This window comes from Aspergillus aculeatus (genome assembly GCF_001890905.1).
Source record: "Aspergillus aculeatus ATCC 16872 unplaced genomic scaffold ASPACscaffold_2, whole genome shotgun sequence".
Classification (NCBI taxonomy): Eukaryota; Fungi; Ascomycota; class Eurotiomycetes; order Eurotiales; family Aspergillaceae; genus Aspergillus; species Aspergillus aculeatus.
The window spans coordinates 1,973,707-2,037,553 of NW_017962977.1; the positions used below are offsets into that span (position 1 = coordinate 1,973,707).

The 63,847-nt window shown below is 52.4% G+C and overlaps 19 protein-coding genes across 19 annotated transcripts; 15 read left to right on the top strand and 4 right to left on the bottom strand.

Moving 5' to 3' along the window:
- Positions 1-700: 700 nt before the first annotated feature.
- Positions 701-2,256, top strand: ASPACDRAFT_39568 (phosphatase PAP2 family protein; the record flags this gene model as incomplete). Its single annotated transcript, XM_020200613.1, has 5 exons — positions 701-765; positions 840-866; positions 926-1,416; positions 1,473-1,484; positions 1,547-2,256. The coding sequence occupies 5 exons, from the start codon at positions 701-703 to the stop codon at positions 2,254-2,256; spliced, it is 1,305 nt and encodes a 434-aa protein (XP_020060292.1).
- Positions 2,257-3,213: 957 nt separating this feature from the next.
- ASPACDRAFT_75473 (uncharacterized protein) lies at positions 3,214-4,582 on the top strand. Its single transcript, XM_020204463.1, has 2 exons — positions 3,214-3,654; positions 3,719-4,582. Exons 1-2 carry the CDS (start codon positions 3,580-3,582, stop codon positions 4,241-4,243), a joined length of 600 nt encoding a protein of 199 aa, XP_020060293.1. The 5' UTR covers positions 3,214-3,579; the 3' UTR covers positions 4,244-4,582.
- Positions 4,583-5,226: 644 nt separating this feature from the next.
- hxB (putative molybdenum cofactor sulfurase protein (HxB)) lies at positions 5,227-7,826 on the top strand (the record flags this gene model as incomplete). The annotated part of the gene is made up of 2 exons (XM_020199061.1): positions 5,227-5,326; positions 5,398-7,826. 2 exons carry the CDS (start codon positions 5,227-5,229, stop codon positions 7,824-7,826), a joined length of 2,529 nt encoding a protein of 842 aa, XP_020060294.1.
- A 408-nt stretch (positions 7,827-8,234) lies between these two features.
- ASPACDRAFT_57309 (mitochondrial 54S ribosomal protein mL59) lies at positions 8,235-9,036 on the bottom strand (the record flags this gene model as incomplete). Its single annotated transcript, XM_020203227.1, has 2 exons — positions 8,235-8,276; positions 8,365-9,036. The coding sequence occupies 2 exons, from the start codon at positions 9,034-9,036 to the stop codon at positions 8,235-8,237; spliced, it is 714 nt and encodes a 237-aa protein (XP_020060295.1).
- A 376-nt stretch (positions 9,037-9,412) lies between these two features.
- On the top strand, positions 9,413-12,625 carry ASPACDRAFT_112159 (putative mRNA splicing protein (Prp39)). Its single transcript, XM_020195618.1, has 4 exons — positions 9,413-9,751; positions 9,838-10,053; positions 10,111-10,214; positions 10,754-12,625. Exons 1-4 carry the CDS (start codon positions 9,683-9,685, stop codon positions 12,123-12,125), a joined length of 1,761 nt encoding a protein of 586 aa, XP_020060296.1. The 5' UTR covers positions 9,413-9,682; the 3' UTR covers positions 12,126-12,625.
- A 117-nt stretch (positions 12,626-12,742) lies between these two features.
- Positions 12,743-15,102, top strand: ASPACDRAFT_1852877 (cytochrome P450). Its single transcript, XM_020197273.1, has 3 exons — positions 12,743-13,617; positions 13,721-14,174; positions 14,259-15,102. The coding sequence occupies exons 1-3, from the start codon at positions 12,963-12,965 to the stop codon at positions 14,926-14,928; spliced, it is 1,779 nt and encodes a 592-aa protein (XP_020060297.1). The 5' UTR covers positions 12,743-12,962; the 3' UTR covers positions 14,929-15,102.
- A 68-nt stretch (positions 15,103-15,170) lies between these two features.
- On the top strand, positions 15,171-18,006 carry prp28 (mRNA splicing protein PRP28). Its single transcript, XM_020195619.1, has 3 exons — positions 15,171-15,583; positions 15,638-17,634; positions 17,734-18,006. Exons 1-3 carry the CDS (start codon positions 15,281-15,283, stop codon positions 17,882-17,884), a joined length of 2,451 nt encoding a protein of 816 aa, XP_020060298.1. The 5' UTR covers positions 15,171-15,280; the 3' UTR covers positions 17,885-18,006.
- A 600-nt stretch (positions 18,007-18,606) lies between these two features.
- Positions 18,607-19,345, top strand: ASPACDRAFT_57313 (uncharacterized protein; the record flags this gene model as incomplete). Its single annotated transcript, XM_020203228.1, has 3 exons — positions 18,607-18,642; positions 18,736-18,814; positions 18,969-19,345. The coding sequence occupies 3 exons, from the start codon at positions 18,607-18,609 to the stop codon at positions 19,343-19,345; spliced, it is 492 nt and encodes a 163-aa protein (XP_020060299.1).
- Positions 19,346-19,464: 119 nt separating this feature from the next.
- On the bottom strand, positions 19,465-21,157 carry ASPACDRAFT_112165 (uncharacterized protein). The gene is made up of 4 exons (XM_020195620.1): positions 20,964-21,157; positions 20,226-20,850; positions 19,872-20,139; positions 19,465-19,800 (listed from the first exon to the last, which is right to left on the bottom strand). Exons 2-4 carry the CDS (start codon positions 20,801-20,803, stop codon positions 19,591-19,593), a joined length of 1,056 nt encoding a protein of 351 aa, XP_020060300.1. The 5' UTR covers positions 20,804-20,850; positions 20,964-21,157; the 3' UTR covers positions 19,465-19,590.
- A 1,035-nt stretch (positions 21,158-22,192) lies between these two features.
- Positions 22,193-23,443, top strand: ASPACDRAFT_75480 (cutinase family protein). Its single transcript, XM_020204464.1, has 4 exons — positions 22,193-22,278; positions 22,334-22,419; positions 22,471-22,685; positions 22,763-23,443. Exons 1-4 carry the CDS (start codon positions 22,203-22,205, stop codon positions 23,208-23,210), a joined length of 825 nt encoding a protein of 274 aa, XP_020060301.1. The 5' UTR covers positions 22,193-22,202; the 3' UTR covers positions 23,211-23,443.
- Positions 23,444-23,567: 124 nt separating this feature from the next.
- On the bottom strand, positions 23,568-26,541 carry ASPACDRAFT_112169 (putative GTPase activating protein for Arf). Its single transcript, XM_020195621.1, has 4 exons — positions 26,047-26,541; positions 25,967-25,983; positions 25,775-25,885; positions 23,568-25,705 (listed from the first exon to the last, which is right to left on the bottom strand). Exons 1-4 carry the CDS (start codon positions 26,159-26,161, stop codon positions 23,915-23,917), a joined length of 2,034 nt encoding a protein of 677 aa, XP_020060302.1. The 5' UTR covers positions 26,162-26,541; the 3' UTR covers positions 23,568-23,914.
- A 1,826-nt stretch (positions 26,542-28,367) lies between these two features.
- On the bottom strand, positions 28,368-29,718 carry ASPACDRAFT_1852882 (Zn(II)2Cys6 transcription factor; the record flags this gene model as incomplete). Its single annotated transcript, XM_020197274.1, has 4 exons — positions 29,446-29,718; positions 28,795-29,349; positions 28,599-28,742; positions 28,368-28,538 (listed from the first exon to the last, which is right to left on the bottom strand). Coding segments are annotated over exons 1-4 (930 nt in total), but the record flags the coding sequence as incomplete, so codon positions are not given.
- Positions 29,719-30,211: 493 nt separating this feature from the next.
- On the top strand, positions 30,212-31,200 carry ASPACDRAFT_57317 (uncharacterized protein; the record flags this gene model as incomplete). The annotated part of the gene is made up of 2 exons (XM_020203229.1): positions 30,212-30,492; positions 30,555-31,200. 2 exons carry the CDS (start codon positions 30,212-30,214, stop codon positions 31,198-31,200), a joined length of 927 nt encoding a protein of 308 aa, XP_020060304.1.
- Positions 31,201-33,176: 1,976 nt separating this feature from the next.
- Positions 33,177-34,823, top strand: ASPACDRAFT_75481 (peroxidase). Its single transcript, XM_020204465.1, has 2 exons — positions 33,177-33,757; positions 33,833-34,823. The coding sequence occupies exons 1-2, from the start codon at positions 33,401-33,403 to the stop codon at positions 34,577-34,579; spliced, it is 1,104 nt and encodes a 367-aa protein (XP_020060305.1). The 5' UTR covers positions 33,177-33,400; the 3' UTR covers positions 34,580-34,823.
- A 476-nt stretch (positions 34,824-35,299) lies between these two features.
- ASPACDRAFT_57319 (diphthamide biosynthesis protein 4) lies at positions 35,300-35,938 on the top strand (the record flags this gene model as incomplete). The annotated part of the gene is made up of 1 exon (XM_020203230.1): positions 35,300-35,938. The coding sequence occupies one exon, from the start codon at positions 35,300-35,302 to the stop codon at positions 35,936-35,938; it is 639 nt and encodes a 212-aa protein (XP_020060306.1).
- A 684-nt stretch (positions 35,939-36,622) lies between these two features.
- ASPACDRAFT_1852886 (thioredoxin-like protein 1) lies at positions 36,623-38,411 on the top strand. The gene is made up of 3 exons (XM_020197275.1): positions 36,623-36,785; positions 36,940-37,087; positions 37,168-38,411. The coding sequence occupies exons 1-3, from the start codon at positions 36,707-36,709 to the stop codon at positions 37,952-37,954; spliced, it is 1,014 nt and encodes a 337-aa protein (XP_020060307.1). The 5' UTR covers positions 36,623-36,706; the 3' UTR covers positions 37,955-38,411.
- Positions 38,412-53,179: 14,768 nt separating this feature from the next.
- sebA (putative C2H2 transcription factor (Seb1)) lies at positions 53,180-55,147 on the top strand (the record flags this gene model as incomplete). Its single annotated transcript, XM_020203231.1, has 2 exons — positions 53,180-53,771; positions 53,907-55,147. 2 exons carry the CDS (start codon positions 53,180-53,182, stop codon positions 55,145-55,147), a joined length of 1,833 nt encoding a protein of 610 aa, XP_020060308.1.
- An 847-nt stretch (positions 55,148-55,994) lies between these two features.
- On the top strand, positions 55,995-59,024 carry ASPACDRAFT_75486 (diphthine--ammonia ligase family protein). Its single transcript, XM_020204466.1, has one exon. It carries the CDS (start codon positions 56,382-56,384, stop codon positions 58,824-58,826), a length of 2,445 nt encoding a protein of 814 aa, XP_020060309.1. The 5' UTR covers positions 55,995-56,381; the 3' UTR covers positions 58,827-59,024.
- A 505-nt stretch (positions 59,025-59,529) lies between these two features.
- ASPACDRAFT_39586 (putative phosphatidate cytidylyltransferase) lies at positions 59,530-62,251 on the top strand (the record flags this gene model as incomplete). Its single annotated transcript, XM_020200614.1, has 2 exons — positions 59,530-60,082; positions 60,156-62,251. The coding sequence occupies 2 exons, from the start codon at positions 59,530-59,532 to the stop codon at positions 62,249-62,251; spliced, it is 2,649 nt and encodes an 882-aa protein (XP_020060310.1).
- Between the last annotated feature and the right edge of the window lie 1,596 nt (positions 62,252-63,847).

Consider the following 63,847-nt stretch of genomic DNA (forward strand, 5'->3'; position numbering starts at 1 on the left):
AAGTAAATATACTTAATCCTAATGATATGTATGCAGTCTTACTGAGGAATCGAGTGTGTGTTTTGATGATCTGGGGACTCGTTGTGACAGCTCCAAGATACCTGTTATTTCTCTGAATTTGCAACCGGCATCCAGCAGCCCTATGGCGTGTACGTGCAGAAGTGGCTGAGCGGCTTGTCAAACATTGCGGGGGTGGAGGCTGTAGGCGGTTGTCCTTGGGGCGGTCAATCCTCCGTAACTTACTCTAGGTATTTATACCCAGCCGCTGATACCAAGAGACCAAGGCTTTATTCACGCTGATCGTGCGGCGATGCCAACCATTTTAAGTTCGCCCACCCGCGGGCCTGCAATAAAGCAAACGTTTTTCAGATCTCTTGACTTCTTCTCTCAATTATCTCTCCCTTTCATCTTCTGTACTTCGTACGTTTCGTACATCGTATTGTAGACGAACGTTTGGTAGCATCTGGGTTTTCTTTCAATTGGACTCCTCTCCCTTTGTTGATTGGTATTTCGAATGGCAGCAACCTAGCTGATTGATCCCCTCACGTGCTCGATTTCCCTACCCTACACAACAGCCATCAGACGTAAATTCTCAACAACAATATCAACAAATTACTTGCTAGACATAGCTTCGTTTCTTGGTTATCTGCTTTGATTCTGTGGAACTTTGAATATCGCTAGGCGCTGCGTTCATTGCATGATGAATCGCCTGCCCGACAAGCTGCTCTTTTCCAAGCAGCGCCTGAGACCGCGGGTTGTGCTTTCGTAAGTCCAGACGGAGGCCTGCTCTGCCTACTTCATCCAAACCCAGAACAATGGCTAACGCTTTCTTGCTCCAGATACATCGCGGACTATGTTATACTCGTGTTTGTCCACATCATGAACCGACCGTCAGGAATTCCTGCTAACAAGACTGCTGCACCAGTGTCTGTATTGCTGGGTTCTATGCTCTCGACTCCATTGAACCCTACCACCAACATTTCTCGCTACGAAATATCTCCATCCAGTATCCATATGCCGTTCACGAGCGTATCACGATACAGGAAGCTCTTTGTATCTCTGGAGTGGCGCCTTTAGTCATCATTGCCGTCTATACCCTTCTTATAGATGGTCTCTTCTCCCACAACAAACCACAGGATCCAGTATCCGGCAAACGGAAATTCTCAGGCCCGTATCGGTGGAAGGATCGACTATGGGAGTTTAACTGTGGGATACTGGGGCTCCTGCTCTCTCAGGGGCTGACGTTCGTCATCACGCAAGCATTGAAGAACGCCTGTGGCAAGCCTCGGCCCGATTTTATTGATCGATGCCAGCCACGCGCAGGAAGCCAGGATGCAATCCCAGGCTTGTCTAACTCTACCATCTGCACGGGCGAACATGCGCTCATCAAAGACGGCTTCCGTTCATGGCCATCAGGTTCGACAATACTGCAAACACTTTGAAACTGATCGTATGCTGACTTATAAGAACAGGCCACAGTAGCTGTAAGATTGTCTCTGCAATACCAAAAGATTGAAACTGATCCCTGACTCGACCTACCTTACAGCGTCGTTTGCTGGTTTGTTCTACCTGACGCTCTGGATGAGTGGCAAACTGCATATAATGGACAACAAAGGTGAGGTCTGGAAAGCACTCTTGGTCATGATACCGAGCCTGGGTGCTACTCTTGTTGCGGTGAGTCGGATTATGGATGCGAGACACCACCCCTTCGACGTCATCACTGGATCGCTTCTTGGGATCCTCTGCGCCGTTATCTCCTATCATCAGTATTTCCCACCTCTTTCACAGCCCTGGAAGAAAGGTCGCGCGCATCCGATCCGCAGCTGGGGGACCGAGCCGCTACCCCCGTCAGAGCCATTGAACATGGTGAGATTCGAAGATAGTACTGCGGCGCTCCGTCACCCGGCAGAAGACAGTCAGTCGAAGCCGATGGTTGGTGCAGACAATGGCGCGGCTTATGTTCCCACATCCAATCCCTACGCTACAAATATGTACACTCGTCGATCGCAGGATGAGGACGGGAATTGGTCCTCATCTAGCGAGGACGTCCACGCAAATGGCTATGAGATGCAGTCTGGGTATGCTCGAGCACGCAACCCAGGACTGGGTGGATCGATTCCACAATACGAGGTCGACACAACGTATGACTCGCAACTACCACAGGCGGCCACAGCTCTCCATGCACCCACACGAGTGATGACTGCTCAGCTTGATCGAGGGCGGGATCTGACTGAGCTGCACTCGCGGGAAGTATAAGGCACCGGACGGGGCTACCCCGGTCGCCTCAACGCGAGGGGGTTTCATTATGTTGCCATTTATAGAACATATACCAGTACACTTGCATGTAACATTTTTTCGGGCTCTTACCGTGATGATAATCTTGGTTTATTTTTCTCTCTTTGTCTTGTCTTCACGTTTTCTTTTTCGGGGAAAAGCGTGGCTATCAGTCACGGAAGGTACATTATTGAGTTCAAACAACAGGCGGGAAAATGACAGAGACAACAACATTCGCTCCGAATGGCCAGAAGTTCTATGGTCTACTTACGACCATGGATTAGCGGGCGGTAAGTGGGCTTTTCTTGAGGATTTAATGAGTCGATCGATGATGAAACCGCAGGCGGTGATCACAGCGCAGTATTTGCGGCATGTACTGTACCGGTTGTACAAACTGTACACAATGTACATACTTTGCTACGCTATCTATTTTCTGGAAGGTCATGATTACCTCGCTGACGCCGACTGACTCTCTCTTCGCCTCGGATACTTACTCCATGATAATCGATCGAGTAATTGAGGTTGTCCCTGATGATCATTGACGGCTGGCTCTAGACTTTCTTTCTTCCCGTCGTGGCGGCCCCACCGATGACCGGGTCTTGTTGTTGTTGCTACAGTAAACAATCATAACAATTGCCATGATGCTCATGGGCCAACAACAAATAAGGTAACGTTATCTTGAACTAATTTAGTCTATATCTACGTACTGCTTAATTGGAAGGTCAACCGCTTCAATGTCATCATAGTCAGGCTGTGGTGAGACGCAGCGAGCCGCCCTTGTAACGACTTCATCGACTGTTCTCCCAGCCACCCCGCGTCCTCAGTCGCCCAGCCTCCCCTCTTCCTTTCTCCGACGTGCATATTCTTCCTCCGACCGACCCATTCTTTTCTTTCCATCTACCAGTTTTCTCCTGTTGAGTTCTGTCTTCTGGGATGCATCATCTGCACCCTTGCTTCTCTTTTATCTAACTGCGTGTGGGTTTCTCTCTCGTGCGTTTTCAAAGAATCGAGCTACATTTAGACCGGCTCCTAACCGATCCCCTCACTACTCGCTATACGCTGTCCGGCGCAACGTCAGAGCCTGGTTGTACCTTGTTCCGACCTTGGTCTCATTTTCATTCCTATCGCCCTCCCCGTCCATCGCCAATCTTCATTGAGTGTATGATGACGTTGTAGCTGTTCGCCAGCCCGTTTGTTTAATCTGACCTTGCAGCCATCTGAATTTCGATAGACCTTCTTGCACCCAATTCAGCAACTGTTAAGTCGAGCTGATTCGCGCGCATTGTGCGAATAACAACAGGCAAGATGATTGGCAGTCTCTTCTTCATCCTCAATCGGCTCTTAGAGCTTATTCTTCTAATTCCGATCATCGGAATGATGGTAGGCACATTCCACAGCTAGAATTGAGCCCTCCCGAGTATTGCAACTGACATCCGGACGATAGGCCTACTTTGTCAACGGGTATCTGAACGCAAACATGATTACCCCGGCCTATATCCTAGTCATCTTCATTGTCAGCGTCATTGCGGCTTTCTGGTGTATCGATACCATGATTCGTATTTCAACCACTCGACGTTCAGCGATGTTCGTCGCATTCGTGGATCTACTATTCTTCGGCGCATTTATCGCAGGGGTCTACGAGCTGCGATTCATCACGAATGCCGACTGTGCGCACTGGAATGGAGGCTCAGTGTACATTTCGCTTGGTCCCTTCGGATACTATGGCTACACCTCGGACAATCCGCTGTCATTCCACATCAACAAAACATGCGCGATGCTCAAAGCTTGCTTTGCATTGGGGATCATCGAGGTGATTCTGTTCTTCTGGACGGCGATACTGGCGATGATGATCTACCGCCGACCGGACACGGTTGTCAAGGAGACGACTGTGCGGCGCCGCAGTCACAGCAGTCGACGCGGTCATAGGCGCCACAGCAGCTCGCGCAGCCGACATCACTATGAAGTCTAGGATTGATTTCTCTCATTTACGACTTTACGGACTACGATGGAATGGTATATGGTTAATGATGGAGATTGTTGATGATGCACAAAGGGCCGGATTGGGGTTTAGGCCCATGGAGAGATGCGATCGCGCTCACGACTTACGAGAAACTGTTTCCTTTGATACTATGTTTGCATCTACCAGCTCAAGCACATACTTTGACTGTGCTTCTCTCTGAAAGATATACCGCATGATCTTGTGCTCGATTGCAGCCCCGGGGATGTTAATGCTTCGTACGGCTGTTCTATGTGTCATATGATTTTGTTTTGAAATGAATATCTACATTGTAGTTTGTGCCTTGTATTGAGGCCTCCACTTTTGAGGAAATCATCTAGTCCTGAAGAAGAATGATGCAAGCCAGGATCATCGGATCTGGCCGCCGCTCCCCGCGCTCGATAAGAAAGCAGGAGTGGGGGAGTTTGACTTCTCCTCCGCTCTAGTGCCTTAAAACAAAGTATAACATTTCGCACTGTCACACAGATTTCTGCTCAACTTCTTATCCTCGGTCGCCCAACAGTTCCCCGCTATCGCCTTAGGAACATTCTTCTGACTTTTTGGATGTTCCTGCTGCCGAGGGTCGAATAATTGTCGGTGGCGAACCGTTGGAGCTCAGGTTCGGTAAGCTCCGATAACCAGCCTTATCGGCCCAAGTCATTGAAATAAAGTACTAGTTAGGCGTTTGTTCCTGACACCATCATCCCGTCTTGCTCGATAACTACGTGTGACTACAGAGTTCGCCATTATCTAACTCTTCTTTATTTCAAATCTTCCCTTCCTTGATCATCACGCAAGCCCCCCTCCCGATCATTGTATGTGGTGAGTGTGCAAGAACAACCGGTCGCCACCCCGATCTCGATTCTCCACGGCGATGCCCACCTCGACTGTATACTCCACAAACAATCGTTCTTGAGCTCTGATGCTGCTCACGCTGCTGCAGACTGTTGGGCAAGATGGGTGACTATGGAACGAAAGAAAACGGGTCTGAATACAGTCGAAGCTATCCGGAAGGCATAGATGTCATTCGGGAGCGCGAATACCCCTTGCTGAAAGGTTCGACTACTGGACTCAGCTAGCCTCACACACAAGAAAGAGCAATTTATTGACACCCTTGGCTTCTCTAGATACTACCTACCTTGATCATGCCGGGACGACCCTATATGCAAAGTCTCTAATCGACTCGTTTTCGCGTGACCTCACTTCCAACATCTACGGCAACCCGCATTCACTGTCCGCGCCCTCCCAACTATCGACGCAGCGAATAGACGACACACGTCTACGAGCTCTTCGATTCTTCAACGCTGACCCCCAAGAATTCGATCTCGTCTTTGTGGCCAACGCTACAGCGGCTATTAAATTGGTCGCTGATGCCCTCCGTGATGCAACGCCCCAAGGGTTCTGGTATGGATACCATGTCGACGCGCACACGAGCTTGGTTGGGGCTCGTGAGCTCGCAGCGCTCGGGAGTCGATGTTTCATGTCCGACGATGAGGTTGAGCGCTGGATGTCTGGGTTGGATTCTGCCTCCGCTGAGGGCAACCGGCTGTTTGCGTTTCCTGCGCAGTCCAACATGAACGGTCGTCGGTTCCCGCTTCAATGGTGTGGAAAGATCCGTACCGTGTCTTCCCAGAGGGTCTATACCATGCTCGATGCCGCTTCCCTGGTCTCCACATCTCCCCTCGATCTGAGCGACGCGGCAAACGCACCCGATTTCACGGTTCTCAGTTTCTATAAGATCTTCGGATTTCCGGACCTTGGGGCGTTGATTGTCCGCAAGAATGCAGGGCAGGTCTTTGATAAGCGGAGGTTCTTTGGTGGTGGGACTGTGGATATGGTTCTCACGCACGAGACGCCCTGGCATGCGAAGAAGCAGTCTTCGATACACGAACGGCTGGAAGATGGGACTCTGCCATTCCATAACATCATCGCGCTGGATCTGGCTTTCGAAACGCACACGCGCCTCTTCGGCTCGATGAGCAATGTCTCGTCGCACACGCGCTTCTTGGCCAGGAGATTACATGATCGTATGGTTGCTTTGCGGCATCATAACGGGGAGAGAGTCTGCCATGTTTATAAGTCGGCCCACGCGGACTATAGTGATTCCTCTTTGCAAGGTCCGATTCTGGCATTCAATCTGCGGAATAGTCAGGGTACGTGGATTGGTAAGTCCGAGGTGGAGAGACTGGCAGGCATCAAGAACATTCAGATCAGATCTGGTACGCTTTGCAACCCTGGAGGCACAGCGGCTAGTCTGGATTGGAGTGGTGCCGACATGCTCCGGCATTTCTCCCATGGGTTGCGTTGCGGCGATGATCATGATATCATGGACGGGCGACCGACTGGCATTTTGAGGGCCAGCCTTGGTGCGATGAGCAGCTTGAAGGACATCAACACTTTCGTGGCTTTTTTGGAAGAGTTCTTTGTGGAGAAGAGTCTCGATGTGTGTACTCTGGCACCGCCAGTAGACAACAACCTCATCCAGCAGCCAGAGTTCTATGTGGAGAGTCTATCAATCTACCCCATCAAGAGCTGCGCTGCATTCAAAGTGCCTGACGGTATACGCTGGGAGATCCACCCGGAGGGACTGGCATGGGACAGGGAATGGTGCTTGATCCATCAGGGAACTGGTGTGGCGCTCAACCAGAAGAGATATCCGCGCATGGCGCTGATACGGCCGGTCATCGACCTTGCTGGCGGATTCTTGCGGATCACTTGCGGCGGCGCATCCTCTACACATGGAAAATCCCTAGAAATCCCCCTTCATCGTGGAAACCTGAACCTCGTAACCACCTCGCTATGTCAGAACTCCTCCGAGCCCTCCACCGTCTGTGGTGATCAAGTCATCGTGCAGGCCTATACATCGCACGAAGTCTCCTCGTTCTTCTCCAACTTCCTGGGTGTGCCATGCACCCTCGCGCGCTTCCCCCCGCAGTCGTCGACGACGAGATCTGCTTCCTCAACCGGCCCGCTCATCAATAGAAACTCGCCTTTGCGAGCGCGGACGACAATGCCCGGCTCCTTTCCGCAAGATCCCCAGCTGGCGTCGCCGCAGAATCCCATCCTCTTGTCCAACGAGAGTCCGATCCTCCTCATCTCGCGCTCCTCCGTCAACCGCCTGAACGAGGCGATCAAGCGCAACAACACCGCGAGCGGCGCCGGCGGCAATGGCAGCAGCAACAAAAAAGCCGTCGCCGCCGATGTGTTCCGCGCCAACATCGTGGTCGCGGAGAGAATCCCCAGGCCGGCGAACGCCGAGAGGCCTTACGTTGAAGATGAGTGGCAGAGCGTGCGCATTGGTGGCCCCGACGGTGTCCCGTTCAATGTTTTGGGGTCGTGTCAACGGTGCCAGATGGTATGCGTGGATCAGTACACTGGCGTCCGTGGGGATGAGCCCTATTCGACGTTAGCGAAGACGCGGAAGGTCGGGAATAAGATCTACTTTGGACGGCATCTTGGGTTGGCTTCGTTGGGGGCCGTGGACGAGGAGGAGGCCTCCGCCGTATCTCGGAAGGTCATGGTTGGTGATACTGTGGATCCGTCTTTTGGCCCGTGACTGATTGTATAATCGGACTATGGGGCTATGTTTTGCATATGAATATAGGGCGTTTTAAGGGCATTTGGGTTGTGTGCAATACCAGATACCGGATAAGCAGAGTGGAATTGAATGTTGGGATAGGGCACTCAAATGCATGACTTGATATAGAACAATATAGCGATTTGTACAAACAGATAACTCCCGTTCCGAAACATGATGACGATGATGACGAATGAGGATGATGATCAATCAAAGCCCACCCGGGTTTGGTCATGTAGTAACCTGAATCCATCCCAGGCCCTGGCAGTCAGCCCCCAATAACCTTCAAACATTAGTTGAGTTCGGAGAAACCGTATCGAGACGAGAAGCGCGGCAAAAAACGGGGTGCATAAAGCCCCCAAGAAGAAATGAAAGCGAGAGACCGCTCTATTTCTTGGGCCACTGCTTCCAACCACGACCATGACCTCTCTGTAATGAAACAAAGAACACATTAGCAATCCAATCCATACACCCTCCTAATTCTAAAACTCCAACCCATCCGGGGTTCAAAACGTACCTGCTTCCACAACCGCACCATCTCGGGCATCTCGAGCATGGCCTTGCGCCGGTCCTCGAGGCGCGCCTCCATGGTGCGTTCCCACTTGTGGCCCTTGACCTTCTGCCCGACACCGGTACCCTTGATGGCCAGGCCCTGGTTCTCGGCGCGGCGGGCCTCCTTGTACTCGGCCGACTTGCGGCTGGGCGGGAGCAGCTCCTCGACCCCAAACTGGCGGGCCAGCTTCACCAGCTCCGCCTGCCGGCGCAGGCCGATCTTGGGGCCTTCCCACTTCCGCTCGCCCAGCTTCCGCGGCAGGAACGGATTGAGCCGACCCTTGGGACCCTTCCACAGCAGCGCGTCCGAGTACTTGTGGTCCGGCGGCTGGTAGCCCTTCGCTTCGCGGTTCGGGGTGTAGGGGGATGGGAGGAGGGATTCGGTGATCGCGTCGGTGACCGGGGAGATGCTGCTGGAGGTGGTGGTTGTTGTGGTTGTGGATGTGGTGGTGTTCGTGGTGGTCGTGGTGTTAGGGGCTGCGGCGGCCGCCGCCTGAGCAAGTGCAGCTGGCTTGGGGACTTCGATCGGAGGGCGGACGGTCGTGGAATAGATTTGCGGAGGATAGCGGGCGAAGAAGTTGCGGAGGCGCGTGGGCAGTTTGGTCGCCAGGCTGCTGGCGGCTTGCGGGGCGGCCATTGTGAGGGTTGGAGGGTTTTTCCCCTTCGGTGGGTTACTCCTCGAAGAATTGGAAGTCGGGAGGGACTTGTGAATGGAGGGGAGGGGGACGAGGAGGGAAGAGTTAAGCGTTGAAGTCGTGCTCAGGAAACTGCCGCGCTATCTTTTCCACCACTTTTGATTGCTTTGCATTCAAAACCCAGACGGTTGAAAGGCGGCGCTAGTCTGTTTTGGGAAGGAAGAGAGAGGAGAGAAAAACAAATGGAAGCCTGAGGCAGCAGAAGGCAGCCTGGAAGGTTAGATCGGGCTGGCGGAAGCGACGGGCAGAAAAATGCCCGCCCGCAGAAGGGAAACTTCAGCAGAGAAAACAGAAATCCGAAGAGGCTTAGTTCCGTCCGCAAGTACGTCGACTAGCCTGGAGTGTGCAAAGGTCCAAGGTTCATCCGTCTTCGCTACTTACGCTTGTCGCCTTTCCTCCTTGCGGGATTCACCAACTCTGACTCCTTCTTCTCCACCCCCCACCCTTGTTGTTGGATCGTGTCTCTTGTTGTGTTGTTTGGTTGCTTTTGTTGATCTCTCCTCCTTTCTCGATTATCTGTCCCCGGATTCTTAGGAATTTCAACTTCAAATCCGTACAACGACCACCCCCGCTCATACTGCTGCCATCATGGCGGACTACAATTATGGAGGCTCCGAGGAAGAGAATGCGGAGTTGAGGAAGCTTGAAGTTGAATTGGTATGAACTGGTTCTCCCGTTTAGCTCTTTGCGCTCTCTGGAGGTTACCCTGGACCCCACGAGCTGACCCTGGCTTTTCCTTCTAGCTCGATGATCCCGATAACTTCGAGACATGGGAGAAACTTGTTCGCGCTGCCGAGGCTTTGGAGGGTGGCATCAACCGCAACTCCAACCCCCAAGCTATTACCACCGTCCGCAATGTTTACGACCGCTTCCTGGCCAAGTTCCCTCTGCTGTTCGGATACTGGAAGAAGTATGCCGACCTGGAATTCTCCCTCACCGGAACCGAAGCTGCAGATATGGTACGCATGGCACACCTGCTTCCTAACGATCTGTGGGGTAGTCGCTAATAGCTACAGGTCTATGAGCGAGGTGTTGCTAGCATCTCCCCCTCGGTCGATCTCTGGACCAACTACTGCTCCTTCAAGGCCGAGACTTCTCACGACGCTGACGTGATCCGAGAGTAAGTATAACTAGATCTGCTTTTTCCTTCCTTGCCCTCGTAACCATGATCAACGCAGCACGGACATTGTTGTTGTACCGAACCTGCGGGGTGCAAATCTCCGCTGGCAACAGTTCCCTCAATGATGGGTGAGATTTCACCTTACCCGGGTTCCAAGAAAAAAAAAAACTGGAGTTTACTTCTCACCCATGGCTTATTCAGGCTGTCCTATCTCCCTCCCCCTCTTTGAAAGAAGTTTTGAATTATCTGATTTGACGTCTCAACCACCTTGCCCTGCACGAATATCATCGGCTGTGTTCGGTGACGCCTACTCTGCGCTCGGTGCAGAAGGAGGGAAAACAGACGTTCTCATCCACCGTTCTCACCACTTGGTTGTTCAATTGTTCGGACTCGCAGGCATTGGAAATCTGATGCTCATGTTTGCTATCCTTGTCATCTTCTCCCCTTCCTCCCCCGCATCCTCCTCCTACTCCCCCTCTAACTGGTCTCTGACCTTCAGCTCGGAATGGCTTGCTAACATTTCTCTCATTTGTGCTCAGGCTTTTTGAACGTGGTGCAAGTAGTGTCGGCTTGGACTTTTTGGCACACCCGTTCTGGGATAAGTATATCGAGTTCGAGGAACGTGTGGAGGCCGTTGACAAGATCTTCGCTATCCTGGGTCGGGTAATCCACATCCCCATGCACCAGTATGCCCGGTACTTCGAGCGGTATAGACAATTGGCGCAAGCTCGGCCCGTCGCCGAATTGGCATCACCCGAAACGTTGTCGCAATTCCGTGCGGAGCTCGACGCCGCTGCAGGTCAGATTGCTCCTGGTGCAAAGGCCGAGGCTGAAGTTGAAAGAGATCTCCGACTGCGCGTCGATAGTCACCACCTTGAGATTTTCTCCAAGACCCAGACCGAGACCACCAAGCGTTGGACTTACGAGTCGGAGATCAAGCGTCCATACTTCCATGTAACTGAGCTGGATGAAGGTCAGCTATCGAATTGGAAGAAGTACTTGGATTTTGAGGAGTCCGAGGGATCTTATGCTCGTATCCAGTTCTTGTACGAGAGGTGTCTCGTGACTTGCGCTCACTACGATGAATTCTGGCAGCGTTATGCCCGCTGGATGGCCGCTCAGCCCGGCAAGGATGAGGAAGTCCGCATTATCTACCAACGTGCAAGCTGCTTGTACGTGCCGATTGCCAACCCGGCAACGCGGCTGCAGTATGCCTATTTCGAGGAGATGAGCGACCGTGTGGATGTTGCCAAGGAAATTCACGAGGCCATCCTGATCCATCTTCCAAACCACGTGGAGACGATAGTATCTTTGGCCAACATGTCGCGTCGCCACGGCGGACTTGAAGCTGCCATTGAGGTGTACAAGACTCAGCTTGACTCGCCACAGTGTGACCTCGCCACAAAGGCGGCTCTGGTTGCCGAATGGGCTCGCCTTCTGTGGAAGATCAAGGGCTCGTCCGAAGAGGCTCGTCAAGTCTATCAAAAGAATCAGCAATACTACCTGGACAGCCGTCCGTTCTGGACGAGTTATCTTCACTTCGAACTCGATCAGCCCACGAGTGCGACCTCCGAAACGGTCCAATACGAGCGCATCAAGCAAGTTGTCGACGAAATCCGGACTAAGAGTTCCCTCCCCGCTCAAGCAGTGCGAGAGCTTGTGCAAGTCTACATGGTTTATCTGCTGGAACGCGGCACCAAGGATGCGGCGAAGGAGTACATGACCCTTGATCGGGAGGTCCACGGGCCTGCCTCGGTATCGCACATGCAGGCCACTGAGGCAGCGTCAGCACCAGCCCCGGTGGCAGCCGCCCCGGTGACCCCAGCGACGGCGGAAGTAGTTGTTCCTACACCCCAAGCCAACCCTTATGCTGGTTACTACCAGCAGGCGCCTGTCAACGGCGACGCGTGAGCTCTTCCCCCGATTCACTATATCAGCCTGAGCTTGCCACAGCCCAGGTTTGTTAACTCCTGATATCCCTTTTACGGTGGTTGGTTTCCCTTTTTCCCAGTTCAAGCCGGCAACGGCTTGTCGATGTGTAGAACAATAGCCCCTCAATCTATTTCCCCAACCTATTTTATTGATTATGCAGCTTTCAGCGACTCAGGCGTGTTGAGGGAGGGAGGAGCAAGTGATCTGTCTAGTGGGGGCAATTGAATCAGCCTGCTCCCTGACTGCTTCCCAACGATTTCATGTGAAACTGGGTGGCCTATTATGAGAATTGGACACTGTCTCCATTGTATTCTAATGCGTAGGTAGCTTCTACTTTTTACTTTTCCTCTTATAACACTAACCACCAATGCAAATGACTGTGTTGTGAATGTCCAGCTTCGAGGTCAGCTCCTCGACTGCCTTACCACAGACCCTTCGGAATGGATAAATGGCAAGTGGATCCATGCTCAGTATTGCCGAACCGTCCAATGACAGACCTTAGTTCGACTCGTAAATCTACTTGAATAAGATATTTAGGTGTGATTGGGCCAAGCTGGCAAGTTCAGCCTCAGCTAGTAGACTTACTAGACAACTGAGTGTCAGCACGAGTTCCCATGCTTATGACAGGTCCCACCGTCGTAGGAAGAGGGTCGGGGATCTCGGGATTACTGATTAGTGCTGGAGATGGCGCTGTCGATTTGGGACATGAGAAACTATTTAGAATCCTTCTCTCGTATCTTCCTCAGTATCTCTCCCTAATGTTTTTCTTTTTCCAGAAGGGGTCATCGCGAAGAGATACCAATTAGCACAACGTCAATGATGGCCGTGTCAATCGACCTGGCTGACCTCACCAGACAGCATGGCCCTCTTCTTGCCTTGGCTGGCGTGAGCGCCCATCTCCTCTATTGGATCCGCGGGGAACGCAACAACAAAGAGATCCGTACCTGGTTGTTGTGGCATGTGATTGTGAATATCGCCCTTTTGGGCTTCACTCTGGTGAACACCCACCCGCAGCAGTCTCCCTGGAGTATCGGCGCATTCCTCCGCGGTCTCTCCACGATATCTCTACTAAACCTTTACTTCTACGGACCTCTCTTCGTCTCCATTCTAGTCTACCGGGCGTTCTTCCACCGTCTCCGTCGTTTTCCAGGCCCAGTCGCCCTGAAGCTATCGAAGCTCGTAGCGGCGTATGGCAACATCGGAAAGGAACGGGACTTTGAGCGCATCTGGAACCTCCACAAGCAGTATGGCGATATCGTCCGAACGGGGCCCCAGGAACTCAGCGTCTTGTCGGCCGACGCAATCGAGGTCATCTACGGCGCCTCGAGTCGGTGTACCCGCGCCATCTGGTATGATCGCTTGAAAGCCGCGGGGGATTTCTCCGAGGACTTTGCGGTGTTCCATATGCGAGATCCGGTAGCTCATACGCAGCGCAGAAAGGCGCTCTGGGATAAGGCATTCAATATTCGAGGTTTGTGTGTCCTGCTTGTCTCTTTTGGCATTAAGAGTGATCGATGAGAGATGGGCCGAGGGTCGAAGTGAGGGTGTGCTAACTTTTTGCTACTGAACTTTAGCTCTCAAGTCCTATCAGCCTGTGGTCGTCAAGACCACGGACCGGTTCCTAGATGCTCTGCGTCAACGAGCTGGTCAAGTGGTCTCGGGTCCGGATACGATGCAGTTGCTAAGTTATGATCTCATGGGCCTCATTGGTTGGGGGTATTCGTTCGAGAACATTGAGAACTGGAAGCTCAATCCGGCACTGCACTTTGTGAGGCAGGTCACTGCCGGTCAGCGGATCATCTCGCAGGCGCCGTGGCTGATGAGTCTTCTGGTTAACCTGCCTGGAGCAGATTCGCCGCTTCAGCGTTACGGCGCGTGGATCGAGGCGCGGATCCGGGAGAAGATGCAGCGGTTGCACACGCCGGAACATGAGGCTACTGATGCGATGAGTAAGATGATGCCGGCGATGGTGAATCTGTCGAGGTCAGCACTGTATAGTGAGGGGGAGTTGATGGTCATTGCCGGAGGGTATGTTTTCTACCCCTAAATTTCTGTATATGTCCTTCCCAGGACTATTGGGAGAGGGATAATACGGATCTGACTCGACATTAGAGACACTACGGCCACCACCATGGCGACTGTGATCTTTCACCTCGCACGCAGCCCTCTTATCCAACGCAAGCTCCAAGCGGAGCTCGACGAAGCTGCACAGCGTCTTCGAGAGCAAAGCAACGATCAAGAGACTGACTCCGAGCCTGGAGCCTCATACTACCGCTCTATCACTTCTCTTCCTTATCTTAACGCCTGTATTAATGAAGCCCTCCGGCTCCAACCCCCTGTCCCTGGAGAGATCCCACGCAAAACACCCCCCGAGGGTATCCACGTCACCTTGCCTACTTTTACCAACGCATCCTCATCTTCATCAACCACCACCGTCTTCATTCCCGGCGACACGATTATCAGCGTCCCTGTTCTCCCCGTCCAGCGAGACCCCCGGAACTACGTCCGTCCCGAAGAATTCATCCCCGAGCGCTGGACCGGCGAACAGCCAGGATTGACGCTGAAGAAGTCAGCCTTCATGCCGTTTGTCGCAGGTGCATATACCTGCGCTGGCAAAGGGCTGGCCTACATCGAGATGCGAATTGTGTTGGCGAAGTTGTTAGAGAGGTTCCAAGTGAGGCTTGCAGAGGGGGAGGATGGAACACGATTCTTGGAGGAGACGAAGGATTGCCATGTCGTACATCTGGGAGACTTCGAGGTTGTTTATGAGGAGAGATGCTGAGCTGCCTAGTTACTTCGCTTACTGTGTTTGTTTTGCATTTGTAGGTGCTGAGAGGTGCTTCGCTCCGGTCATCGAGCTGTAAATATCAACTCACTGAGGCTTTTGGCCAAGAAGAAAGTCATCAGTTATATCTGCAACTTCCATCAGGTAGGTATTCATGATAAAAAAACAATAGGTGGTGACTGTATACTTCAAAATACTCTGCACGTGACTGACTGCGGTCCCAGCTTCCTTGCGCGCCCGTAGAAATTCTAGACTCCGCGGCGCCGCCTGCCGCCTTTGATAGTCGGTCATCAAACGCCTACCAGCGGCGTGCTGTATCTCCTCCCTCTTTCTATCTCCACAATTCACCATGGATGGTATAATCACTAACGGTTCTTTGGAGACTCCCCCCCCTCCTATGCCACCTCCAGAACCCATCGAACGTCCTCCTTCTCCTCCCCCGCCTCCAGAGGATTCCTCCGCTCCTCCTCCGCCGCCAGACACGTCCGCACCTCCGCCACCGCCGGAGGACCTTCCACCTGCTCCGCCGCCAGAGCCAGAATCCAAGAAGAAGAAAGTCGGATGGGGAGCCCCGAAACGACCAGCTGCAATACCTCTGAGTGTCGAAGAGCTGGTGCGCAAGAAACGAGAAGCTGATGCTGCAGCTGCCAAGGTAGATTTCACTCGGGCTTCGTTCAAATCAAGCTATACAGCTAACAATTCCCAGCCCAAATTCCTGTCGAAGAAGGAACGAGAAAAGATCGCCCTTGAGAAGCGCCAAAAGGAAGTCGAAGCTGCGCGCAGACTCAAGACCGATCAGACGTCCTCCGAGACGATCGACAACACATCCTCCAACCGCTCATCAGAGTCCCGCCACAATGACAACTCCCGCTCGATCCCCACCGGTCCACGAGCCATGCGCAACTCTTCCGATGCGCCCAGCGCGCCGGCTCCGATGCGCAACACCAAGAACTACGATCTCTCGCCCCCCCCTCCCCCTAAACCGATGTCGTATGGCTTGACCAGCGGCCCTGGCAAACAACATAAGAACAGAAGAAGCGCCGTGGATGACGCTGAGGAGGAACAAGCAGCACAAGCTGCGCTTATCAAGCAACGGTACATGGGCGCCGACCAGACGTCGAATTTCTCCGCGAAGAAGAAGCGCAAGCGCACGACGGATCGCAAGTTCAACTTCGAGTGGAATGCTGAGGAAGACACTAGCGGCGACTATAACCCGCTCTACAAACACCGACACGAAGCCAACTTCTTCGGCCGTGGCCGTCTGGCTGGCTTCGGCGACGATGTGGCTGACGCAGTGGCCAAGACCTACGCGCGGGCTTTAGAGGACCGCGACCGCGAAGCTGGCAGCATCCGCGCGCGCGAAATCCTGGAGATGGAGCGCCGTCGCCGCGAAGAGAGTACCCGCAACCAGCTGGACAAGCACTGGTCCGAGAAGAAGCTGGAACATATGCGCGAGCGCGATTGGCGTATCTTCAAGGAAGATTTCAACATCAGTACCAAGGGTGGGAGCGTGCCCAATCCAATGCGCTCGTGGGATGAATCGGGACTGCCCTCGCGTCTACTGGAGCTTATCGGCCAGGTTGGCTATAAAGAACCCACTCCTATCCAGCGTGCGGCTATTCCCATCGCTATGCAGAATCGCGACCTCATCGGTGTGGCTGTCACTGGTTCCGGTAAAACGGCGGCATTCCTTCTCCCACTTCTCTGCTACATTGCGGAGCTTCCTCGGATTGACGAATTCGAATGGCGCAAGAACGACGGACCCTACGCTATTGTGCTGGCACCGACTCGTGAATTGGCGCAACAGATCGAGATTGAAGCCAAGAAGTTCACCCAACCGCTTGGATTCAACGTCGTCAGTATCGTCGGTGGACACTCGTTGGAGGAACAGGCCTACAGTCTCCGTGATGGTGCGGAGATCATTATCGCTACGCCTGGTCGTCTCGTCGACTGTATCGAGCGTCGGATGCTCGTCCTCAGTCAATGTTGCTACGTGATTATGGATGAAGCTGATCGGATGATCGATCTGGGTTTCGAAGAGCCTGTCAACAAAATCCTGGATGCCTTGCCTGTTACCAATGAGAAGCCGGACACCGAGGAAGCCGAGAATTCCATTGCAATGAGCCGCCATATCAACTCGAACCAACCGGCCCATCTCCAACGCTACCGTCAAACAATGATGTACACGGCCACCATGCCTTCAGCCGTCGAACGCATCGCCCGCAAATACCTCCGCCGCCCAGCCATTGTGAACATCGGTAGCGCCGGTGAAGCCGTCGATACAGTCGAGCAGCGCGTGGAGATGATCGCTGGAGAAGACAAGCGCAAGAAACGCCTCGGCGAGATCCTGTCGTCGGGCGATTTCCGGCCTCCGATCATTGTGTTCGTCAACATCAAGCGCAACTGTGACGCCATCGCTCGGGAGATCAAACAGTGGGGCTTCTCGTCTGTTACTTTGCACGGTAGTAAGACGCAAGAACAGCGTGAGGCGGCGCTGGCGTCCGTTCGGAACGGTTCGACCGATGTGTTGGTGGCGACCGACCTGGCGGGTAGAGGTATCGATGTGCCGGATGTCAGTCTTGTCATTAACTTCAACATGGCGACGAGTATCGAGAGTTACACGCATCGTATTGGTCGTACGGGTCGTGCTGGAAAGAGTGGTGTTGCCATCACCTTCCTCGGGAACGAGGATTCCGACGTTATGTATGTTCCTTTTTCTCCATGTTCTTCAAAGTTCTTCTCAGTTACCTCGTCTTCAGCTTGGTATTTTTCACTTCGTTTTTACTGACTTGTCCTCTGCAGGTACGACCTCAAACAGATGCTCATCAAGTCGCCTATCTCCCGGGTTCCCGAGGAGCTTCGCAAGCACGAGGCGGCGCAGTCCAAGCCGACGCGAGGCATGCCCAAGAAGATCGAGGAAAGTACGGGAAATGCTGGTAAGGGTGGGTGGTAGTTCAATGTTCCCAGAGTGTGTGGAAAGACAATATACCTTACTATATCATACTTTATCCTTACCCATATCCATCACCTCAAATGTGTAGAGCAGCAGCCCTAATAGAGCTGGGGTATGCGCACTTATTTATCATTATCTGTGAAATTTTTCACATCTACCGCTACATCTTTTATTGATGTCTACAGACTCAAGCCAACCTTGAAAGGTACAGTCCATTTATACATCGCATGTGAACTCAACAGACACACGCCTGAGCCTCATAGTCAGGGTTGAGTAGATCCTCATGAACAACGTATCATGCGATAGGACCTTGTTTTTGAGCTGAAGTACCAGCCGTTTCGACAAGCGCAGACAGACTTCTCAATGAAAAAGACACTTACAAAAAAGACACAGCGAACATTTCCCGTTGTCTTGCCAGTAATTCTACCCTCCCAACTCCCAGCTCAGCTACCTTTCACATCTGCAACATTCACCACCAGCAAATAACACTAATCATCCAGCCAACCTTCTCGAGTCCAACAAACACAAACCCCATAAATCTCCTCTTCCTAACCTTCTTCTTTTTCTCTTCTTTTCCCACTCTCCTCATCCCCCAGCCATCTTTCTTCATCCCTCCCCGCACGATACTACCCTCTACACAACCCAAGGACAAGAGCCCGAACCTCAACAACAACACCTACAACACGTAACTCAAATCCAAGACCAAGCAACAAGATCTCAAAATGCCAGTGCAATGGACCTCCGAAGCCGACGCAAAGGTTTTACACCCTCCCCCCCCCTCTCTCTTCTCCCCAGCTTAATCTCCTTACTATGCATGCATACAACTAACACCTCTATACCCGAAAATCCAGCTCTTCGTCGGCGTCCTCAACCAATGCCACGGCCAACTGAAACTTGACTCCCAGAGACTGGCCCAACACATGGGGGGAGGTATGTTTTTCTTCCATCTAAATCTGACTTAGGTCTCTTTCCTTCTCTATTCTTCCATTCTCTCATTCCGCTCCCACCTGCGCCCCTCACCCCCGCCCCGGGCTTTCCCTCTGAAATATGCCCAAACTGGCAATCCCCCTAACAACTTGAAAAGACTGTACCGCCTGCGCCATCGAACAACGCATAGCCAAACTCAAGAGACATGCTAAAGCCCTCGGCTCGAACTCCACCGATACAACCCCTATCACGACCCCGGCTAAGAAGAATGGAGCAGCCACCACCACCGCCGACGCGGAGACTCCCACCAAGCCCAAGCGTAAGGCCGGGACTGGGGGTAGGGACCACGCGAATGGTGAAGGCGCTGCGGTGCCGAAGAAGGCGGCCAAGAAGGCGAAGGTGAAGGTGGAGGTGCAGGAGGAAGGGGTTGGGGAGGAGGGGTTTGGGTTTTTCAAGCTGGAGAAGAAGGATTTGGGCGGGGTGAAGAAAGAGGAGGAGGAGGAGGAGGAGGAGGAGGATGGGGCTATGGCTTGAAGAGTCTTGGGTATGATGGCTCTTGACATTTGATGGGATTTATTGGGGGATGTATGCTGGGGATTTAGGGTTGGTAATTTGGGGGTTTCCTGAATCTACGTGAAGGAATTAAGTAGGATGGCATGGGGAATGAGGATTTGTTCTTCTTGTGTTCATATTTCCAAGGAGAATGAATTTTGATTTAGGTTTGCTTTACATGGAGCGAGAAGTTTCACATGGTCATCTCACACATTGGTAGCTACTGGCTACACTTCCCGAATCCGTTTCTTGTAGGCTTTGGTATCCCCGATAGGCCTGCTGGCCATGTAAAGCAAGAACAAGGGAATGTTCTTCTCGCGAAGTTCTCGCGTGGTGAAGTCGTAGAGATGGCTCTTGCGAATCACCAGGTCTTCGCCGTCGAAGTGCGCCTGGAGTATCCTCGCTCGACGCTGTCTCATGCATGATATCATGTTGATCTATACCGAAATGGTGAATGGTTCAGCCTGTGGAAGGTTTATGAAATGCTAGTCACAAAGAAGTCTCCTACCGGGATGATCGTATGCTCCTTCAGAGCCGCCCGACTCAGCCGTGTCCTCATAATGCCCACCAGGGCCAGGACTTCGGTGCGCAGCAACTTCTCCTCCGGAGCTACCTTGTGCGTCACGATGAGACTGACATGGGGATTTCCCTTGCGCGCACACCACGCCTCCTCGAACTTGAACTCCGCCGCATGCGGAGCCCCAGGCCCCGCCTCCGGATCCGCCGAGGCGCTGAAATCCATGTACCGCGATCGAATAATGCCACCTTCAAAGGTTCTGTGAGAGGCTCCCTCCGTTTGTCCCCACTATCAGCAATGCTAAGTCGTTGCAACAAATCAAATATGTAAGTTCACTTAGCTGACCCCTCAGTCCACAGCGAGAACTGCTCCAATGTATCACGACCCAGCGGCCCCTCGCGCAGGAACTCAAGGAATTCGTCCGCGAGGACCGCACTCAGGAAGCCGTCCTGGTCAGTCCCCTTCCGGTCGAAGCGCGCCCAGAGCTTCTCCTTGACTCGGGCAGATTCCCGGGTGGTGGGGTCCGTCATGTCGACAGGGTGAGCCTCGAGGCGCCGCAGCGGCCACGGGTGGAAGTATACGGCTTCGTCTGTCTCTTCAGGTAAGAGCCCATCTGGGCGGAGAGGGAGTTCGACGCAGTCGATCCCGAGGTCCCTGGCTTCCGACTCGGAGAGAGACTCTAAGGGTGACGCTTGGACCCGGCGGTGGTGTTCTCGCAGATGGGCGCGGGTGGTGTTGCGCGCCTTGTGATGCATCTCCTCGATGGAATTGCGCGCCACGGCCGCCGGTGGTGGTGGTGGGCGCTGGCGCTGGCGCTGGCGCCGTGCCTTGGGGTCCGGGGGTCGGGCCCGGCGCTCTAGTTTGGCTGGTGGCTGTTGGTCTCGCGAGACCAGAAACCTTGCGCAGATGCACTTGATCGGCATTCTTGTTGTATCAAGTTAGTGCAGGTGGTGGTTGGCTGTGAAGCGCCCTACGCTAATTGTCAGATAGAGCAGTAGATCAATCTTTTTCCTATGACGCTAGCGGGGAATAGATTGGTACTTGACAAGACTACTCCGGTCTTTAATTGAGATAGGCACCAACCTTGCGCAACACTGTGTTCCAACACGCAGGCAATCAATCTCGAAGGTAACTGGAAATGGGGTTTTAGGCTTCTGCTAGTCTTCCAGAAGAATGTTCAATAGTGTGGCTATCAGATCACCAATTTCAATAGCAAGGTTGATTCGGAGAGTATACAAAGGTGATGTCAGTTGATGGTAACTGCTGTCAGCCTAAACAGGAAGGGATGATGCTTCAAGCAGAGCAAGCATAGCTGGTCACGGGACATGCCGCTTACAACACACTTTCTCGAACACTCGAACACTCGAACACTCATTTATCTACCGGCCACTTCTCAATCCAGGATATCTTTCTCTCTCCAGTCAATATCTCTGTATCTCTGACTGTGCTGACTATGATTCTCTGGCTTCATTCGAGGTCTCGTATTCTCATTCGGCTTGCTCCAACAATAGCCGTGCAATGTTCCATAATATACCTCGGCATCAGAAATCCAACCGGGCTCTACTCTTCGATACGTTACATTACTCATTAACCTCAAACTGATCAGTCTACACTCCCCCAAGGGATTTAAAATGCCGATCAAGGATCACTAGCGAACCATAGATCAGCTTTTAAGGGTTTACTTCGGATATGGATTCTGGAACAAATGCCCTGTTCCTGATCCGCATGCCATCATCGGCCGTGTTTGGTTCGATCCCCGTGCACACACTATCATGTACGAGTAATAGACTAGGCCCTGATCGCTCGTCTCATTTTTGAGACTCCAACAACAAACTCAAGCACATGGCAAGAGAAAATATCGGTGCCTGGCAGACCCCGGCGGCTTGGCCGGCGGACTTCTCTGCCACCAGCGGACCCAGATCTACCCCCCGACCCAAAAAGTGGCCCTGTGCTGAAACACGCCGTTGGCCGTCGAGCGAATAGCCTCATCCACCGATTTCGGACAAGCCACCCGTTCAGGGTCTGTTCAGGGTCCTCGGTAGCATACACCCGTGGTTGCCAACAGTATCAAGGAGGTGGTCCGTGTTTTTCTTTCTCATGAGGACTGTCGAACTGTCTGCGACAGTATGAAACGAGAATCGTGCATGAAACAAGCTACACATCCAGAAAATTCATTCTATCTCGGCATCCAAGAGAAAAACACCTCGACGACATGTGAGCTAGTCCCAATCATGGGGATATGAGAAATCTGTATAAATAGGTTCGCGATGGAGCCTGGTCTGGTCGAAGCTCCCCCAGTCCAGCAGCACCCAACTACTCCCGATGAAGCTTCCATTGTTCTTCCTTGGCCTCATGGGCCTTGCAGCGGCCACCCCAATGGGGCTTGAGACCCGTCAGTGTAAGGTTTCGCTGCTTTATTCTTTCCTCGGACATCATTGCTGAGTATTCTGCAGTCAGTTCTGGAAACGAACTCCGCGATGGCTCTTGCAAGCCCATCATCTTCATCTTTGCGCGCGCATCCACGGAGCCGGGTCTCCTTGTAAGCCACATCTCTCTACTCCTTCCTCTGTACTCTAGCTAACAGTAACAGGGTATCTCAACTGGTCCGGCCGTTTGCAACAACCTCAAGATGGCCAAGGCCGGCCAAGTCCTCTGCCAGGGCGTCGGTCCCGCCTACACAGCCGATTTGATGTCCAACGCCCTGCCCGATAACACTTCCCCAGCGGCCATCAACGAAGCCAAATCTCTCTTCAACCTTGCTGCATCCAAGTGTCCCAACAGTCAGATCCTGGCCGGTGGTTATAGGTAAGCCCGCTCCTTCATCACTCAACTAAATCCACCCTCCCAATAACATATACTAACGACAAATCCGATCTATATAGTCAAGGAACAGCAGTGATGGACGACTCCATCAAGGAGCTCGACGACAGTGTCAAGGATAAGATCAAGGGTGTGGTCCTCTTCGGCTACACCCGGAACGCCCAGGAACACGGCCAGATCCAGAACTTCCCCAAGGACAAGGTCAAGATCTACTGCGCCGCCGGCGACATGGTCTGCGACGGCACGTTGCTCGTGCTTCCCGCGCACTTCTCGTACATTGCCAACACCGGCGAGGCCTCGCAGTGGCTGGAGTCGCAGCTGGGAACCACCTCTACGTCCACTACGTCGTCCGGGACCACTGGCTCGAGCACCAGCAGCGGAAGCTCCGAGTCATCCGCCGCTTCTTCAGGATCTTCCGGGCTGTCTGGGCTTGGCGGGCTGAGCTCGCTCTTCGGTGGCGGTAGCAGTGGGTCGAGTGACAGCTCGAGCGGACTGGGATCGTTCTTGTAGGCGATTTCTAGCCAACCTGGTGAGGAAGTAGGGCATTTGAGCGGGGAAGTTGGGATAGGGAAGCTTGTGGTCAACGATTGGGTGTTGGGCTGGCTGGGAAATGTTCTCGAGGCGTTCTGTTTCTTCTTCTTATTCTTCCTTTTCTTCATTCCTTTCTCAAGCTCTGATCTATTGAGTGATTTTCTGGTTAGGTTTGATGATAGCAGGTTCTATCTTGAATGATAACATAAATTGGAAAAGAACTCTGGACTGGCTAACGCAGATCAATAAAGTACAGTATATGACTATCGTCCTTCCTGAGTCCGAGCAGTACTTGCTATGGTCAGATAATCTTGAACTCACTCGCGAAGAGGAAGCGCATGAGTTCCAGACATTGCAATCCCAGCCCGGAGCAACCAACTCCGACATTGAGCTTTTATTGGTCCATTTCAACTTTATGTAACAATTTGACCGATTTTGTAGACAAAAAAACAGAAAAAGTATATACCGCTCTGTCAAGGACAGCGTCATCATACAGTTACTATATATCGCCTCAAGAACGCCATGAATGATGCAACACAGGTACACATATCCAAAAGAAGAAGTAAAAAGAAAAGAAGAATCCCCGGGTGAGGGCAAAGAGGAGATGTAATATATACGCTCAAGAAAAGATAGGGGAAGAAACCGCAAAGAACACATGAAAGGCTGGAGCGGAATCGAGATGTCTAGCCGTAGCGTGCACTCAGGCTGGCGAACGCGTCCGGGCTGTGGCGGCCACTCTGGAAGCCATTGATGTCCACACTTTGCTGGCTCATGTGACCGCGGGGAAACCCGCCTGCTGACGTCGCGGGGCGGTTGTTCATTGTGAAACCTGCCGTGGGCTGGGGAGCAGCTTGGGGCATAGCCATTTGGTACGGTGCAGCAGGGGCGGCTGGAACGGCGGCTGGAGCGGCGGTGAAGAAGGGGTTCCGTGTCCCCGTCGCTTGAGGATCGGTGACGCCGGGCTGTTGGAAGGTAGGTGCGGGTTGTTGATAGTGGGAAGGTGGTGGTGGGTTCATCGGGACTGATTGGGCTGGGTTGACGGCCGCGGGGGGCTGTTGGGTTTGAGGGTGTTCGAGGATCGTAGGGGGTTGGGGAGAGAGGTTATACAGTGCAAGAATGCTGTTCTTGTCGACACGGGCTGTGTGCTGCGGATACAAATGCTGGGCGGGCATCTGGTACCCGTACTGCGCTGGAGCGGGATATCCCGCACTCTGCGGCGTGGGCGGCGCATTCACCATCTGGTACGGGTTCATGGAGGTCTGCCCTGGTTGCGTGGGCGGCACTTGGAGCTGGGGCTGCGCTTGCGGCTGCGGCTGCGGCTGTTGCTGTTGCTGCTGGTATGGCGAATGCTGGCCAAATGGCGAGGTCGCAGACATGATAGGCATGGTATTCGCATGTCGCGGAGGTCCAAATGGACCGGCTGACGCCTGGTTTTGCGCCTGCATGGATGGTTGTTGTGATGGAACCTGTCCGAAGAAGGGGTTGCTTGATCCCATGTTGGGGTTGGGGCTCGCACCCGGAGTGGTCAGGCTGGCCTGCGGCTGAGCTCCGGTTTGGAAGAAGGGGTTGTGGCTCCCGTCCATTATCTGTGGGGATGCGACGTATCCACCCTGGTTCAGGGTAGAAGCTGCGGGAGGCGCCTGCTGATAAAGAGGCTGAGGAAGTGAGGACTGTCTGTACGGGTAGCCTCCAGTAGAGTGCGGAAACAAGGGCTGGGCGACCTGCAGGCCCTGAAACGACTGCTCAAGCGGTTGCATAGAGGCCGACTGAGGCAACATTTGCTGTTGCTGCTGCTGCTGCTGTGGTGGTTGCGGTTGCGGCTGTGCATCGAAAGGGTTGAAGTTGCTGCTGGCCTGGGCTGCTGGCCTTGAGTCTAATTGATCGAAGGGATTGCCGAATTTGGAGGAATCGACGCTAGGAGTAGAAGCAGAAGCAGAAGCAGGAGGTCGCACCACAGAACCGTTGCCCTCTCCCAGCCTCATCAACGTCTCAATGGTCTTATCAAGGTTCCCATTCAACTCGCGGAGAGCAATAGCATTCCGACGCTCATTTGTGAACCCCATATCCCTCAGGGTAGCCAGTTTCGAGTCGAACGACGCATCCCCCGAAGCCTTCCTTGCACCTAGCGCCGGCGAAGGTGAATCGAATCTGTCCGATTGAGGAGAGGAGGCGCTGCGGTTGGAGATGCGGTTGAGATTCGTTGCGGATGAGGCCGAACGAAGGCCGAAGCCAAACGGCCTGGCGGGCTTTGGAGGCAAGGGAGGCGGCGACCCCTCCGGAGATCTATCATACCCCGAGTCATGACGACTCGGAGGCTTCTGTTTGTTCTCGTCTAGAGACCGATGCTGGTACTTCTGCCGGATGAATCGCTCCATGCACGAGTCGGACTCATCGACGTCGGTCGGGACGGGTGGCTTCACGTTCTTAGGATTGAATATCTTGTTCATGATGTTGTTCCCGTGCGATTTCATATTCTAGCATCCACCATACCCATCACGAGTCAGACCAGGACAACTTGAGCTCGTGGGGTAGCTCTCACTCACATCGACTTGGTCGTCCGTCCATGAGTCCATGCTCAAAGACTTGACCTTGGAAATATGCGTGCCAAGCTTCCGATGTAGGGCCGCGCATCGCATACAAAGAAAGATGCCTATCTGTATCCGATGTAGTCAATATACCATGTCCTTAATCGGGGGGGGGCTCGAATCCGTGCATAGATCGCTCGTGGTACGTACGTTCCAACTAGCCCAGCCTGGATTTCACGAGATTCTTAGCATCACATTGCGACAGGACGTTTGTAGGTCTTGATACTCACCAGGATTCATAGCCTTGCAATCAGCGCATCGATCGTTGCCAGGAACCGACCGGATGAGGTCCTGCAATGCCCGCTCATTGCGGTATTGCTGCCGCTTGCTAATGCCTCCCACCATGGTCGCACGATGCCCAAAAGGCTACGAACTATATTGTACAAGTAGAATGACGGGCTCCAAGTGTTGAGAGCCAAGAACAAAAGAGTTTGCGGTCGTAAACTTGCAGGGGGGTTCCGTAGAGATAAAAGTCTCAGGTGAATGCACGAGCCGAGCTCCCGGAACGGGGAATTCGGGGGGGGGGAAGAAGAAGACACTCAGGCAGCGAAATCAAGCATATTTACACAATCAGCATCCAGGACATAAGCCGAAGAAGAGCCGTTTGAATTGAGAGAAAAGATAATAGAATATCAAAAAAGGATAGAAGAGGTGGGGGAGGGGAGGTAATAGACTGAGTAAAGCTGAGGTAAGAGGAGAGGGCCGACGGAGGAAGAAAGTGGCCAGGGATGAATAATGAATGAATGAAGATGTGGGGAGGAAAGTTGGGATGGTGGATTCCATTTCCTCGAAGTCGCGCTCTTGTCTCTCCTCTCTACTACTAACTACTAACTAACTAATGTTAATCACTCTTCTGTAATCATTAATGCAGATTACGGTAGTCATTTGAACCAATTCAATGATGATTGACTGACTGACTGATTGATTGAAAAAACATCTAGACTGCAACTACTCGAGGTTTGAGAAGCAGCCTCGTTCGGTCCTGCATCCGGAGTTCAAGACGGCGCCCGCCGATGCATCCATCCATCCATCCATCCATCCATCCATGCAATGCTTGCTGCTTGTTTCTCTGCTCCATTGTCAAGAGTCAGGGGCAAGCAGCCCCCAACTGGACAATAGACCCAGTTTTTAAGAGAACGGGCCACAATCGTTCTATTTTCAGCGCCATTGGCATTATTCCCCCAAATTATGTCGCTAATATATTGCAGGCAGTTGGTTCACTTTAATTCCATGCGCGGTCTGGGCAAAGGACAGACTCCTTTTCACTCAAGCTCAAAAAAGATAGTTTCGGGTCCGGAGTCGGACGCGTTCGTCAATCACTAAAACCCACGTTGAGGACTTGAGCCAAGTTCTGATACTCAACTCACTGCGCCCGCGAAACCTAATCGAATGATTCCTGAAGATCAATCCACGGGCTCGGTAACCTGGTTGCTTGATCCGCGCTTACGTGAAGCATCACAAGTGACACTCTCTGGATCGCTGCAACGGTCTCCGGCATGAGCGCGTGTGACCACGACTACAATACAAGAAGAAAGATCTCTTCTCCGTTTACACAGTTAAGAAACGATCTTGCGTCGGCATGTATGAGCAGCAGTTGACTCCATCACCATCGCACTCGAGGCTCCCGAAGAAACCCAGCACGGTGATGAAGCCATAGCAAGACATTTGCCCGGTGTTGAAAACGTCATTCTGGTACGCCAATATGACCTGCCATCCTATGGAGGATAGGAGTGTAGGTTGATTATGCGTTCGTGAGGTATGATAAGTGTAAAGAAGAAAAAGAAAAAAGGTTCCCTCTTGCCGCGCGGAGGAAAACTCTTATAAATGAGACACAATAGTGCGTCACGTGAATGAGTCTCCGAGTTTCCGCTGTCTTGTGATGCCTTAGGCACCACAGTCCTTCCACTATATACGTCTATTCATCCCCTGCACCATCTGTCAAGTCGATCCAGGCCGTCCAACCTTGCTCTCTCTCGAGCACATCCAGAAGGGATACAGCTGTCCGTATTCCCATCTTGTGCCCGATAATACCGAGGCACCTCATGGCCCAAGCATGGACAGGGCTCGACACTCCATCGACTAGCGAAGCAAGATAGAGGGGCAAAAGCAGAGTGAACCCAGTGCCGGCTTTTGTTACCAATGAATCCAGAGTTTGTCTCTCGGCTTCCTGAGCAAGGCCGAATTTGTACGGAACCGCGCAGCAGATATCCATCGCTAGTTGCCTTAAAAGAGCGCGGACGTGACGACAAAGACTCTTTATGCCCGGGGTAACTGAGCTGCGCTCGGATTGAAACATCAATTGTCGTAACTGTGCCAAAATCAAGCTATTGACGAGGATCCGGATGTATCGGTAGTTGTTCCAAGTATTGCACGTCCACATGGACTGGTACACATGGTAATAACCATTGTAATGACTGACCGCGTTTACCGCCTCCTCTCGTGAGGCCTGGGAATTGCTTCGCAGACTTACTGAGTAGGGCAGCTCAGCAGAGAGTTCCTTACTGAAATCCTCTAATTTAGATTCAAGCTTCATGGCGAGCGTAAGTATTCTGACGCTGTCAGTGACTGCTTCCTCGCTCATTTGAACTTGAAGATCGCATAGACCGGCAGCAATCTCCACCAGCCTATCTGCACAATAACTCTGAGCAGTGGAATTTGGCCGATATGGAGTCCTGATGAGAGTAGGAGGCATTCGTGTTCGCTTTTGCAGGCAACCGATGAGCTATGAGAAAGTCAGACATATGCACTCCGTAACCTAGCTTGGACGGATCCCGAAGCTAACCACTTCATTTCTCAGGACTTGGAACATTTGCAGACCGGTTTCACGATGGAGCTGTTCCTCTCCACGAAGTTCGAGTAGGGCCGCAATGCCTCGTGCATGTTCATACCAAGATAGCAAGGATGATTCCTTGTCGCAGCAGATAATCTTGCAGATCAAGTCAGCTGTTTTGTTCTGGGGAGAGTCCCAAAGAGCTCACTTCATACAACGAGAGACAAGCCACCGCAGTGAGCGTGGTGTCTTCTTTGGCCGCTTCTTGATCACAAAGAGCAGCATTTGTTAACTGCAAAGCAGTGGTATACTCGCTTCTTGAAGATATTCGATAGGGACGTGAATTATGAAGATTAGCGAGATTAGCAAGACCCACCGACGCAATGCCCGTCATCATGGCTTTTTCGCCAGTAGAGAGGGCATGCGTCTGAGACTGTTCTACAAGGCATGAGACATTGAGCCATGAATACGACTTGAGAAACAGGCAGGTGGCTTGGAAGATGTGGTCCAGCGCAAAATTGAAGACGGGGATTGAGAAGGTCAAGTGCTGGAGGCGATATACTTGGGCAGCCGCCTGTCGTATCGCTACACCGGCCGTTGTTGGTGGGGCTGAGTCGTCCGAGCCCGACTTATCCAATGCCTTCACTTTCTGCACGGTGGCGTCGCTTTCGTCTTTAAACCACAGGGAAAGTTGATCCCGATAACCGGCGCAGGTACGCCTAGCTTTGGTGCAGCGTAGACAGACGGGTCTTGTTTCATCGCACTAAGCTCCATGATCAGCATTGGTAGTCGTGGGGGCCGAAACTAGTTTCCAACAACGACAGAGATTGTTTGCTCAGCCTTGACCGCAAGAACATACCTTGACTTTTCTCGCGCGACAGGTGTCGCATCCGCCACTCGGTTTACCACGGTATACCATGGCTAGCCGGAGTTCGACGAGCTCGGAAAACTGGTAGGAGACTGCCTGCAGGAAACGGGCTAACCGAAGAGCACCAGTCGCTCATGACTCTGAGCGGACACTTGATACGTTAAAAGAGACCATGGAAGCCTACAATAAAGACGTTGCATGAAAGAAATCTAAACTGTCAGAAGTCAGTCTTCCTCATAGTGCTGACATTGGCAGCCAAGTCGGAACAAGTAAGAGGTAAGAGTACACAGTAAGAAAGAGCCAAGCCCGAGTGGAGTCCAACAGTCGGTCCAGGATGGCGGCTGGGTCCAGTCAAGCCTCAGGCTCTCCAACTAACCCGCTTCAGGTATGCAGAGCGAGCACCTCCCAGTCGCCCAGCCTATTCATTGGCCCAAAGTATCTCCTCAAACAATCCCGCCCTGTGAAGGATGCGGTATTCTTCACTTCATATTGCTTGGAACCGTAGATTGAGTGCCTATGAGGGTCGCAAACACAGCCCGACGATCCTGCTGGAGACTCGCAATATCATAGTATCTGCACAGCCTTGTGGTTCTCAGGCTAAAATTCTTCCTCATGGAGACTGGAGATAGTCCGAGTTGAGGGAATTAAATAGCGAACTACTCCCCTTCATTGGCTTTGATATGAAGCTTCAGACTTTCTGTTCACCATTCCTCCCAATACTCTCTTGACAAGTCTTGTTCAGCCGACTATTGCAATCATGGCTATCGACTATCGCCATGGAATCTCCATCCTCGAATTAATAGTATACATCCCCACCTTATTCACGGCATTATGGATGGCCTTTCGCCATGGTTTCACACGAAGCTCGGGCTGGATATTCTTCGTGATATTCTCGTTAGCTCGAATCATCGGGTCCTGCTGCTACCTAGCCACCATCAACAATCCTACATCAGTCGATCTCTACGTGGCATGGGCAGTCTGCACATCCATCGGAGTCTCGCCTCTAACCTGGGCCTGCATTGGCCTGTTGTCTCGAGCGTAGGTATACTCCAGCAGGTTCTCAATAATCATCCTTACTAATATCCCGTGTTTCGATCCAGTAACGACTCGATCCAACGGAAATCCGGCCACGCTCTACACCCCCTCCTGTTCAAGGTGACCGGCCTGATCACCATCGTAGGCATGATCCTGGGCATCGTGGGCCAAACGAAGAGCACCAGCCCGACGGAGGGACTGTACAACTCCAAGACGAAAGCCGGGTTGGTGCTGTACCTCATCGCATGGGTCGGCCTCTGCATCCTGCTGCTCCTCATCTCTCTCAGATATCAGCGGATCGAGGAAGGCGAGCACCGCCTGCTCCTAGCCGTCGGCATCTCGATACCTCTTCTCTTCGTGCGCATCCTATACTCCTTGCTATCGGCCTTTGCCCAGAAGCCAGAGTTCAGCTCGCTCTCCGGAAACGTCACCATCCAGCTGTGCATGTCGGTCCTGGAGGAAATTGCAATCGTCTTCGTTTGTCTGGGGATCGGGCTGACGTTGTCTGTCCGGCCCGCCTTCGAGCCCTTCCAGGCCAACACCCAGGATGCGCCGATGCTCGAGTCGCAGGCGCAGCCAGACTCAGACATGTCGAGTATGGAGTACGACAGCGCGAAGCCGGAGCGCAGATACAAGAAGCGACGGGGTGGACCTATTACGCAGCTTGTTGGGCTGGCAGTCGATGAGATCAACTACCGACGCCAGAAGTGAACCCAGACTTGAGGTTTGAGGGATGTCTGGTTTTGATAATTGCCTGTTGGGGGCATGATACTCTTTGTGCATTGTTGGGATTAGTTCTTCGCTGGCGTTTAACGTTTTCTATTCCAGTGACTATGATACCTTCTTAAATATATGTCACAGGAACTTGAGTTCCATGAAACCTTCTTGAACACGAGATTCCACCGAAGATCACCATAGAAAATAGGTAGATGCTCAGGAGATATTACATGAGTGAAGTGTAATATTAGCGAACAAGATTAAATCCAAAGCTTTATCTGAATCAATGTATGTAGTTTCAACCCCTCCAAGTCACAATCACCGACCGACCTTGAGCTGGGTACCCGCACGGACAAACATTCTACCCACCGAGGACTAGCGCATCACATGACCATCTTAAGCGAAACATATATTCTCATGTAACCGTAGCCGTCCGACTTTTTCCATTTTCTCCTTTAATTTTCTCTCCCATCAACAATCGGCTACTTGGGCAATCTGTCACATCGACAGCCAGCCATGGCCCAGTCTCACAAGGACAAACCCATCCTCATTGCTACGATTATTCAACTTGAACAATCGCATCAGATGGACCTCGTCCCCCGAACTGCATGATGTTGGCAGTGGGGGGTCCTTGTGGCATTTTCTTGGTTGCCTACTCGTAGAGAAAGCAGAGACAACACGAACACACAAAACCCACACAGTGCGCGTCTAGCCTATTCAATGGCAAAGAGGCATACTTTTATTTAGTTCGTTCAGTGGAAGATCAAAACCAAACAGTTTTTAGCAGAGCTGCGTCTACTCCACCCTGGTGTTCGCTTTGATCGAACGGCAGGACTATTTTTACGACGGACATTCTTTCTTGCAAAGCCCCAAATTGTAGTTTGCATGTTGCTGCATGTTGCGTCTTGGCGTTGACCTCAGCTCCGACCAGAGAGAGGACTACTGCGCTTATGTGCATCGGTCATGGTACGCTGTGCTGTCGCATTGAAATTTACAACTTGAGGATGTTCTGGTTGCGGTGCTCAGCTCAGTCGATGAATGGCACTCGAAGCCCTCATCGACAATCAGGAGCAGAGGATTATTAGGGCTAATCACCGCCCTCTCTTCTGCAGAAATGGGATGAAATGGAAATTGATTCCGAATCTCGCCATCGTCTTACGATGAGGCGTGAGGGTGTGCGCAAATCCAGCAGTCACGCAACGTTGCTTTTAATCGTCCAGCAAATTCTACCTGTAAGGTCACCCAGTAGGCATCCGGTGGCTTCGAAAGAACCTTCTTCGGCTCTACACAAAGTTCAATATGCTTTGTAGATCCGAGATGCCAAAATTAGGACGGTACAAAGTTGATTGCCGATGATGAGTAATGGCGACAAGTCTGGAGTTCTGGACAGGCACGATTTGGTAAGACGGACGGAGGAAGTGGAGGAAGAAAAATGGTGGAGCCGAGAATGAACAAAAGAACCAAAGAGAAGTCGCAAGTTTATAATCGGGACTCACCAGACCCGCTTCGACATTCATGATTGGATTTGTCCCCGTTCGGATTGTCGCATCGTATCTATCATCCATCCCATCCCGCCAACGCGAGAAGACAGACAAGGGTTAGACTACCCCTCCTCGGGCTGACAACACCATTGCGCTAGATAAAATAATTGTCGAAGAAAGCTCCGGAGTATAATCCATTGAAGAGAGCAAGTAATTTCCAGGGCAGGGAAAGAGCCCTGAGAAGAGCCATGGATCGAGCCCCAAGGGGTTGCCACGACCCGTAATCTCCAACAGCCGCGGCAATCATTTCATCCGACAAACCCACGGCAAAACTCAGGTGTTCCAGAAGAAAGTACAGGAAATGCGGAGAGAGACAGAAAGCCAAAAGACTGGCTATTGCTTACTCAAAAGATTGGGGCTAGAGCTCGCCCCAATTCGCCTTTGTCATTGGTGCCCTCAGGGATTATTGGAGGAGTCGCGGGCAAAACCGATGGAAGTGATTCGCAGCCTGGTAGACTTATTAGTATCCCTGTCTTCGTCCTTTCTCCTCTTTCTTCTCTACCTGTCACCTCTTCTTCCCTTCTCGCCTCTTCCTCCGTCTTCTCGTCTCACCCTCCCTCAGTAGTCGATTCACCCCAAGAGTACTGTGTGTACCCTTTCGTCCTACCTATCCCAACATAATCTCTCTCCGTTTCACACCTCCTTCTCACACAATGGCCTCCGCTGCTCGCTCGGCCTCTCGGGCCTTCCTTCGCTCGACCCCGGCTACCTCGGCTTTCAGACCCGCTGCTCGCAGCGCTCGTTATGCTCTTTCCTCCCAGGGTTTCCGCACCGCTGCTCGCCGCGGCTACGCCTCCGAGGCTGGCTCCAGCAAGTCCTCTAACGGCCTTTTGTGGGCTGGTGTTGCTGCTGCTGGCGCCGCTGGTGCTTTCTTCTTCTTCCAGAGCGGCGATTCTTCCGTGACCTCCAAGGCTTTCGTCCCCACCCAGGAGGACTACCAGAAGGTGTACGATGCGATTGCCAAGAAGCTGGTGGACGAGACCGACTATGACGATGGCAGCTACGGCCCCGTAAGTCTTGACAAACCAATATTGAAGAGTCCTTGTTCTTGTTCTGACACGACACTAATCTCGCAATGCTGATAGGTCCTTGTCCGCCTGGCCTGGCACGCAAGTGGCACCTATGACAAGGAGACCGGCACTGGTGGTAGCAACGGTGCTACCATGCGGTTCGCTCCCGAGTCCGATCACGGTGCCAACGCCGGTCTGAAGCACGCCAGAGACTTCCTCGAGCCCATCAAGCAGCAGTTCCCCTGGATCACCTACTCTGACCTGTGGACCCTGGCCGGCTCTGCCGCCATCCAGGAGTGCGGTGGCCCTGCCATCCCCTGGAGACCCGGCCGTCAGGACCGGGACGTCGCCGCCTGCACTCCCGACGGCCGTCTGCCCGACGCCTCCAAGGACCAGAGACACGTCCGTGACATCTTCTACCGCATGGGCTTCAACGACCAGGAGATCGTGGCCCTGATTGGTGCCCACGCCCTGGGTCGCGCTCACACCGACCGCTCCGGCTTCGACGGTCCCTGGGACTTCAGCCCCACTGTCTTCACCAACGACTTCTTCAAGCTCCTGCTCGACGAGAAGTGGCAGCAGCGGAAGTGGAACGGCCCCGTCCAGTTCACCGATAAGACCACCAAGACCCTGATGATGCTCCCCACCGACCTTGCCATGATCAAGGATAAGGAGTTCCGCAAGCACGTCGAGCGCTACGCCAAGGACAACGATGTCTTCTTCAAGGAGTTCACCGACGTGTACGTCAAGCTCCTCGAGCTGGGTGTTCCTTTCACCAGCAAGGCCGAGGACCGCTACGTCTTCAAGACCTTCGAGGCATAGATCAGGGGCAAGGTGTGTGAATAATGTTTGCGTTTTCTTTTGGCATAATCAGTTCGCGGGGCATTGCGTTTCTTGACTTGTTTCGACATTTTGATATCCGATATATGCGTAAACGGTCCGCTCTTCGACGGCCGTGGCCCTTCTGTGCGGCTTTGTTCTCGGCTTGTCTGCCATCGAAGGCACTGTACAGCCGAGTCTTCTGGGTTAGAGGTAGAAGATAGCTAGAGCATCAATACTAGACTTATCCACTAGATGAGTTATATTATAGGAACAGGCTGTAGGCGAATTAGACTTACCTTCGAGTATTGTATTCTAAAAGTTTAATCGCTGGATTCTGCAATTCACATTGCGAGTGATGTTAGATGCAGCGGCATGGCTCTTGTCACAACAGTAGTTCCGAAATCCAGGAGTCACGAGAGTTATGGCCGCGGTGCGCGGCGGGCGGCCGAGATCGCATATGCGGAACGGCCAAGACCCGTTCGCCGCGCCGCCTTATCTTTTTTCATCATCTTTTTGCGACGAAGCATCTGATACCCGTTATACAGGGAAGTTCCTTGACACACGAATATCTTTTACACGCGCCTCGCAAGAGAGGGGAGAAAAATCTCTCTTCACGTGAACACTAAACTGAAACCCCCATCGCCAGTCGACCCCACCTTCGATCTTCCTCCGAGCAGACCAGGATACGGAGACAAAAACAGGAAGGAAAGGACATTCACAATGACTCTCACCACGAATCTTCTCCCTCTTGACTATTACGAGATCCTCAACCTCCCCTTCACGAATGCGTCCCTCTCGAAGCAAGAACTCAAAGCCGCATACCACCGCGCCCTACTCAAACACCACCCGGACAAGGCTGCCGCCGCCAGCACACCCGCTCAGGATGCGCCTCTAGGTTATCTGGCCTCGAACAACACCCCCAGCTCCCCGCCACAGACGAGACCCTACACGATAGACGAAATTACAGCTGCATACAAGACTCTCTCCGTTCCGTCTCTACGCGCCGAGTATGATCGCTCCCTGCGACTGGATCGCGCGCGGGCCGCCGCGGGGCAGGAAAAGGCCGGGGGCAACGGGGTGCTGTTTCACACGGGGTTAGAGGTGGTGGATCTGGAGGATCTGGGCTGCGCGGAAGGTGGAGACGGCGAAGGAGATATATGGTATAGAGGGTGTCGCTGTGGGGATGAGAGGGGATTTCTTCTCACGGAAGAGGACTTGGAGAGGGAGGCGGAGAATGGGGAGATCGTGGTCGGGTGTCGGGGTTGCAGTCTGTGGATGAAGGTCCTGTTTGCGGTTGAAAATGATGGCAGTGATGATGAGCAGGAGCGAGAGGGAGAGGTGCAGAAGCAGGGAACCTGAGGTGATGATGATGTTGGTGGGGATCCTTGTGTGTGAGCATACGGTAATGCTCTTTTTCTGGTCTTGCTCCCTCCCCGGAGGGTGAGATGTCACCCACATATTTACCTGGTTCACCGGGTAGAATAGCCATCAATCTGTCTCTTCTGGGGAAAGAGACGAGACGCTCTCTAGTCTCGTTTGAGGCTCCGATACGATAAGGTGATTTGCGGAATATAGCCCGCATAGCGAGCGCGGGTGCTCTGGTAACGCAAATTGAGCACTCAAGGTCGAGGTGGACTCGAGACGCTCACGCTTGTCTTCAAGGCCCCTGGCCTGCAAGCATGATCTCTCCTGCTGTCTCGGAGAGGTCTGTCCAACAAAGACTACGATGGTCCAAGCTCGTGGATTGAGCGCCTAGTCATGAGCAGACTGGTGGCGGATATGATGGTCACATCATACTCAATTACCGATTCAAGAGTAGATGTCAGTAATTCTAGTTGTGAATGAGAAATGAACTAATGAGTGCGCCTTTTTGAAGTTGGTGTTCATGAGCAAGAGGGTGATCCAAGAGGTGAAAATCGTCGCAGAAGCAGCCGCGGGGTTGAGGAGACTCGGACTTGATGACATATAATGGATAGTCCGGGGCGGAGACGAAGGGACGGACGAACCGTCCAGTCTGCTCCGGTCAACAACAACCAACCAACCCATCCTTCCTTCCTTTGCTCTTCTCTTCCTCCTTTTTCAACTCTTCATTCACACCTCTCAGCTCAGTTCACCCCCACCGCCACGATGTCACAACTCGTGCAAATCACCTCCAAAGAGCAATTTGCCTCTCTACTGAGCTCGTCCACCTTTGTCGTAGCCGACTGTGAGCTTGTCTTCCCTTTGTCCCAGCTCCCCCGCCTTACCCCCCCTCCTTCGTTTCCCCCTGCCACCTGTCTCACATCCACACCGGTTGCACAAAACCACCCTACAAACAAACAAATCCAGCTGACTTCGTTTACCCCTTCTGCTCCAAAAAGTTTACGCAGACTGGTGTGGACCATGCACTGCCATCGCCCCCGCGTACGAGCAGCTAGCCATGCAGCTGTCCCGCAAGGACCGGATCACATTCACCAAGATCAACGTTGACAACCAGCAAGATATCGCCAAGGCCTATGGCGTCACAGCGTATGATGACCCTTCCGCCTCCCATGACCGTTTGGTAAGGGAAGGAAACCCAGGCTAATCTCGGGGATCCTGCGCAATAGAATGCCCACCTTCATCGTTTTCGAACGCGGCCGCCCAACCTCCACCATCCGCGGCGCCGACCCGAAGAAGCTCAACGACGTCGTCCGTAAACTCGCCGCGGAGGCCAACAAAGCCGAGCCCTCATCTGGCGAAGGATCAAGCAGCGGTGGCAGCGGCAGCGGGGGATACTGGATCGGAGGCGCCGTGCCCAAGGGCTATAGTGACATCACAGACCAAGCCGACCCCAAGGGACTGGAGCTGTTGAACCGGGCCAGCGAGTACGGCACGGCCAGGACGCTCTTCGAGGGGCCAAAACCCTCCGCCTTGAACAGCAAGGGCAAGAAGGCCGGCGGTCCGGACTGGGTGGAGAGTGACACCGATGAGCAGCTGATGCTGTTCGTGCCCTTCCAGTCAACCGTCAAGGTGCACTCGCTGCAGATCACATCCTTCCCAACGGGAGAGGACGAGGACGAGGAACGCGACGAGGACGAGCGCCCGATGCGCCCCAAGACGATCAAGCTGTATACGAATCGCTCCCATGTCTTGGGCTTCGACGAAGCGGACGATATCGACCCGGTGCAGGCGGTGGAGATCCAGCCGCAGAGCTGGGACGCGAACACGGGTACAGCTACGGTGGATCTGCGGTTCGTCAAGTTCCAGAACGTCACCTCGCTGGTGATTTTCTTTGTGGATGGCGACGGAGATAGTGAGAAGCTGCGCGTGGACCGGATCCGGATCTTCGGCGAGGCCGGTGAGAAGCGGGAGATGGGCAAGTTGGAGAAGATTGGCGATGAGCCCGGGGAGTAGAGTAAATAGGAGAAGAGACTTCAAGCGAGGCGTGTGTAGTATGTACACCCATGTACTGTACTCCGTACTTGGCATGTGTCCGGGGAGTTTCTTTGGCGGAATGTTCATGCTGGCGGGCTTGAGTGTGCACGCAGATAGAACTTGCATGATGCCAACAACAGACAACAGCACATACAGTCCCTCGAACAAGTACTAGAGGCTGGCTGGCCATACAAGATACGATATCTATGCATATCAACTATACAATGATATCTCATGTACTACCCCGCAACAATCTAGACATGCGTCCTGATCACCGAGAACGATCACCAGAATTATCCCACGATTTCTACAATGACTACGAGTCTCTTGCACGCAAGACTCAATCTACAAGCAATGATCCCTCCAAGCGAAGCTTTCCATCCCGCAAGGGAAAGCAGCCAACGCCGTATGGGAAAATTGTAATGTCCGATCCCAAACCAAATGGTCTCATCCTAGTAGGAAAAATTCAGAAAGACCAATAAAGTAGAACCGGTGTGCAATTCCGTTCGTCTGTGACGCAACTGACACCTGGGAAAAAAACATCACGGTAGAGAATGATGTCCAGGCAACACGGGTGAATGTAATAGTTGCGTCGCCGCACGAAGAAAGAAAAGGAAAAAAGAAAAATGTGGTGGTCGACAGGTAGGAGGAGGTTTTATAGTGGTGGAGTGGGGACGGAGCGGGGGATTGAGTTAGTCCGGAGGAGAGGCTCGGTTAAGTCGGTCGTTGAGGATTACGGAAGAGGCTTAGTTGGCTCGGGCGGTGAGCGGGATGCTCGTCTCTTTTTTTCTTGCTGTCTCTCGTCCTCTTCTTCTCCCACAATCATATTATTATGGGCTGATGATGAGACACATTGGATGTATAAACATATGATAGGAAGAGACTGACTCCCCACGATCAAGGGGAGCTTGATCTAAACTACCATCCACTGAGGCCTATTTCCCTTTTTGCTTGCTGCCTAGTTTACTTTTGTTTTCTCGTGTCCACCAACAAAATTCTCTCTCTGCCTCATTTCTTCGTTGCTTTGTGTGTGTGATTGTGTGCTTGCTTATTGGTAGTCTATGCCGGTTTGCTTGCTGATTTCTTGATCTCGAGGATTTCTTCAGTCTGATTTTTGGGGTCGATTTTGCTTCTGCCTTTCCCCTTCCAATCTATGTTTTTTTCTTTGTGTGCTTTTGCCTGTGGCGTCAACGCTGCTGGCCCCAGCGCCCAAAGGCACGCCTTGTTTGCCCCCTCCCCGTATTTTGTCATCCATGCCCTGAAGGATTCCTGAAGGATGCTTATGTGGTGTGAAGAAGGTCAAAAGGGACTTGTGCAAGCCTCGCTTCCTTCGCTGACTCCGGCCCGGACGGCCCCATGTCCGACCGTCCCCATGGTCAGGTAATCGAGGCCCAGGGCGTACGACTACTATAGATCAACTTATTGTAATAGACGGAGAGATCCGGGGGGGGACGAGTGGATGTCCTGAAGATGCCCTGGGAAGGGACTAATGCAGTGATCCTGGGGCGGAGGGGGGAAGGGTCGCTGACGGGACCTTGGTCCTCATCCTCGTCGAGGGAACGGCTTGCTTTGTGGCCTCAAAGTCGTCGTAATTCGTAAGGAATCTGAAAGCAATTCCTCAGCCCGATTCGATGGTCATGGGGCTGTGCGATGGTGGTGGTGCAAACTTGCAGAGTGCAGGAACACACTAGTCAGCTAAGCCAGTAAGCCCTGCAGCTGTCGACATAGTTTGCAGCTGCAAATTCTGCTCGTCGCGATTCTCTATCGAATGGATTGATGTTGCATGCAACATCAGCAATAATCAAGCACTGCTATCAGAGAAAGCGTCCTTGCTCTCTCGTTGTTCGCCTCGCCTCGCCTCGCCTCGCTGGCTGGCTTACTGGCTCGCCTGCCTGCTTGCTTGCTCATTTGCTTGCTCGGCTCGCATAGAAGCTAGCCCCCCATCCCAGCAATCAAATCGTCTGTGCCTGCCTATTTCAACCGAGCCCGAAGAAACAAAAATAAACCAGCGGTACATACGTGTGAGGCTTGACATCGATCCATGGTTCTAATCAAATTGAAGCGCAGAAGGTCCTTGCAGGAAGCGAAAAAGTTGGCAGCTGGGAGCCCTAGTAGTATTGCACGGAGTACCTAGTTATCGGTCCGGTCCAGCTTCCCGTGTGATCAACCAACCCGCGGTTCTGCTATTGGTTTTATTTTCGATCGTCTCGCGTAATAGATAATGACAATGGCCATATTTGGCGTGTGCATTGTTCATTCTGGGACTTGCCCAGTGCTTTCCTTTTTTTTCGTATTGTGCTGGAGAAGTGGGAAAATGGACCACCGCGATCCATGGAACGGAGCTCGTTGCCCCCCATCCATCTCGAGTTCTTATCTGATACCAATCCACCATCATGCCATTTTTGCCCCGGCCGCACGAGTCGGAGTATGAGACACAGGTATCCGTCGGACGTGGGGGTCCTTGATTTGCTCTTTCCTCTCTCTCAGACATATCCCCACCAAGGCAGAGAGCTATTATCTGGCAGGGCGCAGGTATTGTGCATTGTGCAGATAGCAATCCAAGGTCCCACTCTTTTCTCCGGGAGGTCGATTCCGCGGGGGACGCGCTCGCGTCGATCATGAAGGACCATCCTTTGGCCCTGCGCATCATCCCTCCCTCTTTCCCGATCACCATTCGTGGGTTAGAGATCTGTTGCCCGTCCATGACATGAAGCATTCCCAGATGCCCGCGACCCACGATTGCTTCCAGACTCTGCCCGTGGTGGCCGAGGTGTTGGACTCATGCACCAAGAGTTTCACAATAATAAATGCAACACTGGGAGCTTGCCGCACACCACCGTAGGCTGTAGCATTCCGCGACAACTGAACAAGGTTTGCTTCCTCATGTGGAGTCGGTGCGTGCTATAACGAATGCTGCGAGTGCTATCCAATTAGAGTTCAAACCTAAGTACTTTTGGTTGGGGGGGGAGATCGCATTATCAGTCCGTGGAGTTGGCAATCTTGGCAACGACCCAAATTTTGAATGGCCTCAGTCCGAGTGTGCATGACTCTTTGTTCCATATATGAAGGCTGAATTTGATCGGCCGCATGTCGCACAGTAGTGGTGGGCTCTAACCCCAGGCCCATCCGAACGTTACCCGCCCCTTTCGAGGACTGGTCACCTCCGGTGTCCCTTCGTGACATTATGAATGAAGTGGCTGAAGAATGGTGTCCAGTATTCGTATACGCTGGATGGGGCTCAAGCCACACCAAGACTCCCGCATCCACAAGTCGAGGGTCGCGACCCAGCTGCTATCGTGTCGTGTCTCCGTGGAGACATAATAATAGACTCAGGTCAAACATTTCCTACAGGAAAGGGTCAGACATGTTAGAGATGGACTCTCCTACTAAGTAAGGACATAACTAGCTGTGTCACTTGCTGTGTCACTTACCTGCTTATCCTCCCACGTTTTCATAAGGTTTTTAAGCATGGCTCTCAAAAACCCAAACCGTGTAGACGGTAAGTTATGCTGAAGCCGAGGATCCGATCCAAGGTAAGCTCATTCTCTGCGAAGGGGTTGGGGCTGGCACTAGAGTCTGGTGCTTAACCTTCGCGATGATAGGCTTTCACCTCTTTCCTTCTTGCCTCTTGCCGGCTGCCCGCAACGAAAAATTCGGATAGCTTCCGCAGTAAATCCCCGATGTTTCCCCAATGACGCCATAATCCTAAGCATTCCCACAATCGGAAAGACGAAAACGAAAAAGAAAAAAAAAGAAACAATTTGGAGAAGTCGAACGGGAAGAGGGCCCTTGGTGCTTGTGGTCAACCAAGATCGCGGATGGATCCTACGTTATCTCGTTTTCCCCAGCTAAATCCCTCAAGTCGTGGGTCGCCCAAACTTCCGCTGAGTGCTCTACATACCGCACTGGGGTTAGATTCGGGAAAACCAGCCAATACCCTCGCCAGAGCGGAATGTGTGCCATTGAGGCGGACCGATAGTCCCAGAGAGCACAACTAAGCCGCTTCTTTGAGTTCTTTGGCCTCTGTTAGTGGCCTGTAGTCAATTCACGTGCTGCATGCTCATGCTCACCGTCAATCACACACGGCCCTAACCCACGAGCCAGGTCCATTGACAGTGCAGTGCAAGTGTCAGTGTCGACTGTCGAGTCATGCACGTGCTGCGCCAGTGGCTTGTTGGCCTATTGGCCCAGATTTTCAGCTCATGCGATCGGCCGCTCTAGTCCATGATCTTCCCTGCAAGCACCCAGGAACAGAACTCAAAGGTGCCCTGCCTGCCTGTCGGGGTCTGGAGTTGGGATCCCAGCCCCGAGTTGGAGAGATATCGTTCGTGTGCGTGTGTTCCGTTCAGTGCTGGCTTCAAGTGCTCGGATGGTGCATGCCCATACACTAAGAGGCGCGCAGTCCAAGCTTAAGCTCGAACGAGGGCATCCGTTATCGTCTCTTCCACGACCTGGGCGCCGCCACACGAGCTTGGAAATGTGGAGGCTTCGCTAGTAAATTCCGGAACGGTGTGCTTGTGGCTTGAACCAGCATACGGTAAGGTTGTGCATGCGTGCGCGCGTGTGTGTATGTGTGTCAGTGTCCTTCCCCTCGAGCACTGATGAGGAAGGACAAGTGTAAACAAACCTGTCCACCCGTCATCTGTGGTAGCCATAACTCAAGTCACCGCTAGCAACAAGGGAAAGCACTCCGGCCGCATGCTTGGGTGATTGGGTGGGTGGACACTGGACACTGGACACTGGACGGTGTGCCTGCAGGTGCCGTAGGTACTCGTACGTATCTAGCCTGGATAGTTTGTCCCCGCAAAAAGCTGCGGTATTAGCCTGAAGCTTTATGCCGGCAGTCGGAACCATGCCCACTTACCGGACTGGGAAGCTGCTTGGCGGCGGACTAAGTACGAAGGATGCAATTGTCATTACTCAACCAGCAGTGGGAACCCTCGCCTACTGCCTTGGAAGCGGCGCAGGCAGGTTTCGCTAGACGAGCCACAGTGTCCATGGCGATATCGCTGTTGAGAAATACTTTTTTTTTCTGTCGCATATAGATAGAGATATATGGCGCGGTATGGTTGCTTCAGCCCATAGCTAGATTGGATTGTGGATTCCCTCCGGAAGACCCAGGGTCCGGCGGCAGTTGTGATCATTCCGTGACATGATAGGGAAAAGCTTCCATGAACAATGAATAATACATATTCATCGGCCTACTAAGCGGAATTTACTTCAACGAAATGCAAATCACCAGTGGTGTCGGAAGTTTTCCGGCCAGCCCCGGTGTCCACTCATTAGGCATGAAATGGTCAGATCATGGATCCGGTCTCCATCGACGACTTCCAAGGTAAATTATCGCCCGTCTCGAGTCGAGGAGGAGTTAGAAGGTTCGAAGAATGCTGCTAAAAGCCTAAAAGTTCTTCAGTCACTTTAGAGTCGTTCCACTGGGCCGCGACTAAGTATGTAGGAGGTAAATCACGTTAGCCGGGGTTCAATTTGGATTGTCATGACCCTGGTTCCCTTTCAGCTATATTATCACCTCGTGGGTGTGTCCCTGACGGTTTCACAATGAGCTTACTTGCATCGGAGACGCCAACAGCGAACCCCCCCTTTGATAGTCTGGTACAGTACTGTACGTACTCCGTAGGTAGTACTCATTGGAGACATTGACCCAGATTGGTGTAGTAGTCAGAGGGGTTGCCTTGTGGGTGAAATGAAATACAAATAAAATCGGAGATACTTACCATCTTCAAAGGGGGGTTTCTCCTGACTAAGACGGAACCCGAGACACGCCCCAGTCTAGGCGGACACTGATTGGAGGCAGGCATACGCGTTAGTCGGTTTCAGATCTGGCTATCCGGCAACCTTGAACCTTGAACCTCCCAAGGTACACGCGCGACAGCCCGACAGCAGCTCGTCCGGAGGCTCGGGTTTCCCGGTCAGATTCCCTTAGGAGTTTAGTCTCCTGGAAAGAAGACTCTCGGCTTGGCTCGTCTTTCTCCAGAGCGGATTGCTAGTGTGCGATCTGCTGATTCCCGACTCTAAGGCTCCTTAGTCCTTGTCTATCTGTACATAGTCAGTTAGCTTGTCTGTTTGTAATTGTAGGACTAGTCTCCTTGGCCGGAGAGACTCTCTGCCATGGAAGCTTCCAATGGAATGAAAGAACACTACTGGGTCTGGGTAATGTTACCGTTTGCCCTTTCCTCCAATCCCACTGTCTCACTCCACCATTGATGCAGCGAAACAACAACCCCCCTCCTTTCTCCTCCCAAATCTACCGTACCTACACCCCGTATCTCATTTAGCATGAACCCTCACTCAACACTAGGCGCTGAACTATTGGTTCATCTGAACTCTATCAAAGAAAATGCAGTGTCGATACGATCTCACAGAGCTTCCCTGAGTGGTCGGGCTAATAATTCAGGCAGCATCTTCCAGTTTGGTTCTATGTGATATGATACTAGATACTCGCAGACATGCAATGTTGATAATATATAATGATCAACCGTCCATCCAACGGCATTGATGCACCATCCGTGATGATCAGGTTTCCTCTGGCTTCTGCTTTTATTTCTGCTACTATAGTCAGTTATAGTTTACTAAGGGCTCACTCGCTCCTAATCTCCTTCCTTCTTCAGCAGTAACCCACCCACTTGGTAGACCGTTGCCTGATGTTCCTTCCATAGAACTTTAGCCACAACAATAGGATCCGCAATTGTTCACACTTTTCTTCTGTCGAGTGGGCTTGCAGCAGTACGCAAAAAGGCCACGGTGGGTTTGCTTTCTAATGGCTTATCAACGGTGCTGTTCCGCAACCCATTGGTTGGAATGAAGCGATATGATTAAAAAACGGGGTAAGGTCTCCGGTCCTGTTTGTTTGTTTTTGTTGGCTATCGCCTCTCCAAATCCTCCCATCTAGGCATACTGTACGCCGTGTACGGAGTACCTGCTGTACACATAGTTACGGAGGGGCTTCTTCTTTCTTACTCCGGGTAGACGATGGCGACCGCCAGAGTGGCCGATAACCGTAGCATCCCTCCCGGTCTCCGAAGACCCATCGTGGCGGATGGCGCAATACTGCATAGTATCATTTAAAAATTACCTCATTCGGTCATGTTTATTGCACTGCTCGCCTCACGGAGCTTGACGGTGAGGTTAAGTCGAATGTTGCCAGCTTTACCGATTCCCGGCCGGGGACGCACTGCTTGACTACATAGCACAGTCGTAAACGTTCAAGTCCCAGTGCCAGATTGCCGTCCCATGATTCGTCGGAAAAGCGAGGTGGCCTTCTTCGAGTAGGTAATGAGGGTACGTACCGAGTAAGGAGAAGACTTGACAATAATTTTGACAATTTTTTTTTTGCTTCCCACATGCCCGCACGGTCGCTTATTTTTACTGGGCTTTTGGGGGCCTGAGTGGCGCCGCTTGCTCGGGGCTAGGTCCCTACCGCCCCGGCTGTCATCCCACGGAGAACCCACTGCCGACGTCGTAAAATGAGTCGATCAGAGGGGTAAATAGAAAACGGCAATAAGAAAACAAATCAGCCTTGTAGATGACGTTGAAAGGCACTGTCATTTCGACCACGCCAGAACATACATAGAGTGGTCGAATCACCCCTCATTTCGGTCCCAGGCTGAAAAAAGAAGTAACTCGAATAACGCGAGACAACGGTCGGGTTTCTTTTCCATTTAGCTCGCTTTCTTCCCATGGATGTGTGGAGTAGAGCGTACGGAATGCGGATGCAACTGGGTCTTTCATCCACCGGTGTACGGAGTAAGGTAAAGTACTCGAGGAGAAAAGGGAGGGGAGGAGGGGGGAGCAGCAGCAGCAGTACGTAGCAGCTAAGAGGATCGATCTCTCTCTTGTGGTGACAGACAGACAAAATGAGGGCCAAGCGAACAGCACTGCTTTCGTTTGAAATTTGAACATCCATGGATTACCCGATGTGAAGGTATTGAGACGATGACCCTCTCGAGCTAGCTAGGGTGTTCCCCAGTCGATGACGACAGTCCCTCAATTATAGCGTCCGTTAGACTGGCTCTCGTGGCACTCGGGTGTGGTGTTTCTTTCTTTTGTGTTCTTTTTTTCTCTTTTCTTTGGATTTTTCAAGCGCAAAGCACCAAGGGCGCATGGGTCTTTTTACCGAGGCTTCGCTTCGTCGTGTCTTTCCAAGCGCAACGGTTTTGAATTTTCCCTTTGGTTTTGCCTTTGTGGCAACGACAGGGGTTCAGCCGTCGTCGCCGGGCCTGGACGGGCCAGGAGGACATTTAGCTGTAAAATTATCCCTGGCAATTGAGATGGGTTATCATCCGGCGGGCTGCTTTCAGTGCGAGGTCCGACGATGTTGGAAATTAGACAGCCATGATCTCCTCGGCCTGGGCCGTTGCCGTTGTTTCCTCCTTTTCGGCGTTTGCTTAATCACTTGCTGCTCCCCTGACTAACTAACCACTAGGCATCCATTGATGTCTTAATGGGCAGGAGTCTAGTGGTAGAAGGGCGATGGAGTTGCGGGATGGGGATGGGAGCAGAAGAATGGAGCTTTTCCCTGTGGGCAGTGGAGATTGGCCGATAGTAGTCTCTCGAGCTAGAACAGTTAGCTGCTCGGATGGACTGTCAAAACTTGCTGTCGCGGTCTTCTCGAAGCTCAGCGACCTTCCATGCATATATTAAGCCAAGTGATTCCCTAACCTGAACGAGTAAAGTCGCCTGGGTGCACTATGGGCCGTTGTTCGTATTACCTCCGGTAGTACGTAGTGTAACAGTCGTAACTTGTCGGCGTGGCAAGGAAACTTCGAAAGTCGACGACCCCATCCTGTTAGGGCACAATGCTTCCAAATCATACCGAGCGATAAGTCAGTGAAGACCAAACCTCCTTTTCCGACGGTCAAGCGGTAGGGTGGATTTTGCCATCCCCTCTTCCTTATCATCGTCGAGAATAATGTCGACTTTGCGCCGCTGTCAGTGGCTGATGCTAAATTACCGCACTACGGGGACTGGGCCGGAATCCGGAAGCTGCACCCACATCAAGTAAGGTGTCTCTCTGCGCAGTGTCGGTAGTAGAGTACGTAGGTAGATTGGTATCATGGCGTGTATCAGCCAAACCATTCTATCTTTAGATCCACCAATGGAGTGAACTAAATCGCTGCGACCGGAGACAGAGTTATGCATTCGATACGGTAACTTATTTTTATCATCGTTTGTTGCTTGCGACTCCTGCTACTCCCGTGACTATCGATGGGAGAACCAAGAGAAGCAACGAGATAGGAAGAAGGGGACCCTGGTACCTGCGCCGTGAAATCTGAAACAGTGGCCACACTGACGAGTCATGTATGTACGAGTATCTGAGCGGGTGGCCTACGATCCCTGGCAGCCTTGAGTCGGCGTCGAACTGCGTGGCGGTCAAAGGAAAGGTCAAGGTGCGCAATGCCACGGTGATGCTCATGGCTGGGTGCTTGAACGGGTTAATGATAGTCCTTTGGGGAAGGCAGAGGAGGTCCGTGTTTCTGCGTTTCGCGTTCTGAGTTCTGACAGCTCTGGCTGAGTCCCCTTGCGTTGCTTTTGCTGATACTCGAGTGCCACCACTCACACACAAGACAAGACAAGATAAGTGACAAGTTGGATTCGATTGGCTGTTGGACTGTCATTGTCCGCCAATTGACCCATGACGTGGACAAGTCAAGTCCCGTGGTCGAACTAAACCCGATTGCTGTAAAACAAAACAATAACGACGTACTAAACTACTAAACTTGTACGTAGATGAATCATGTGCTGTTTGCCTGATCAATGCGACAAAATTCCGCGGAGTAATGATACACCAGCAAACATTCTGCCAAGTTCCGCTCCCAATTGATCAGGTCCAATGCAGTCAAGAGACCGACTATTGAGATGAAATGAGAAGATTGAAGGCTTGCAGATGGTGGCAATCAACAGTAACCGAAAGTTCTTTATTGGCAACCGGCCCTATCGCCGACCGACCGAACCCAAAAAGTGGATTCTAGGTGCAATGGATCAAGAACAAAACCAGAAAGGCGACCACGGGGAGAAAAAGTAGATCAGATTGAAGCAAATCAGAATCGGGGGTTCTATTTTGACAGCTGCATTTCATATGTACCTAAGCCCTGTGTAACCGTCTGTCGGACAACAAATGAACGATGTAAGCAAGGGTTGGTTGGCATACCAAGGAATCCCGGCGAAAGTGTCGCTTTTCCCCTCTCCGGCCATGCAGCCTACAGTTCCCCTCCGCATCGGTTCCTGCAGTAGGCCGCCCAGACCTGATCGATCCCATCCGCCATTGAACAAGTCGAATCTCAAAATGTGAGCTAATGCAAGAAGGCCCTTTCTGTCTTGCTCTCTCTTTCTCTCTCTCCCCCCTCCCTCTCTTCAAAGGTAAGTGAGTGAGTGGGTGAGTGATTGACCTCTTTGACAATCCGAGTGCGCACACCGCGCCTGGGAACCGGCTATGTGCTACGTGGCCAGACTACCAATTTTAAGACATCAAAATTGGAGTTAGCCTATCCTTGCGGTGCCAGTACCCTGGGATTTTCGTGCTTTTGACTTGACATCACCTCACACTTTCCCCAGGAAAACCTTCGGCCAACGACGCAGGAGGTATACCTAGTTTTCCTCCACCTCAGGAAATAATCTAACCTGTTAGGTTCAATACTGTCTGCACCATATTCTCGGCGTAGTGTATCCAGCATATGACATGCTATCGGGATCTAGAGCCATCCTATGTCTGCTCATCGATTTTATTGTATGATTATTATCAATGCGAATCACCTAGGAAAGAACATGCCAGCGTGTCTCTCTCCCGATGCCCAGAAAGGTATCAGATCGGTAGACGACCTACCAAGTACAATCTTGCCTCAGCTTACGATAAGAGTTACCTAGAATGTCACAGGGCTCCGATTGTGTCGCATCCGGGACTTCGGATGTCTTTTTTCTGACAGTCGGTGGTTTGTTGTTAGTAGTGAACACTTAAGAGACTGGAGTAAACTGGCAGTAGTACCACCCGTAAGGACGGGTAAACTATACATTAGTAGCACTTGTTTTGCACCATGCCATAGGTTAGGTGGTGGGCCCTAGTCGCAGCCGTTTCACCAGTGGTGTCGAGAGCTCTAGATGATGCCACAGTACAGGAGTGTTGCTTCTCAAAATTGCTAGTCTCAATGCCGCTAGAATGGACGGCCAAAGCATTGCGAACGTTTTTTTCGTTCATGCCCGCTTATCGACATGGGACCATACTATGTCTGTACTAATTGAGTGGTCTCATTGAGTCCGGAATTGCATGCCTGCATCCATGCCGTTGCGCCGGGGCAGTTCGTATCATCGATCGTCGTCATCATCATCATCATCATCATCACCACCACCACCGCCGCCGCCATCAGCATCCTCCTTCTCCAAAACCCCATTCATCATAATCATCAGTCTCCGCCCTCACAGAGGCTGAGACCAAGGGGAAAGTCCAGAGTGACCCAGCGTGAGTTTGGGGGTGTGGGAGAGAACGGGGAGGGGCCGCGGACAACATCTGCACTGACCAAGACAACCCCCAAATCAGCAGCCACGGTCTCTTCATCATAACATCCATCACATCATCTACCCAACCAACCAACTTCAAAAGTCGGTTTGCTGATCTTACTGTAAGCGTGAGGCCTCCCAGAGTGAGGGAACATGGGACAACCTCTCCTCGTCGTTTTTTTTTTTTTTTTCATTTGTTTTTTTCCCTTTCCTCTTTTCTGTTTCCTTTCGTCTTTTTTGGGGGTACTTTTAATGAAATGCCCCAAATGGCGGACGGGATGCGCAGTGGGGCCGACTAGCTTAGCCGGCGAGTCAATCCCTCCCCTTCACAGGTTAAGGCTATTGGCTTCGAATGCAGCTTCCGATGCGCTTGCCTTCTCACCTGGTAGACTTGCAGTCAATTACCTTCGGTTGCTAACTCAAGTCACCATGTCTATGTGTGCGTGTTGTGCGTGTGTGCGCGTGTGTGTGTCGCTCTCTCTCTCTCTCTCTCTGTCTTGAGCCCTTTTGACTGCCTGTCTGGCCGGTTTGGCTGACTGAACCGGCCTATTGGAATCTCACTTTTGGTTTTCCTTCCCCGCCCAACAGGCTCTCACTCGCACACCCTCTCCACCACTTTTCAGTTTGCTCCAGCGAGGGCGACTGGCCCGATTGGTTTTCGTGCACCAAGCCAGTGGGACAAACAGGCCGCTGATAAGCCCAGATAGGCCATCCGATGCTGCTGATGCAGGTCTCATTGGTAACGGAACATCCGATCCATGTACTATGTATAACATATCACCCTCAGCATCACGATGAACGCTGTCATTGACGGACAAGTGGTCTCGACAGTAAGCGCGCAGCGTGATTGATGATGTTGGTCTCAGCTGAGCACCTGAGCACCTCGAGTAGACAGTCCAGCTTGACTGGCAGAGAGGCAGTGGCAGTGAGGGAGGCAGGGTAGAGGATAAGGGGGGCCATTCGACAGACAACCTTTTTCGGTGCTATTTTGGGAGCGATGATACTGCTTGAGAGTCTCGGACGGACTGCTGTGGCGACTTTCAACCATCGAGACAGGCTTTCCAGCTCGGCCTCAGCCTGTTACCTGTTACCTTACCGGCGAAGTTACAGGATAAATTACACCCGGGACTGTTTCTGTGTGGGAAGCTACTAAGTATTAGAAGACGGGACTGGACTCTTGACACTTGTGTAGACCTCCCTCCTACTTGGGTAAGTTCCAAAAGAGATTGAAGAGACTATGGAACCCGCTTTGCCCCCCGACAGTTGTAGTCTGTACTTTATATGGAGATACTATGTAGTTATGGGGATGTCTATCTAAAACGTGAATAATGAGTTGGCCACAAGACAAGACAAACGGAGACCGAGAGGAAGAAGTGGGAAAGCCACATATCTCCATAGTTGGCCGTAGTGTAACTACAAGTGAACTAGAGTTACCAAGTTACCAGTTACCACCACTATCCATCCCATAACTGTCATTTGCCTTACAGTAATGAACTCTCTCTGAAACAGTGTTAAGTGTCACTGAGGATAATAATCTGTGATGATATATCAATCGTTATTATCACCCTGTTGTGATGAGGTTCCAACAGTCACAAGCAGTTCCTTTTCTCGCTTCTACACTTTCCCGTACTTTGCTTGCTTGCCATTGGAACATGAGCATCTCCGCATTTACGCATTTACCCATCCGTGACCGTCAGACGTGTGTGGTCTGGTGGTAATAAATGGACGGAGGGCCGACTTTCCATGCACCATTGAAATGGGGCTTGAGGCCGCCAATGTTCCCACTCGTGCTCATGTGCTCCACGCACTTACGCCTCTTTGGGATCCCCGGCCGAGGTGGTGGGGACGATTTGCTAGTGAGTCGACGCTGGGATTCGCCCTCGCCATCTGACTGTCTCTCGAACTAAGCTCCGATCCAACAGCATCCAGAGTCTCCACTCCCCAAATTGAGGAATAAATGGCACAATATTTTAGTATATGTATTGTCGATACCTGTCTTGTATTGATCTCAATATCCGTCCTCCTCCTCCTCCTTCTTCTCCTCCTCCTCCTTCTTCTTCTCCTCCTCCTTCTTCTTCTCCTCCTCCTTCTCGTCCCAGTCTCTTACTAACGTAGATGTCCGCATTAAAGAGGTACGTACAGACTAGTAGGATGGTAGGAGTAATAGTAGTAAGGTACGGCGTAGTGGTATGGTACAGACTCCGTAGTATCTACATGTATTATAGTAGTCCGCAGGGTGTTCCACCTCCCGTTGGTTTTTGGTCTCCGCTCTCTCGAATTTCTAAACTGAATTGGAACTGAGATGTGCACCGCCGGCGCCAATCTGCTTTCTTTGCCGCCCCAGACTAGAAAGTCTACTCAGCATTGATGGTGCATAAGATGGTAAGAAATAATGACAATCACCGGTTGGAGAAAATAGGATTTCCTATTCCACCTCCTTCCCCCCCCCCCCTCCCCTCCCCTTCTCCTCGGCCCTCTCTCTCCGCTTTCCATTGTTCCCCGAAATTTATTCAAATCATCATCCAGAAAGTCTAATATGGAAACGTTCAGAAAATAGAGCAAGAGACACTTTACACACAAAATTTGGAAGAGAGAGAGAGAGACGAGAGGAGAAAAGAAATTGAAATTGAAATTCAAATCTTCTGAATACACTGTCAAAGACATGATCGAAGACAGCCAAAGCAAAATAACATATGACACAGTACCTTGTCCGGCAGATTTATTAGATGATTTATTAGTCTTATATTACAATTACGACTATTATAGAACTGATTGCTCTCGACTTTCCTACTGGCACCACCACCCTAAAGTAAAGTTCCATGCAGGCCCATCTCACCCCAAAAAGGCTCGCCAGGCTAAAAAGTACGGCTCCAGTCCTACTGCTCACTACGTACGGCGCTACTACCTCGTAGCACAAGCAGATCAGTCGCTCTTTTATCCACTGCCCATCCTTCTGGCCGTCTTTTCCTCTTTCCATATCGGCCCTGTCTCTCATTTTCCCCGCGACTGTCCTCCTCGTCCCTCAAATTAATCTTCTTTATTTCTTTCTTTATTTTATTATTATTCTGTTCTTTTATTATTATTTTATTTCATTTTTGCCCTTTTTAGACTCGTCTCGGTCCTCATCTGGTCGTCCTCTCTTCTTCCCTTCTTTTTTATCTCTCTAGTCTTAATTCCCCTCCCTCTCGCTCTCTCTTTCATTTGCGTCTTCAGTCTTTCGGTTTCCTTTATCGAGCGCGTTCTAAACCGACTTCATTCTCTGGTTTGGATCGTATCGATTAGAGGTGCCTGTCCTTCCTTCAAATAGACTTGCGATACAAGCATCAGATATAATACCACCACAACCACCACAACCACCACGAACTATCGTTCTTCGCATCAATATCACAGCGCTGTCTCATTCACTCACTCCTTCAAGTGCAAGAGACTATCAACATTCTTTCCAACACTGTCGTTCTTGATATAGACGACTTCTTATCGCTTAGTGGTCCCGACTACAAGACAGAAAGCTTCGCGCAGTCCAATAGTCCGGGTATACTAACCCATTGATATACTTATTCTAATCACATTTAGCAGAGTAGATCAGACTCTACTCGCTTGTGCAACCACAACACTTCACAATCTGTGAGTCTGATCTCCAAATATATGTGTTCTGGAGACCAAGGGCTGACTCAAGGATGGTAACCAGCTACACTCACAATGGACGCAACATACACAATGGCGCCGACATCGGTGCAAGGGCAACCGTCCTTTGCATACTACCCAGCTGCCGACTCGCAGCCCAGACAACACTTCACCAGTCACCCTTCAGATATGCAACACTTTTATGGTCAAATGCAACCGTTCTCCCACGCCCAACAACAACACCACCAACACTGTGTGCCGGATCAGTCTCTCTATACCGCTCAGTCTGTCATGAACATGCACCAGATGGCTACGACGAATGCCTTCCGGGGTGCGATGAACATGACGCCTATCGCTTCTCCTCAGCCGTCCCACCTCAAGCCCACCATCGTCGTGCAGCAAGGCTCACCAGCTCTGATGCCTCTGGACACAAGGTTCGTAGGCAACGACTACTATGCCTTTCCCTCCACTCCGCCGCTCTCTACAGCCGGTAGCTCTATCAGCAGCCCGCCTTCCAGCATCGGTTCCCTCCACACGCCAATCAACGACAGTTTCTTTGCTTTTGAGAAGGTTGAGGGCGTGAAGGAAGGCTGCGAGAGCGACGTTCACGCTGAGATCCTAGCCAATGCCGACTGGACTCGCTCGGATTCGCCTCCCATGACACCTGGTACGTACTAGTTCTTGACTCTCTTCAGAAAGATCCGTTAGCGGCCTACACCACGCGCTGCAAGAGTGCAAAATGGCATTGGTGGATGGTCAGTAGTCTAGGGCTATTCGGTGAAACTAACTCAACTTGTTCTAGTGTTCATCCACCCCCCTACATACACCGCCTGCCAGACCTCGGAGCTCTTGTCTGCCACTAGCTCTTGCCCATCCCTGTCTCCATCGCCATCCCCTGTTGCTTCGACCCTGATTGTCCAGCCCCAGTCCGCTCTTCCTCTTGAACAGTCCAACTCGGACTTCTGCGACCCTCGTCAACTCACTGTCGAGTCTTCAATCAATGTTACTGAGTTGCCGCCTTTGCCCACTCTTGCATGTGACGAGGAAGAGTCGAGGGTTGTCCTGGGTGGTGAGGCTGTAACACTTCCGGTTCACGAGAACCTCTCCCCTGTGTTCTCTTGCTCCTCGGAGGATCCCCTGAGCAGCCTACCCACCTTTGACAGCTTCTCGGATCTGGACTCCGAAGACGAATTTGTGAATCGCCTGGTTGACTTCCACCCCAGCGGCAACGCTTTCTACCTGGGTGAGAAGCGGCAGCGTGTTGACTCCTACTCCCTTGATGAGGAAGAGTTCTTCAGTGAGCAGAGCTTTGACGAATCAGACGACCAGGATCTGTCCCAGACCAGCCTTCCATTCCTTGGTGGCTCCGATTTCTCCGTCCAAGCTACTGTCAGTGACGCTGCTGAGGAGATGAGAACGAAGAAGCGCAGTAACTCCCGCAAGTCACCCAAGAGAGCTGGCTCCGAGAGCGACGCGGACTCTCTGCCCAAGAAGGCACAGGTTTCCGCTAGTGAGTCGGATTGCACAGCTGCCCAAGTATCTTGCCAGACCCGCCACAACTCGGATGCTAGCATGTCTAGTTGCTCTGATGCGCCGACTGCCCCGGTCTCCGTGAACCGCCGTGGTCGCAAGCAGTCGTTGACAGATGATCCTTCCAAGACCTTCGTGTGCACTCTTTGCTCTCGCCGCTTCCGTCGTCAGGAACACCTGAAGCGTCACTACCGCTCCCTGCACACGCAGGACAAGCCTTTTGAGTGCAATGAGTGTGGCAAGAAGTTCTCCCGCAGTGATAACCTGGCCCAGCATGCTCGCACGCATGCTGGCGGATCCCTGGTGATGGGTGTTATTGATACCAGCAGCACATCCTCGCAGTCTCCTTTCGAGGATCACAGTCCCAACACCATGGGTGCGGTTCTCTATGAAGCTGCCAATGCTGCCGCCAACAAGTCGACGACCAGCGACTCGTCCGATGAGAGCATTATCGAGACGCCATCTGCTGATCGTCGAGCCCCCAAGAAGCGCAAGCGTGACGCGGATGCTTGATTAGGTCGTCGACTTGGTTTCGAAGCCATCATGATGATATGTGACCAGGAGCTCCCCTATATCACTTAATCATATACTATAAATGACCAACCATTTCCATGGTTGGTCCAACTGGGTCTCTTACGGTTTGGCGTCCGGGTTTTGATTCTGGCGGCGACCAGGAAGGTACAGGTGCATGGATTATTTTTTATTTTTTGAACGGTCCTTGGAGTCGAATCTCCCGAAATGCGACTTCGAGGCACCAATTTTGGCGAAGCATTAGACCGGCGGCAAAGGAACTTGGGCGCACAACATTTGGGAGTCCACGGTTGGACCAAAACTATAGAGCGCGTGCATGATGACTCTACACTGAGGCACTGGTGATTTTGGGTTGATTTCCTTTCTCTCTCGTCCCCCTCTTATTTCTACTCTCTCTGACAAACATCCTCAACTCGATTGCGAATGGCCGACTCGGACCACCAGACTTGGTCCAGTCGCTTGTTTTCGTGTACCCTATTCCCCCCTCCCCAAACATTCTCCTTTTTCATCTCTTTTCTTCTACATACTTCTCGTTGATTTACCCTTCTGTGTCCACAATTTCCACCTACCCTGTTTTGTTCTGCTCCTGTGCAGTACTGTGCTGGCCACATGTATACTTTAATATTGATCCCCAATCGTTGCCTCATACCCCTGTGCGCATACCCCCTTTTCTTTCCTTCTCTGTCACTTGTTGCATCTACATTGTGCATAATAACCCCATATCTGCCCTTCATGTGTTGAGCGTGCCATTCGTTCTGCAGCATAGCTTGTGATAATTGAGAATTGTGAATCATCAAGATCCCATACTGTAGTCGTTTGCTTTCTTGTAGACAGACTGAATTTGGGGGTATACTGAGTAGTTCGCTGGTCTTGGAAAAACCCGCATTTAGCTTATCTTAGCAGCACTCCGCCTCGGCAGATCTTAAAGTCACCCACTTCACTTGATCTTCTAACAAATTTCTGCTTGGAGAGTGCTTGTCGGATCTTGAGTTGCCCTTTGATTTCAGGCCAAGCGAGCATTACTAACCAATAGTCTTTCTCTGATGCTCGACCCAGTCGCTCTGCTGCGTGCCTACCTTCATCCCTAGATTTGGCGAATACTGTCTGCGGGGTGCCCGAATCCGACCACGGAGAAAAAGAGCTTCGACCCCTCATTAACAGCAGCCTCCATCCAACACACTCTTCCTTGTCGAACACGCATACTACACCAGTCACTATGCCACCTCAATCGCACCTCCAACCACCATCGCCGCCGGCTCCAGGCGCTGGTCTTAATGTGATCGCCCTCATCTCCGGCGGGAAAGACTCTCTCTACTCGCTCCTCCACTGCATCCGCAACGGCCACAAAGTGGTCGCATTAGCGAACCTCCACCCCGCCGCCAATGCGCAGCCAACAAACACCACCAGCACCGACTCATCACCAGTATCATCATCGAATCCGCTACAACATGTCCCGGAAGAAGAGGAACAAGACCTGGACAGCTTCATGTATCAAACCATCGGCCACAGCATCATCCCCCTCTACGAGACCGCCCTCGGCATCCCGCTGTACCGCCAACCCATCCGCGGCGGCGCGGTCGACACCTCCCGGATCTACCGCTTACAAGCCGAGGACCAAATGGCGGACTCTCCCGGCCGTCAGGACAGCAACAACAGCAACAACAACAACAACGACGCGAACAACGCCGAGGAACAAGAAGATCAGGAGGAGGCCGACGAAACCGAATCCCTGATCCCGCTGCTGAAACGCATCATGCAGGCCCACCCGGAGGCCAACGCCGTCTCCGCCGGCGCAATCCTCTCGACGTATCAGCGCACCCGCATCGAGAACGTGGCCGCCCGGCTGGGGCTGGTGCCCCTGGCGTGGTTGTGGCAGTACCCCGTGCTGCCGGATCGGCGGGCGACGGAGGCCGGCCTGCTGGAGGATATGGCGGCGGCTGGGTGCGAGGCGCGGATCATCAAGGTTGCGTCGGGCGGGTTGAATGAAGGGTTCCTGTGGGGGGATGTGGCGGCGGCGGATGGGCGGGTGCGGGGTCGGATTGTCAAGGGGATGAGAAGGTTTGCGGACGCGGAGGATATTCGTGGCGCCGTGTTGGGGGAGGGCGGCGAGTATGAGAGTCTGGCGCTGGATGGGCCGGCTTGGTTGTGGAGGTGTCGGATTGAGGTTGCTGGGTGGGAGGCTTGTGCTGGGGATGGTGGGGTGGGGTTTGTGAGGTTGAAGGGGGCGAGGTGTGTGGGTAAGGATGGGGAGGGCGACGGTAAGGGTGATCGGGGCGGTCCGGAGAGTGTCAGGCGGCCGGATTTGTTCGATGAGGGGTTTGAGGAGGTTTTGGGGTCTGTCTTGGGGGCTGAGGGTGCGTTGGTTGCTACGGGGGACGAGGAGGAGGAGAGGAGCTTGCATAGTGCGGGCTCGAGGGTCTGGAGTGAAGGGCTTGATTCGGTTCAGACTACGGATGGGAGGACGTGGGCGATTGCTAATGTCACGGCGCCTGAGGCTGGTCCTGGCGCTGCTGAACAGATGAAGGCTATTGCTGAGAAGATTCAGACGATTCTGCGCTCCTCCTCGAGCCGTGAGGTTCCTCGGACGACGGCCGATATTGTCTTCACTACGGTGTTGCTTCGCTCTATGTCAGATTTCCCCCTGATGAACTCCATCTACGTCTCGATGTTCAAGAAGCCAAACCCCCCGGCGAGAGCTACGGTCGCCTGTGGTGCTAGCCTCCCAGAAGGCGTGAATATCATGGTGTCGGCGGTGGTGGACTTGGGTTTGAGGGAGCAGCGGCAAGGCCTTCATGTCCAGTCGCGTTCTTACTGGGCCCCCGCCAATATTGGGCCATACTCGCAGGCCATGTCGATACCTCTGCAGGGCCCAGAGCAATTGGTGTACATCGCTGGTCAGATCCCTCTCGAGCCGGCCTCGATGGAGATATATGGCCTCGAGGAGACGTGGTTCAAGGGTTTTTCTTCGCGAGCGGTCCTGTCTCTTCAACATCTATGGAGGATCGGTGTGGCTACCAACGTGGACTGGTGGTTGGGAGCTGTCGCTTTCCTGACGGGAGCCGATCATATCAAAAAGAGAGCCAAGATAGCTTGGAATTTGTGGGAAACAATGCACCACAATCAGGAAGAGGAAGAGGATGCCGACGACGAGTCGGGTCTGGATGCGTGGGACCTCAAGTATGGTGGACGAGCCCACGAGCAGGTCAAGGGTGTCTCGAAACCCGGACTACCGCGGTTCGACGTGGTGCAGTCGGAGGGATCTATGATCCCTGCTTTCTTCGCCGTGCAGGTAGAAGAACTGCCTCGAGGAAGTGATATTGAGTGGCAGGGACTCGGTTTCCGATGCGATCAACTCAAAATAACCACCGAAGAACTGGAGTTTGGACGCCAGACCGTGGTGACCACTGGCCAGGATTTGGGCTACATCGGCATCGAGGTGGATGCGAAATGCTCTGGGCCTGACTTCGAGTCTTGCCTCCGCTCGATCCTGCAGAAATCCACGCAAGGGTCGAAGAGCCCCCATATAGTCATATACACGACCCAGCCATTGTCCAATGATCCCTCCTGGGGTCAGATCGTTCCCTGCAAATCGGCTTGGGGATCGAAGGGTCGGCAGCTGGCCGCGGGGGTTATCGTCCAAAGGCAGAAGCCGTCTGCATAAAGAGCTAGGACTCGGAACGAAAGGATCCGTGTGACTTCACGGTTGCATGCGCATAGCAGTATGATACCGTTCATGTCGTTTTAGAATAAGAACACTGTACATATAGCATCTTGAGTGTTGATGCCAGGAAGTGGCTTTCAGGTGAAGACAACTGTGGCCTCACCTCACTTTTATCGAAGAGTGATTTGACATCTGCTGTAAGCCGATAGCGATAGGGTCAGATGAGATCAATCGGAACAGTCCGATGGGCTGACTGCCGTACCCGATTAGATTTCAGGGCCTTATGACCAAGATACTAGGTAAAAGGCCCTGAGAAGAAAGGGGTTCAATCCTTTATTACCATCTCCTGATGCACGCCTGACGTGCTGAGTCGGCATGTGATTAGCGAAAAAACCCGCTCCCGCCTGTTGGATCCTCCGATCTGATCAGCTCTCGATAACAACTTCCACTCAACCTGTCATCCTTCCTCCTTCTGCGCCCCAACACTTCCCCACCACCACCACCACCACCACACGCACCATAGATTCAGGGCCAATTCTTTCGGTATGACTACTGTTTTTCAAGCGTGCTATATTACACATGTTGTAATGACTAATTTCGACTATGCTCTATAGTCCGTCCTTTCTTGAACCCTGACCTATGTTTATCGACATGACGTACGCGCTCTAAGAACAGAACCGGACGGTCTGACCAGCAAACACCTATGACCTCTACACAGAGCCAGGAGGAAGATGGGCTACTTCCCAACAAAGATCCTGCATCGGACCCTGAAGCTCACGATAATCTACGACAATTCTCCCGATCCCCCCATCCTTACACTCGTCCGGGTTCGCACTGTCCCTCGCTGCCTGTGGATCCCGGCGACCGAGCGAAGCCCTCCCGCTGGCCCCGGACCTCGAGTGATAGCGGCACAGAAGCCGACGATGAGAGTACAGGTCTTTTAAGAGGGTTGCCGGCCCCTCCGCTGCGACCGCGAAAAGGATTGCGTTCGAGTATTCATGGCGCAGGCGAGATCGATCAGTGGCTCCCCATCTTGCGCCCGTGGCCGTCGATAACACGGTCCACCTCGCGGAGTTCGCGGCGGAGTTCTGGAGAGGATGCGGAAGTCGGGCCAGCCGAACTACGTGAACAGGAATACCGCAGAAAACGGGTTGCCATCCTACAAAGGCTACTGGAAACCGCACTACTGCTCTCAGTGGGTGTTGTTGTCCTGGGACAGGAGAGCGCGAGAGTGGCCGCTTGGGCCTGGAAAAAAGGTGCGCGGACATCTTCCCCGTGTGTGTGAGAGGCCTGGACTCACCTCTTGACTAACCCGGTAAACACTTGCAGAGCTTGCCACCTTTTTGGTCATCGTGATCGGTCTCTACACCGCATATCCTCTGCATCGCGACGGCCGCCTGCGACTTTCTCGCCTGTTCACCTTTGTCGTCCCTCCCGCCTTCGATCCCGCTCCGTTGCTTTACCCCGTATTGATACCCATCTACGTTTCGCTGTCTCTGGCGCATCACAATCCTTCATTGATACTGCCTAATATTCTTCTCAGTCTTTCATCTCTCCCTGTCAAAGTCGTTCCGCTGCGCGAATGGATCCACGGTTGTAGTGTTGTCCATTGGCTGGTCACATTGATCCCGATTGTCGTTTCGGAGCATCTGTCGGCAGGTCCTTCATGGCCGAAACCACTAACTCTTCGTGGCCTGGACGCGGAAGTCTTGACTCTTATTTTTCCTTTCCATCAAGCGTTGATACCCACTCTAGATTTCTTGTTGACTACCAGCATCCTTCCCGCAGAGCTGCAGCTTCTAACCACCGTTTTAATCAATCTCTACTTATTTGCAACATCCCCCCAGGCCGAAATCCTCAAGGCGTTGCTATGGCTGGGAGGCATGTGCACCTTCATCGCTTGCCGGGGTGTGCTACGATGGGAGGTTGCCTTGGCTCGAATCCCGACCTGGAAGTTCCGACGCTCCCCTAGTGCTTCGCAGTCGCCTCGCAGCATCTTCAATGCGATCGATCACAAACTCTGCCAAAAGCTCAGCAGAACAGGCTCCTCGGAAGATAATCTTTCTGATAGTGATTCGGCCGATGGGGGCTATGTGCTGGTCTCCCGCAAAACGATGTTCGACTCGCGCGACAAGACGCTGTCCTACGGGCTAAGTATCGGCAAGCACAACAATACGGGCATGGAGGGTACTCGCCGGCGATTCCGTACCGCGCATCGTCGACGACACACCTTTTCGAGCTTCGACGATGTCAAACGAGCGGAGAAAGTTAGGACGACACCGGGAGGTCGCAAGAAGCGATCAATGGCGCCCGGACTAGCCTCCTTCCTATCACTTACTGTACCTCAAGCACAAGTCCGGAAATGGCTGTATGCCCTGTATGTTTACATTGCCGTTCTGATGATTGTCATGGTGCCCGTCCGGTACTATGTCAGTGATCGAGCATTGCAGAATGGAGAGCCCTTCGGGTGGGCATTGGGGTACCTCTTCGGTAATATATCTGGGTTTAGGTTTTGGGTGCTTATGTGGGGTTTGGAGTATTGGATACCTCTTCCAGCTCGTCTGGATAGCGACCCCTCCAATGCATCATGCCCGTTTGGCTGGGTTGAACATCTGCGGCAAGATACGTTCGGGGAGGCTAATTCGCGCCTCCTAATTGCTGCCTATTGCATCCTGGTACTTGTGACCGGCCTGGCTGTTGTGCTACAACTCAGTCCCATCGCAGAGGTCGACACCCGACGCAAGGTTTTCCACGGGATGATGGTCTCGATGTTCCTTCCGACCATTTACATTGACCCCCTGTTCTGTGCTCTCGCGTTGAGCCTCGCCTTGGCTATCTTCCTGCTCCTCGACTTGTTCCGAGCCTCTCAGCTGCCACCGATCTCCCGGCCGCTGACGTATTTCCTGGCGCCCTACGTGGACGGTCGCGATCATCGCGGTCCCGTCATTGTCTCCCATATTTTTCTTCTCATTGGATGCTCGATCCCCTTATGGCTTTCCCTGGCCGATGTTCCTCGGACAGGAGAGTATCCATGGGAGGGTTGGGACGTAATGAGTCGCGATGTCAGCATGGTGAGCGGCATTATCTGTGTCGGGATGGGCGACGCGGCGGCCTCCCTCATCGGTCGCCGGTTCGGCCGGCGAAAATGGTTCTGGGGCGGGGGGAAATCGTTGGAGGGCAGCGTGGCTTTTGCAGTCGCTGTAACCAGCGGGCTGATTGTTGCACGAACCTGGCTTACCCTGGGCCAATGGTCCACGGACGGAAGTGACGGGACGAATCTCATATACCCCTGGCTCCCGATGGTGTTCAAAGCCATTCTCGCAGCCGGCGGGACAAGCGCAACCGAAGCTATTCTGACCGGGTGCAATGACAATGTCGTTGTACCGGTCGTGCTGTGGCTGTTGGTGAGAGGGCTTGGCATTTAATGCGGTTGACTTCGGATCTAGTAACGATTACAGCATGCTTTGGTGGAGCGCTTCTGCCGATGTCTGCTTTGCTATATACCCCATAAGACGAAGCGCTGCAAGCTTGGGTGGATTCGTGGTGTTTCCCCCCCTTGCTTTCAACTTTCTCTTCTCAATTTCTATTTTCTACGGTTACCTTGTGTGTCATCCCTTATTCAATTAATTATCGCGAGCGAATGGATAGAATCATCAGCCTGATGGTGATGACGTGGAAGACTGTCCTCGCGGGTCATGGCGTGCTCCGCTTGTGAATAACCAGCCCATTATGCGCCAACACTATGTAGATAGGTAGCTTCGAGTGAGTGCCAGAGGCAAACCCCTCCCCACAATCAGGCAGCACCCTAGGAAGACCCATTCGCTGCATGCATGATGGTCTGAGAGAAACAGTTTCGTACCTGAATCGTACTTTGTTGTTGTCCGCTTGTGATTAGCCTAGCTAGCCTACTTTAAGTCACTCTAGCTTGAGAAGCTAGGAAGACTCGTCCGACAAGCTCAGGGAACGGTGCTGTGCGCCGGGCGGGTTTGAGCTGTGTCGATCGCCACCGACTGAGCGTCTCTACTATGACCAGACAGGTTTAGCGGGGGATCAGCCAGCAAGATCAGGCAGCGGGTAGAGATTTGGGTGGACAAGGCTTTTTGCCTTTTTGCCCCATCAATGATCATAGAGTAGCTTATCAACCCGCCTACGATCCCGGGTTCCTTGAAGGGAGGAGGGAGGCGGGGAGGGGGGCTCTCGCGGCAAGTGGCAAGGTCGGATGGGCACTGCAACTGGGCTCTCCGGGGTCTTTGTTGGTAAGCAGCCGCGTCCGGAGAGGTAGAGGAGGCGGGGAGAAGAGGAGGAGGAGGAGGAGGGGGAAAAAGAGAGACAAGAGGATTGAGTCATTTGATGCGCCATTCATTCGTCTTATTAGGCGAGAGTGCGGATTAGCTTGTTGGGTGATTTGCTTGATTTTAGGTTGAGGGAAACATCGGGTGTCACTGACATTGACCCAGAAAAGTACCTTTGAGTAACAAGTAATTACCAACTTAACAAGTAACTTGATTTTTGTTTAGGGAGAGAAAAAGTGACGGGAAAGTGGTTGAGTCACCAGATGAGGACCGTCAAATTACCAGGTGTACTAGGTAAGTTATGGTAGAGATGACTCGACTCAACTGTGTTTCGCTGATCATTTGGTCTGGGTGCTGATGATGTTGATGGCTGATGATACAGCAAGTGGCTGTGTCGATGGGATAGAGATAACTGTACGGAGACATAGACCATCACATCATAACTTGATCGTGAACTGACGAAAGTGCTCATGTAGATTATCTCACTGGTATGGATGGACATCTGCAGTTGCACTGTACAGTAGGTATAGTATCTACTTCAGTATGAGTATGTGGCCCTCTGATGGAGAAGAAAGTGATGATTGCATCAATCCATGTCTCGAGGACGGATACTTTCCCCAGGCAATCCACTTGTTATCGCCTGTCCCCGGATTCATCCTGTTCCGGCCGCGTCTTATCTCTCCGTCTTGCCTTTCTCAAGGCTGTCAGGGCTGCAGTGGGAGATAGCAG

Excerpts from the sequence above, each read along its gene's own strand:
- ASPACDRAFT_75473 (XM_020204463.1), top strand. The coding sequence starts at position 3,580 with ATGATTGGCAGTCTCTTCTTCATCCTCAATCGGCTCTTAGAGCTTATT. Across the intron at positions 3,655-3,718 it reads TTCCGATCATCGGAATGATG|GCCTACTTTGTCAACGGGTA; the intron begins GTAGGCACATTC and ends TCCGGACGATAG.
- ASPACDRAFT_112159 (XM_020195618.1), top strand. The coding sequence starts at position 9,683 with ATGGCGGACTACAATTATGGAGGCTCCGAGGAAGAGAATGCGGAGTTG. Across the intron at positions 9,752-9,837 it reads GGAAGCTTGAAGTTGAATTG|CTCGATGATCCCGATAACTT; the intron begins GTATGAACTGGT and ends TTTTCCTTCTAG. Across the intron at positions 10,054-10,110 it reads GAACCGAAGCTGCAGATATG|GTCTATGAGCGAGGTGTTGC; the intron begins GTACGCATGGCA and ends TAATAGCTACAG.
- ASPACDRAFT_1852877 (XM_020197273.1), top strand. The coding sequence starts at position 12,963 with ATGATGGCCGTGTCAATCGACCTGGCTGACCTCACCAGACAGCATGGC. Across the intron at positions 13,618-13,720 it reads TAAGGCATTCAATATTCGAG|CTCTCAAGTCCTATCAGCCT; the intron begins GTTTGTGTGTCC and ends ACTGAACTTTAG. Across the intron at positions 14,175-14,258 it reads TTGATGGTCATTGCCGGAGG|AGACACTACGGCCACCACCA; the intron begins GTATGTTTTCTA and ends ACTCGACATTAG.
- prp28 (XM_020195619.1), top strand. The coding sequence starts at position 15,281 with ATGGATGGTATAATCACTAACGGTTCTTTGGAGACTCCCCCCCCTCCT. Across the intron at positions 15,584-15,637 it reads CTGATGCTGCAGCTGCCAAG|CCCAAATTCCTGTCGAAGAA; the intron begins GTAGATTTCACT and ends AACAATTCCCAG. Across the intron at positions 17,635-17,733 it reads AACGAGGATTCCGACGTTAT|GTACGACCTCAAACAGATGC; the intron begins GTATGTTCCTTT and ends TGTCCTCTGCAG.
- ASPACDRAFT_112165 (XM_020195620.1), bottom strand. The coding sequence starts at position 20,803 with ATGCCGATCAAGTGCATCTGCGCAAGGTTTCTGGTCTCGCGAGACCAA. Across the intron at positions 20,140-20,225 it reads TTCTCGCTGTGGACTGAGGG|AACCTTTGAAGGTGGCATTA; the intron begins GTCAGCTAAGTG and ends AGCCTCTCACAG. Across the intron at positions 19,801-19,871 it reads AGGAGCATACGATCATCCCG|ATCAACATGATATCATGCAT; the intron begins GTAGGAGACTTC and ends ATTTCGGTATAG.
- ASPACDRAFT_75480 (XM_020204464.1), top strand. The coding sequence starts at position 22,203 with ATGAAGCTTCCATTGTTCTTCCTTGGCCTCATGGGCCTTGCAGCGGCC. Across the intron at positions 22,279-22,333 it reads GGGGCTTGAGACCCGTCAGT|TCAGTTCTGGAAACGAACTC; the intron begins GTAAGGTTTCGC and ends AGTATTCTGCAG. Across the intron at positions 22,686-22,762 it reads ATCCTGGCCGGTGGTTATAG|TCAAGGAACAGCAGTGATGG; the intron begins GTAAGCCCGCTC and ends CGATCTATATAG.
- ASPACDRAFT_112169 (XM_020195621.1), bottom strand. The coding sequence starts at position 26,161 with ATGGTGGGAGGCATTAGCAAGCGGCAGCAATACCGCAATGAGCGGGCA. Across the intron at positions 25,706-25,774 it reads GGACGGACGACCAAGTCGAT|AATATGAAATCGCACGGGAA; the intron begins GTGAGTGAGAGC and ends GGTGGATGCTAG.
- ASPACDRAFT_75481 (XM_020204465.1), top strand. The coding sequence starts at position 33,401 with ATGGCCTCCGCTGCTCGCTCGGCCTCTCGGGCCTTCCTTCGCTCGACC. Across the intron at positions 33,758-33,832 it reads ACGATGGCAGCTACGGCCCC|GTCCTTGTCCGCCTGGCCTG; the intron begins GTAAGTCTTGAC and ends CAATGCTGATAG.
- ASPACDRAFT_1852886 (XM_020197275.1), top strand. The coding sequence starts at position 36,707 with ATGTCACAACTCGTGCAAATCACCTCCAAAGAGCAATTTGCCTCTCTA. Across the intron at positions 36,786-36,939 it reads CACCTTTGTCGTAGCCGACT|TTTACGCAGACTGGTGTGGA; the intron begins GTGAGCTTGTCT and ends TGCTCCAAAAAG. Across the intron at positions 37,088-37,167 it reads AAGGCCTATGGCGTCACAGC|AATGCCCACCTTCATCGTTT; the intron begins GTATGATGACCC and ends CCTGCGCAATAG.
- ASPACDRAFT_75486 (XM_020204466.1), top strand. The coding sequence starts at position 56,382 with ATGCCACCTCAATCGCACCTCCAACCACCATCGCCGCCGGCTCCAGGC.